The sequence below is a fragment of the Lampetra fluviatilis genome, chromosome 9, assembly GCF_964198595.1.
Source record: "Lampetra fluviatilis chromosome 9, kcLamFluv1.1, whole genome shotgun sequence".
Taxonomy (NCBI): domain Eukaryota; kingdom Metazoa; phylum Chordata; class Hyperoartia; order Petromyzontiformes; family Petromyzontidae; genus Lampetra; species Lampetra fluviatilis.
Genome location: NC_136283.1, coordinates 695581 through 766093, shown reverse-complemented (window position 1 = coordinate 766093; position 70513 = coordinate 695581). Strand labels below are relative to the sequence as shown.

The following is a 70513-nucleotide window of genomic DNA, read 5'->3' as shown; positions in this document are numbered from 1 at the left end:
CACCAACTCACACACACACACCAACTCACACACACACACACCAGCTCCCACACACCAACTCCCACACACACCAACCCCCACACACACCAACCCCCACACTCACCAACCCCCACACACACACCAACACACACACACACCAACACACACACACACCAATCCACACACACACTCCAACTCCCACACACACACCAACTCCCACACACACACCAACTCACACACACACACACACCAACTCACACACACACACACCAACTCCCACACACACACCAACTTCCACACACACACCAACCCACACACACACACACACCAACCCACACACACCAACACAAACACACCAACCCCCACACACACACACCAGCCCCCCCTCCCCCGCCACCGTCCCGCGTGTCAGAGGCACAGTGCGAGGTTTTTGTGTCGCTTCTGTGGAGCAATTAGCGGAGGCCGAGCTCAATGGACGCGGCGCGCCTTCGCGGGTCACAAGGACAGAGGCCCTTTGAAGATTATGGCCGAAATATCTACACACTTAGACTCTCTCTCGCTCTCCCTCAACACGACACCGCCTGTGCGTGAGAAAGAGGGGCTGTGTTCGCGGCCACGGTCATTCCCTCCCTTCCCTACGCTTGCGAAACGTGGACCCCCTAATGGAGCATCTTCGCCGGTTAGAAACATTTAGGCTGGCCTGCCTACGACCCATCCTGGGTTTAACCAGCATGGATTGTGTGAGGAGTTCACACATCCAGCGGGCGTTCGACAACTTCACGTGGCCTCAAGGTGCACATAGCCAGGCACAAGCGTCGCGGTGACGTCACCGCCACTTAGTGGCGAATGGCGGTTGTTGTGTGCCAGCCTCAAGATGAGTCAGGCCACTGGGGAGACAAAGACGTCCGGGCGCGGTGCTGGACACCCACCCCCTCGTGTGCCGTTCTACATAGATGTTCGCCTACAGCACTTGCCCCGACATCATGGTAAAAGCTATATGGGGTGTATTTGCATTTGTCTTTGACAACGTATTTCAGCATTTTCTGCAAATGATGAGAAACTCAGCATACAGAAAGGTGCGTGCAGGCTGTATATATATCGATATATACACCTGCAGGTTGTGTATATATATACACCAGGCTATATATGTATACACACCCGCACACTTCTGTCTGTACGTGTATGAGCGTGGGGAGCGGTGGCGCAGTGGTGTGTGCACTGCGCTACATGCGAACCGGACCTGGGCCTCCACGAGGTAGACTCCGGCTTGGCTGGGTGCCTGGGTCACAGTCGTGGTTGTCTATGACGACCCTGCTGATCCTGCTGCTCATTATGATGCTGCTGATGATGATGATGATGGTGGTGCTGATGTTGGTGGTGCTGTTTGCGTGTGTCACCCCAGCAGGATGCGACCCCCACTCAAGCTTCGCTTTTATTTTCGTTTCCCAACATCGCCCCGGGGGCCAAGGGACCAGGAGGGCGGGGGGGGCGAGGTCGCGGTAGAGGTCGAGGGTGAGCAGGGGGTAGAGAGGTGGGGGGGGGTCTAAGAGCGGTGGTTGGAGGGTACTGAGAGGATGCGTGAACATCAGGAGGTAGGTGGGACGTTCTATTCCGATCCGCTACCAACCACGGTGAAGACCGCTACCATCGACAGGAACTTCAACAACCTCCGGCATGGCGAGCGCCAGGTGAGAGCCCGTGTGTGCTCACAGACACCCTGCCGCGTAGCGCCTCGTCTGCAAGGAGCGACCTGGGGTCACCAAGATGACGAGAGCAACACAAACAAATGAACTCGAATTGAGCAATGGGAGCAGAGCGCGAGTAGAAGACGGAACGGAGACGCGTGGGAGACCGCGATCATCGTGCTGCGTCAACAGCTCTCACCAACGGTGCCACCACCACCACCTCCACCCAGCCACCAGTGAGAGCAATGCTCCCCCCACCCCCGCAAGCAATGGGCTACCTTACATCGTGTACGATCTGACCAAGCAGGTGCAGTCAACCCTCTCCAAAATGGAGAATAAAACAATTTCCCAAATGAGACCACGGCTCAGCGTGACAAACAGTGGAATGCATCGTCAGCTCGTGTCCACTGCGAGACTGTGGGTCTCTGTGTGAGTCTATGGGTCTCTGTGTGAGTCTATGGGTCTCTGTGTGAGTCTATGGGTCTCTGTGTGAGTCTGGGTGTCTGTGTGAGTCTATGGGTCTCTGTGTGAGTCTATGGCACTCTGGGTGCTACTGCTATAATCATCCTTTCGAGCGTCGATAAAATGAGTACCAATTTGTGGGCAAGTCAACAGGCGTTATCTTATGGACATACTCGCCCCCCCCTTAACTACCCCTCGCGCCATCATAGTAACGGTGACTTTCCACAACTGGCTCTGTAGGGCTGTGGACATCGAGGGAAGGAGCGATGCCTCCAATACTCATTCGAGCAGGAAATCACTTCAACTTTGATTTCGGTTTTTTCTGTTTCTGATGATGATGATTATTCGGCCCCTTGGGCTGAACGAGTGATTGGGCGCGTTTACGTGTGTGTATGGGTGTGTGTGTGTGTCTTTGTGTGTATGCGTGTGTGTGTCGCGGTTAGCTACACACACGCGCATACACTGGAGCGGTAGTGGAGCGGTTAGCGCACTGCGCTACGAACCCATCTATCCGAGTTCGATTCCCGCTCACGGCCAACACCAGAGACGAGTGTTTGAACCGGTCCTGAGCCTCTCCTAAGTCGACTCAGCCTCAAATAAGTACTTGGTGCGGTGTGTAAACATCGCCACTCGGGAGACAAAGGCGTGGTGCTGGCCATCCACCCCCTCGTGTGCCGTGCGGGCCTTCATAGGTGCTCGCTAACAGCACTTGCCCCAACAGTCTGTTAAGGCTATACGGGGGATCTTTATCTCGCGTATGTGTGTGCGTGTGTGTCAGGCCCCATTATTTTTTTGTTAAAACCCCTTTAACTTTTAACCCCCGCGCTCGTCGCGATCCCATTATTTTCCTTTCATGGATTTCGCGTTTCTTGCCCGGTGGCTGACAAAGCGCGTCTCAATGCGCGTCTCGCGTTTATCGCTTTATGAGCCCCAGAGTCTCAATGCCCAAGCGGTGCAGGGAGGCGGCTTTTGTGGTGGGGGGAGCGGGGCCCCCGGGGGTGGGGGGAGGGGCGGGGGATGGGGGGGGGGCACAACAGCGACCGACCACGAGCGATACCAAAACCATCACAACAACCACAATAACCACAACAACGACCACACTGCTATTTGGGGTGGGGGAGTGGGGCAAGGGGGGGAGGGAGACAGTCAGAGTAATGGGGGTGCTTCGTTGGGAGGGGGGGGCGAAGAACCACAACGAACACCACTACAACCACAATGACAACCACCTCCTATTGCGGTGCAGGAGCGTGGCCAAGAGGCGCCGGAGGTCGGGGAGTGGGGGAGGGTGGTGGAGAGCACAACAACAACAAGTACAGCAACGCAAGCAAACAGCAATCAGGACAACAACAACAACAAAGCACTGCACGAACACGAGCCATTGCCAAATGTTACACTCGCTGTAGCACACCACCACCACAACATCAACCACAACATCAACCACAATATCAACGACCACAACATCAACACGCATAATATCAACAAATACAATAACAACCGACGCAGCTACAGACAGGAGGGTGACATCACCAAAAATCACCACCACCACCACCACATTCGTCACTATCAACACCACTGCAGTCACCAGCACCACCACAATCTTACCATCAATACGAAATCCACCTAAACCCCTTTCATCGCGACCACCGTTGTTGTTGTTATCACCACGCTTGTTTATCCAGGAAAGTCTCAGTGAGTCTCATGACTCTTTTTGTCATGAGGGTCCTGCCGAGGTTGAGCAGAAGAATGGGGACGATGTTCCCTCCGCACCCTCCAGGTGACTCACTTTGAGTCAACTTGAGGTGAGTGGCTGTGAGACAACTTGAGTGGCTGTGAGTCAACTCGCAGGTGAGTGGCTGTGAGTCAACTTGAGTGGCTGTGAGTCAACTCGCGGGTGAGTGGCTGTGAGTCAACTTGAGGTGAGTGGCTGTGAGACAACTTGAGTGGCTGTGAGTCAACTCGCAGGTGAGTGGCTGTGAGTCAACTCGCAGGTGAGTGGCTGTGAGACAACTTGAGTGGCTGTGAGTCAACTCGCAGGTGAGTGGCTGTGAGTCAACTTGAGGTGAGTGGCTGTGAGACAACTTGAGTGGCTGTGAGTCAACTCGCAGGTGAGTGGCTGTGAGTCAACTCGCAGGTGAGTGGCTGTGAGTCAACTTGAGGTGAGTGGCTGTGAGACAACTTGAGTGGCTGTGAGTCAACTCGCAGGTGAGTGGCTGTGAGTCAACTCGCAGGTGAGTGGCTGTGAGTCAACTCGCAGGTGAGTGGCTGTGAGTCAACTTGAGTGGCTGTGAGTCAACTCGCAGGTGAGTGGCTGTGAGTCAACTCGCAGGTGAGTGGCTGTGAGTCAACCTCCAGGTGAGTGGCTGTGAGACAACTCGCAGGTGAGTGGCTGTGAGTCAACTTGAGTGGCTGTGAGTCAACTTGCAGGTGAGTGGCTGTGAGTCAACTTGAGGTGAGTGGCTGTGAGTCAACTTGAGTGGCTGTGAGTCAACTCGCAGGTGAGTGGCTGTGAGTCAACTTGCAGGTGAGTGGCTGTGAGACAACTTGAGTGGCTGTGAGTCAACTTGCAGGTGAGTGGCTGTGAGTCAACTTGCAGGTGAGTGGCTGTGACTCAACTTGTAGATGGGTCGCTTTGCGGGAAATTTGTCAAATTCTTTCCGTGACGCCGGCTCACAACGGCCTGCTCTTGCAGGACGCCGCCACTGAGATCTCTAACTTCCACTGCGACGTAGACGGCGCGTGTTCTATTGTGTTACGGTTGCTACACCCGCAGTCATAACCAGGGTGGCCGCTGAATTTGAACCGTGAACATCTGCAACAAGCGACGCCCTGCCGCACGGCGGTGTCTCTATAATCACCATCACCACTACCACCACAATTTAATACCACAACCACTACAATTCAACACCACAACCACCATAATTCAACACTACCACAATCCAACACCACCATCATCACCACCACAATTCAACACCACAACCACCACAATTCGATACCACCACAATCCAACACCACCACTACCACAACTGCCACAATTCAACCCCACCACCGCCACCACTACCACTATTCGTACCGCACACACGCACATTGATCAATTGAAATCGATTGTAACAAACAGCGGGACAACAACAACCACCACCACCAACGACCTCTCAATCAGCGCAACAATTGGCCACTCAGCCCGCGTCGCACAGAAGGGCACAAAGAAGTGAACGTTTCGAGCGCTGGGCCCTTCACAGTAACAACGCCGGTCAAGGACAATGCGTGCCACGGTGAAGAGACCCGAGTGGGCATTGTGGTGGCGAAGGCGGTGGAAGGAGGTCTCGGAGAGCAGGAGGAGGAAGTCAGGAGGCGAGAGATGTTGGGGACAAAGCGGCCCTCCACCAAGCAGCAGCAGCAGCGGCAGCGGCACTCGTGGCCTCTCGGGGGTCAAGGGTCCGCCAGTGTGACCTTGTGACCCTGAATCAGCGCTGACCATGAGACCAGAGACGTGGTGGGGCGAGGTGAGGGCTGTCCCTTCTGTGTGGGATAGTGTGTTGCCCCCTCGCACGCGTGGGTTTTCTCCAGGGTGCTCCGGTTTCCTCCTGCATGCATAAACACTCAATCATTGGACGAAAGCACCTGAATATATAGAGACCTAAGTAACGAACAATGAAATCGCTCTCCAAGAGAGAGGGAGAGAGAGAGAACGACTCAGAGGCACCAGGAGGAGGAACCACAGACGAGGAGTGGGAAGCCGGCAGCAGCAGCAGCCACGCGGTGATTCCCATTGAGTCAGGACAAGGTGATGGTGCAGCAGAGTTCGTCCTGGGGCGTTGGGTGTGAATGTCGAGAGTGTCTGTTGCTGTTCTGCAGGCTATTTTGCGCTCTTGCTATTGTATACGTGTTGGCTGTGTGTTGGCTGTGTAGGCTGTGTGTAGGCTGTGTGTTGGCTGTGTTGGCTGTGTGTTGGCTGTGTGTTGGCTGTGTGTTGTAAGTGTGTGGGCTGTGTGTTGGCTGTGTATTGTAAGCGTGTAGGCTGTGTGTAGGCTGTGTGTTGGCTGTGTGTTGGCTGTTAGTGTGTTGGCTGTGTGTTGGCTGTGAGTGTGTGGCTGTGTGTTGGCTGTGTGTTGGCTGTGTGTTGGCTGTAAGTATGTTGGCTGTAGGGTGATATCACTGTGGAGTGTTGAGCGTCAGTGTGCTGTGTATTTGTGTGCAGCTACGTTAGTATCAGCTGTCCGTGTATGGAGGGGGCTGTATAACGCTGTTGCTGCAGTCAATTAAAACTCGACCCTATTCGTCAATAACACAGTGTGTCCTTAAAACAAATTCATAACAGAGGCTACATTTCCGTCCTTCTTCACAGCAAATAGAGAGGCAGAGTGGTACCACCAAATAATCTGTCGCTAAAGTTCGTGTGTTGATGCGTGGGGAGCGGTGGCGCAGTGGTTAGCGCACTGTGCTACGAACCCGACGACCCGAGTTCGATTTACGCTCATGGCTAACACCAGTGACGATGATCGGAACCGGTCCTGGGCCTCCCCTAGGTCGACTCAACCTCCAATGAGTACCTGGTGCTATGTGCAACCATCGCCACTGGGGAGACAAAGGCGGTCTGGCGTGGTGCTGGCCACCCACCCCCTCGTGTGCCGTGCTGACTTGCAGAGGTGCTCGCGAACAGCACTTGCCCCAACAGTCTGTCAAGCCTACACGGGGGATCTTTATCTTTGTGTCGGTGTAAGGAGTGAGTGTAACGAGGAGTTGGCGTGGAAGTAGTTGGTATCGTCTGCCCGTAGCGCTGCCGCTAATATATTCCTCGCTACTCTCGGGGTCCCCGTTTGGAACAGATGTCAGCGCTTGGCTCGGGGAGGCATTCAGACCCCGGTGAGTGGGGTCGGGGAGGCGGGGGCAGCGATTCTCCTTTTTTAGTTTTTTAGGAGGTTCCCTCCGAGTCGCCCACCCCCTCCACCACCATACTTAGCCACCCATGCGGCCCCCCTTAGCCCCCCCCCCCCACTCGCCCCCCCCCCCCCATCCAGCCCTGCACTGTGACAAGGGGAGCATTGTGTCTCTCTCCGAAGAGTTTACACAACAGCGCGACTTTCGAGGGTCCTGCTTTAATGACCCCGTCGCTTAATGACCCCAGCGGCACGGGAGGGCGGGGGCCCGCTGTGACACCCCCCCCCCCCGCTCCACCAACACCCCCCACTTAGCGGCGGTAACCCGCACTGCACGACGCCCCTGCTGATGCTGCTCGGGATGATGCCGATGATGATGATGACGGCGATGCTGTTGCCGCTGCTCCTGCGACGTCACAATCCACCTGATACCCGCACACGAGCTCATCTCAGAGCGCCGTCTCCCTCCTTTGTGCTGCAGCTCCGCCACGAGGCTTCGCCATCAGCCGTCGTCCCATCCGAGCGGCACGCCTCCTGCCCAAGCGCCATTGACGTCGTGGAACCAGCGTGTGAGCAATGGATTCAGCGGAGCCTCGGCGAGTCTCGAGACTCGCTTGCAGGAGGGTCTGACACTGAGAAGTGCCGCTCCTCTGTCAATCCACTGCTGGATGAGGGGCCACCCCACGACACAACTCGTCGCGAAGGGGTCATTTGAATCGTGCCTCATCCACGATGGTCAGTGCGGGTCGGTGAAGGCTGGGAACGTAGACGCGGCTATAAGTACAGTACAACGATTTGATGTTGTTGCGCTCCCATCTGCCGCTCACAACGTGAGACACGCCCCAGCCTATAGCAACCTGTTATGCATGACGGTTACCCATTCAAGCACTATCCGGCTCAACCCAAGCTAAGCTTCTGGCGAGATATGTCACAATTACCCCCGCAAGTATCACTGAGTCTCAAGACTCGTTGGCAGGAGGGTCCTGTCATGGCACGTTTGGACAATTTCTTAATAATAAGATGATTTATTGTTTTCAGGAAGCCTCGCTGATTTTCCCGTTGGAGTCAAAGTTATTATTTTAAAATCAATGATTGGTTAACTGTTTATTTGGTGGGGGTTTGGTTGTGTAGGGTGGAGTGGTGGCGCAGTGGTTAGCGCACCGCGATTCAAAAACCAGGCGACCTCAATTCGACGCCTCACTTCAGTGGCGAGCGATTCTTGATTCCGGCCAAACAACTCCCATCGTCGACACGGCGTGCACGCGGTGGCCTTCATCCACCAGTGGATTAATAACATTATGACGTTTGTGATTGTAAAATGTATTTGCAGTTTCGCCTTCAAAATAAAATATTGACGTGGTGGCGGTGTTCATACTATTATTTGTGTCGCTGTTGGTGGTTGTGAGAGTTGGTGGTGTTTGTGGTGGTAGTTGTTGTGTGGGGAGCGACAGTGTAGTGGTGGTTTGCGCGCTGCGCTCCCAACCCCACGAGCCGAGTTCAATTCCCGCTCACTGTCAAAGTCGGTGACGAATATCTGAACAGACCCTGGGCCGCCAAGAAGGTCGACTCAGCCCTACGCGAGTACCTCCTGATGCGGCGTGCTGCCTACCCACCCCTCGCCTGCCACAGTGGCGGCCCTCATGGGTGCTGCTACTCGCTAGCAGCACTTGCCCCTGCAGTCTGTTCATGCTATACGGGGATCGTTGTCTTGTTTGTAGTGGTGGTGGTTGTTGCTGGCGGAGGTGGTGGTGATGGTCCGTGGTGTTGCAGGTGACGTTAGTATCGCTGCTGTTTGTTGTTGGTAGTTGTTGTGGTGGTGGTGGTTGTTGATTGTGGTGCTGTCGTGGTAAAGTCGGAGGGGTGAGGTGGGGGGGGCTGCCATTGTCTCCGCGGGGGGTCGCGTCGCGTCGCGCCTCGCTCCCCCATCTCATTAAAGCGTCAGAGGCGGCGGCTCCACGCGACCTGCGCGTGTTGCTTGGGGGGCGGGGGGGGCTGTGGGGGGTGGGGAGGGGGGGCTGTGAGGGGTGGGGAGGGGGGAGCTGTGGGGGGTGGGGAGGGGGGGGGGCTGTGGGGGGTGGGGGAGGGGGGGCTGTGAGGGGGTGGGGAGGGGGGGGGCTGCGGGGGGGCGGGGAGGAGGGGGTTGTGGAGGGTGGGGAGGGGGGGCTGTGGGGGTGGGGAGGGGGGGGCTGTGGGGGGTGGGGAGGGGGGGGGCTGTGGGGGGTGGGGAGGGGGGGGCTGTGGGGGGTGGGGAGGGGGGGCTGTGAGGGGTGGGGGAGGGGGGGGCTGTGGGGGCTGTGGGGGGTGGGGAGGGGGGGGCTGTGGGGGGGTGGGGAGGGGGGGGTTGTGGGGGGCGGGGAGGGGGGGAATGTGGGGGATGGGGAGGAGGGGGCTGTGGGGGGTGGGGAGGGGGGGTGGTTGTGGGGGGCGGGGAGGGGGGGGTTGTGGGAGGGGGGGGGTTGTGGGGGGCGGGGAGGGGGGGAATGTGGGGGGTGGGGAGGAGGGGGCTGTGGGGGGTGGGGAGGGGGGGGTTGTGGGGGGCGGGGAGGGGGGGGGAATGTGGGAGGTGGGGAGGAGGGGGGCTGTGGGGGGTGGGGAGGGGGCTGTGGGGGGGGGTTTAAGGGGCCCAGAAGATCCCGTGGAGAGGGGGACCCCGGCGGCGACACGGTCCCCTCGCCCGGGGGCCCCGCGCCGTCCAGCAGTAACCCCCCTCTCCCCGTCTCCCTTCAGCCCCCATCTGCACCCCCCCCCCCACTACGCCCGGTCTCCCCACTGCATGCGCGTGTCGCGAATTAGCGGGGCTGCCTTAGTCGTACGTGAGAGTGTGTGTGCAGGGTGTGTGTGTGTAGGCTGTGTGTGTGCAGGGTGTGGTGTGTGTGCAGGGTGTGCTGTGTGTGTGTAGGGTGTGTGTGGTGCTGTGCAGGGTGTGTCTGTGTGCAGGGTGTGTGTGTGTGTAGGCTGTGTGTGTGTGCAGGGTGTGCAGTGTGTGTGTGTGTAGGGTGAGTGTGTGTAGGGTGTAAGTGTGTACAGGGTGTGTGTGTGCAGGGTGTGTGTGGGAGCAGGGTGTGTGTGTGTGTGTGTGTGCAGGGTGTGCTGTGTGTGTGTAGGGTGTGTGTGTGTGCAGGGTGTGTCTGTGTGCAGGGTGTGTGTGTGTGTAGGCTGTGTGTGTGTGCAGGGTGTGCAGTGTGTGTGTGTAGGGTGAGTGTGTGTAGGGTGTAAGTGTGTACAGGGTGTGTGTGTGCAGGGTGTGTGTGGGAGCAGGGTGTGTGTGTGTGTGGTGCAGGGGTGTGTGCAGGGTGTGTGTGTGCAGGGTGTGTGTGTGTGCAGGGTGTGTGAGTGTGCAGTGGGTGTGTGTGTGTGCAGGGTGTGTGTGTGCAGGATGTGTGTGTAAGGTGTGTGTGTGTGCAGGGTGTGTGTGTGCAGGGTGTGAGCAGGGTGTGTGTGTGCAGGGTGTGTGTGTGTGCAGGGTTGTGTGTGATGTGTGTGCAGGGTGTGTGTGTGTGCAGGGTGTGTGTGTGCAGGGTGTGTCTGTGTGCAAGGTGTGTATGTGTGTGCAGGGTGTGTGTGTGTGTGCAGGGTGTGTGTGTGCAGGGTGTGTGTGTGCAGGGTGTATGTGTGCAGTGTGTGTGTGTTATGGGGAGCGGTAGTGTAGCGGTTAGCGCTCTGCACTCCGAACCCGGCGACCCGAGTTCGATTACCGTTCACGGTCCTGGGCCTCTCCTAGGTCGACTCAGCTTCAATTGAGCAACTGGTGCTGTATGTAAACATCGCCACTCGGGAGACAAAGGCGACCGGGCGTGGTGCTGACCACCCACTCCTTCCTGTGCCGTTCTGGCCTTCATGGGTGCCCGCTAACAGTACTCGCTCCACTAGTCTGTTCAGGTTATACGGGGGATCTTTGTCTTTGGGTGCGTGGGTTCGTAGCGCAGCGCGCTGACTGCTCCACTGCCGCTCCCCACACGCAGACGGTTGGCATCAACACCTGCCAGGTGCGCGCGCGCATGACATCCACTCGTAGCTGGAGGTGTCCCATTACCGCGACCCCCCTTGACTTCCAACCCGCGTGACCCCAACTCCCGTGACCCCCAACTCTCGTGACCTCGCGCTCGGGTCGTGAATGAAGGTGGTCGGGGGAAAGGGCGGCGGGGGGGTGGAGGGAGCGAGAGGGGGGGAAGGGGGTGGAGCGGGGAGAAGAGGAGAGGGCAGAGAGGGGGGTTGCCGACCTGACTCCTTGACACGGTTATTGTCACTGATTTTAAATCCTGTTTGGGGACAAAAGATTCTAAATCTCATCCTTGCTCCCCCCACACACAGAGCCCCCCCCCCTCCCGTTCCACCCCCACCCGCGCCTCTCCTCCGCCTCCCCCTCCCCCACTAAAGTGCCGCATAGACAGCGAGAGGGGAGGGCGGGAGAGGGAAAAGAGGGAGATGGCGAGAGGAAGATCGAGAGAGAGATACAGAGATGTAGAGCCAGGGAGATGGAGGGTAAGTGATACGAGAGAGGGGTGGAGTGGGAGAGAGATGGAGAGAGAGGGAGAGAGAGGGATGAAGAGAGAGAGAGAGAGGGGTGGAGAGGGAGCGAGGTGAAGGGAGTGAGAGGGGGTGGAGCCGCTCGCCCGAGGGGGGATCTTCAGTTGCCGCGGTGTCGCTTTGACTCGACGCCTCTGATTGGCTGTCATCGCACACTGCGAGAGAGGGGCGAATGCGATTGGCTGTCCCGATTCCTGCAGAAACGTATGTCAATTTTACCATAACTTTTTCAATATAATAATCCATTATCGAATCGTGATCATGTATCGTGTATTGGATCGCGAGGCGGGTGATGGGGGGGTGGGGGGCGAGGGATCATTTCCCTATTTTTTTACGTCCCATGTCAATCCACTCCTCGTTCAAGGCCTCCGAGCGACGGGCGGTTTTGTTTGACCATACTTCACCACGCCAGTCAGCGCGGGCTTGGGTTTCAGATGTTACTCGCCGCTGATGTTGGCCGCGGCCGGGAATCGAAGTTCAGAGAACCGGTGTTCATTGCGCAGTGCGCTAACCACTGCGCCACCGCTCCCCCGATATAACTTAACAGAGACAAACCCATCATTGGGGTGTCCCACACGACGTGCAGGGGACATGGTAATTAGCGAGCACCTATTACGACATACACACTCATTCACAGACGAGCTTGTACAGAGACAAAAGCTCGCTCCCCTGTATAGCCTTTAGCAGACTGTTGGGGCAAGTTCACACTCGTGTACACTTACCCAGACAGGCACTTGCATCCTTGCAAGAATCACGCGCACTTCGCTTTATGCGCACACGTGTGCACGCTATGCTTTACAATGTACAAACGCGTCCACGTGCACATGTATCACACGCACCCTCCCCCACACTCGTGTTCACGTGCGTAGCTATACGCACGTGAACACGACCCCCCCCCCCCCCCCCCACAGAGAGACGCTTGTCGACTCGCGCGAGCGGTCCTCACCTCACAAAGGGTCGCCTGCAACTGTCACTGATCACAACTTAAACATTTGCTCTCGCTAAGAGGATTTTGAGTGAATTTGAATGGAGACCACACACCCGCACATTCACACACACACATATACACACAGATAGCGATCCCCCAGTATTATAGCCTTCAACATAATGTCGGGCAAGTTCTGTTTAGCGAGCATCTATGAAGGCCGGAAGGGTACACGACATGGTGGGTGGCCAGCACCACGCGCGACCGCCTTTGTCTTCCCAGTGAACGATGTTTACACACCACACCAGATACTCATTTGAGGCCGAGTGGACCTAGGGTAGGTCCAGTACCGTGAGCCGGAATCGAACTCAGGTGGCCGGGTTCGCAGCGCGCTAACCGCTCCGCACGCACCGCGTGTGCTCTCATTCACAAGACGCCGTCGCGTCCCATACATCACCCCCCCCCACCCCGGTCCCGCCCCCCGCGCGGACCAGCATGGACAGATGGAGACGCGTGTGCGCGCGTGTGTCACAGAGCGCCCGTGGTTGTTGTGTGTGTGCGCGAGATTGTTGTGTGTGTGCGCGTGGTTGTTGTGTGTGTGCGCGAGATTGTTGTGTGTGGGCGCGTGGTTGTTGTGTGTGTGCGCGAGATTGTTGTGTGTGGGCGCGTGGTTGTTGTGTGTGTGCGCGTGGTTGTTGTGTGTGTGCCCGTGGTGGTTGTGTGTGTGCGCGAGATTGTTGTGTGTGTGCGCGTGGTTGTTGTGTGTGTGCGCGAGATTGTTGTGTGTGCCCGTGGTGGTTATGTGTGTACGCGAGATTGTTGTGTGTGTGCGCGTGGTTGTTGTGTGTGTGCGCGAGATTGTTGTGTGTGTGCGCGTGGTTGTTGTGTGTTTGCGCGAGATTGTTGTGTGTGCCCGTGGTGGTTGTGTGTGTGCGCGAGATTGTTGTGTGTGTGCGCGAGATTGTTGTGTGTGTGCGCGAGATTGTTGTGTGTGTGCGCGAGATTGTTGTGTGTGTGCGCGAGATTGTTGTGTGTGTGCGCGAGATTGTTGTGTGTGTGCGCGAGATTGTTGTGTGTGTGCGCGAGATTGTTGTGTGTGTGCGCGAGATTGTTGTGTGTGTGCGCGAGATTGTTGTGTGTGTGCGCTTGGTTGTTGTGTGTGTGCGCGTGGTTGTTGTGTGTGTGCGCGTGGTTGTTGTGTGTGTGCGCGTGGTTGTTGTGTGTGTGCGCGAGATTGTTGTGTGTGTGCGCGTGGTTGTTGTGTGTGTGCGCGTGGTTGTTGTGTGTGTGCGCGTGGTTGTTGTGTGTGTGCGCGAGATTGTTGTGTGTGTGCGCGTGGTTGTTGTGTGTGTGCGCGTGGTTGTTGTGTGTGTGCGCGAGATTGTTGTGTGTGTGCGCGAGATTGTTGTGTGTGTGCGCGTGGTTGTTGTGTGTGTGCGCGTGGTTGTTGTGTGTGTGCGCGAGATTGTTGTGTGTGTGCGCGTGGTTGTTGTGTGTGTGCGCGTGGTTGTTGTGTGTGTGCGTGAGATTGTTGTGTGTGTGCGCGAGATTGTTGTGTGTGTGCGCGTGGTTGTTGTGTGTGTGCGCGTGGTTGTTGTGTGTGTGCGCGTGGTTGTTGTGTGTGTGCGCGTGGTTGTTGTGTGTGTGCGCGTGGTTGTTGTGTGTGTGCGCGTGGTTGTTGTGTGTGTGCGCGAGCATTCGAGGGTGCGGGGAGCGGTAGAGTAGCAGTTCGGAGCGCAGCCCAGCGCTACGGACCCGGCCACCCGGGTTCGATTCCCACTCACGGCCAACACCGGTGACGATTATCTGAACCCGTCCTGGGCCTCCTCTAGGGCGACTCAGCCTCAAATGAGTACCTGGTGCGGTGTGTAAACATCGCCACTGGGGAGACAAAGGCGGTCGGGCATGGTGCTGGCCACCCACCCCCTCGTGTACCGTTCCGACCTTCAAAGGCGCTCGCTAACAGCACTTGTCCCTACAGTCTGTTAACGCTATACGGGGGATCTTTGTCTTTGTATTAGGGTGTGTGGGGAGCGGTAGTGTAGCGGTCCGTAGCGCTACGGACCCGGCGAACCGAGTTATATTTCATTCTCACGACCAATAATAATAACTATCTGAAGAGTCCTGGGCCTCCCCTAGATCGACTCAGCCTCAAATAAAGCTCTATCAAGTGCGGTGTATAAGCATCGTCACTGGGGAGACAAAGGCGGTCAGGCGTGGTGCTAACCACCAACTCCTTCGTGTGCCATGCCGGCCTTCATCGGTGCTCGCTGACGGCACTTATCCAAAAAGTCTGTTTAGGCTACACGAGGGTCTTTGTATGTGACACACGTGTGCACGCGTCTTTGTATGTGACACACGTGTGCACGCGTCTTTATATGTGACACACGTGTGCACGCGTCTTTGTATGTGACACACGTGTGCACGCGTCACCTCGGCCATCTCTGATGTCCCTTCCCCCCGCCCCCTCCCCTACCCCCCTCCACCGCCCCTCCCCTACCCTCTATGCCTTCCCCCCTCGCCCCGCCCCTCCCCTCCATCCCTTCCCCCCTCGCCCCGCCCCTCGCCCATAATTCCTCTAATGAGCCGCGTTAATTAAGGGAGGCGACACCAACACACAAACAGCTCTCGGCTTGCAGCTCGGCACCCAGACCCAGGCTGTCCCATTGAAGTCACTTTCAGGCACGAGTGGCGTCATTGCAAAGCCTTTAAAAACATTATTATAACACAGTGTGTGGCTTTAAAAAGAGCATAAATATATGTAATAGGAGGCGACGTTTCGAGTAATGGCCCTTCTTTATAGCGTAGAATTAATGACTTTGCCATGCTAAATTAACTTGTGCACCGTTGCCAACGCCGCAGAGAGGACCACGTGAACATGCGTCGCTCGTTGTGTCACTCCACTGCTGGATGGAGAGCTTTCCCACGCCGTGCGGGTAATTCGACCATACTTCACCACGCTGGTGTTTTGAGTGTGGTTGTGAAGGCGCAGGGGCGGCGGGGAGGGGGCGCAGAGAATGTAAACACTCATTCATTAGCTGATAACACCGGCATGTGTAGAGGACTGCAGAGCTTGGGGGAGGATTTAGCGCAGCTCCTCGCGGCGTGGTTGCTGCTGCTGCAGCTGCTGCTACTGCTGCTGCTGCTGCAGCTGCTGCTGCCCTTCCCGTCTGTGGTTCTTCCTGGCGCCGCTGAGTCGTCCTTCCTCTCTCGACGAGCCAACACTGCGCAGCCTTCACAGTTGACGTGACTGTGATAACACAGCAGAGCACAGCAATGGCCTTCTCGACTCTGCCCTCGGCTGCCTTCCACGTGGTCCCACATTAGCCGATGTGAAGCTGATGTGTGTGTGCGAAGAATCGCCCATCCAAACGCGATCCCGGCTCTAGCCTGCTTAGCTCATCACGAGATCTGACGGTCTCACTCCGGGTGACTTGGGTTGGCGTCCACTCAACAGGGACTCCAACCTCCACTTAAACAGCTCCGGGGTTCTCTGACGCGCACGCAGCAATTGAACTGGGCTTCGACAAGACTAATCCGAGCGCGTCTGAGACAAGGGTTGGTGGATCACGATGGGATTAGTACAAAACAACTCCCTAGCCCGCTGCTGGGATGGCGCACGGTGTTGCCAGGAGACGGCAGTACAGCAAATGGGTTCGTGACATTCAATGCGTGGGTGGGGGGAGGGGGGGTGGACGAGAGGTGGACGAAAGAAGAACCTCACCCCCCCCTCCTGTCCGCTCCACCGCCCTTCCCCCTCCCCGCCGCGCTCCTTCACAACCCCAAGAGCGTTGATGCGGGCAGCCTGGGTCAGGGTTCAAAGGTGAATTGCTCTCTGTGGGGAGTTACAAATAGGGGCAATGGAAGGGGCAATGAGGGGGAGAGAGGAGGGGCGGTGGGGGTGGTGGTGGGGGTCCCTCATTAGATTACGGACGAATAGAGGAGGGGACGGCGAGCAGAGTAATCAGGTTACGGGACGCGCCGGACGGCCACGCGAATTCCGTCAACAAACATTCTACCCCAGGGTGAAAGGGACCTTGTTTCTCTTCCGTCCCTTTAATTTAATAACGAAAATGTCACCCCCCCCCCCACCCTGAGCCCCCCCCCCCCCCCCACAAACCCCGAGCCCCCCACACAGCGCCGCGCTCTCTGGGCAATGTGCGAATGTGCTGAGTCCGGAAGAAACAAAAAGGGACGCCTCCAAGTCAAACACACCTGCAGCCCGGGGTTGGTGGGTCACGGGAGGATCGTGTGAATGAACGAGACGCGAGATCTTCCTAAAGAAGGCGAGGCGGAGTCCAGCAAGTGGAATCTTGATTTGAAGCTTTCGTGACAGCAGGGATCCATACGCTTGGTTCGAAGTCACGTAGGTAGAAAACATAATAGATCACGACGTTTAGATCGCAACGCAAACAATCGTCATTCCGCCTGATGACGATTGCTTGCGTTGAGATATCACGTACATGTTACTGTGCGTGTCTACATGTTACATACATGCTCCTGTTCGTGTCTACATGTCAGGCACATGTTACTGTTCGTGTCTACATGTCACGCACATGTCACTGTGCGTGTTTAGTTTGTTGTCCTCCTGTACCTCCAATTAGCGACATCAGATACGTAGGGTGCGAAAGAAGTTGAACATACAGATTTTCCGAAATGCTGCTTAGGTCGGATTCGGAGTAGGGGTAATTGGAATAAGGCACTACCACTAGAGTGCAATGTACGCAAAACCCACAATTATATTAATAATCCTTATATGCTTATAATGCCATGAATGGGTTTTGGACAAATCACGTGGTACAGCAACGCTCCGGACTGTCCCGGCTGAACTTAACCTCTGTGTTTAGTCCTTTAATCACATCCACTGCACATTTGCTCTTGTTGTATATATATATTTAATATTTACTGTTACAGCGAACGCCGCTGGGAACTATTGTCCCACAAGCTCCATGGGCCGAGAGATTGAGTCGTCATCATCATCATCAGCAGCGGCAGCAGCGGCAGTAGCACGACCATCGTTCAGGATTAATTCACAGCAGGGTGAAGGCTTCCCCATGCTGCCTTATCTTAGGGAGCCTCCGCTGTGCCGACCTCTCCCTGGCACCTGCACAAGAGATGATTCCATCGCTCCATCACCACGGCGGACGTCCCTCTCGGGGCGCGGCGCCTCCGCTGGCTCCCTCGCTCGGCTCGACCGCGTGGCCGCGTCCCTCTTCGAGCCACGCGGCCTGCCCAAGGCCGATCACATTTCTCATCAGTCGCGAATCTGTGTTCGCCCCGCGCGTGTGTTCTCTCATCCACGTGTCCCTCTGTCTTTGCCTCTCAGTGCTGCAATTCCAAGCATGCGCGCCTCTATACCTTGCCACACGTTTCAGTTTTTGTTTCACTTTCTTTGTCAATGTCCGTGTGTTTCTGAGAATGTGGAATTTCACCACCGACTCGGGACGCCCCCCTCTCCCCTCCGCCCCCAACCTGCTCCCTCCCCCTCCCCACACCCCCAGTTATTCTGCTCCATTTGTCAGAGTAAACCAATTATTTGGTGATGCTGCTGCTGCGTTGGCAGTGCTGCACAAGCGCGCACACAACGCCTTGACACATTTGTCAACAGCACTGTGGCTTTGTAAGTAAATATAAAGCAGGCGACGTTTCTGGCAATGGGCCTTCTATACTATGATGAACGTCAATTGGCCAAAGAGTCACCGATTGTATACGTTTTCTTTTAAGGCCACAGTGGTATTGACAAATGTGTTGAGTTGTATTTATACCATATATCGTGGAAGGTGCTCGGTACATACTGATGACGCACTGGCGTCTGGAGGAAACACGGTGTGTGTTGTGGTCGTGCCAGGCTCAGTTGTTACACAGCACCCAAACAAACGCTTTCTCAATGCGCGTCGTCGACTCATCAGTTTGATGAATCAACGAGAAGGCTTTTCCCTTGTTGGCATAATGCAAGCGTTAAGATGTTCAAACATCAAATGGACACCTATTACAAGGCATCAAGTCTGGATTCACCACACACATGCTTGTGATAAAACATGCAAACGATAATGTATTAATTGTCCTTGAAAGTGATTGGCCTGCACCAGAGACAGCCTCCTTGATGGTGCTGTGTCACCACTGCCATAGACTTGCGGACGCCACAACGCGAGCAGTACAATGGCGATGCAAACGGGGAAGCATCAATAAGTCGGGTTAAGCAGTTATAGCTACGCGACCCTTTTTAGAATTAACATAATAATACATTTTGACTTAAAACTTTCGTGACTGGAGGAATTCATGTTATTTGGTTCTTTCGGTAAAGTCACGTAGATAGAAAAAAATAAAATAAAAGTGAGCGTACTGGCAGTCTATAGTGTAGACGTATTCTGGTTCTTTCAGTAAGAAAAAATAATAATACAAAAACCACGACGTTTCGATCGCAACACAAGCAGTCGTCATCAGGAAAAGGGGGGTGAGCCTCTAAAGGCAAACTGTTTATAAAGGTTTAGAGATGGGCGTGGCCCCAGTGTGTCAGCAACATGGGCGGGGCAGCTGATGTTAATGTAGGAGGAAGCAACGCCAACGCAGTGGGTCTACACCAATCAAAGGGCTGCCAGGCAATCATTGCACCTCGCTCCACACACCCACACTGCTGACGGTGGAAGTTGACGAAAACACAAATTCAGTCATGACCCAAAGTGGTTGATGACATCTTTCCAATGATTGCTGAGTTTATAACCATCCTCTCGGTGGAAATTGTGTCTGTGTCTGTATATACGGATGTCTTCATGAACGAATCTTGTTGATAGCCAGTAGGCTTGCAAAGTACCATCGTCTTAGAGAAATAATTTCATATGAGCCAGCCGCATTCAAGTAATGATCAGCCAAGGCAGAAGCGTTGGTCCTGCCGTGTTTCAGATCTGCCTTCTGTTCACGAACACGGTCCGAGACATGTCGTTTGGTTTCCCCAATGTGACTGCTGCCGTAGATACAGCTTAGTTGGAGTTTGCATGTCAGGAATCTTGTTCTTCACAGATGAGATCAGATCACGAATTTTATGTACTGTGTTAAATCGGACCTGGATCTTGTGTTTGTTCATGACTTTGGAAATCATTTTGGTTACCCCTAATACTAATAAAAGGGTTTTTAGTTTTCTGGCATCAGTTTGATCCAGGCCCACATTCAATAACTGCCCAAGGTGCACACACACACAGACACACACACAGACACACACACACAGACACACACACAGACACACACACAGACACAGACACACACACAGACACACAGACACACACACACAGACACACACACACTCGTGGGGTGTGCTGCAGCTCAGTGCCCCGGATAAGAAGACATCGTCACGCGTTGAGCGAACTTGTTGTAAGGTTCCCGACTCGGCTCCGACCAGGATCGCGAGGCAACGCGGCCGGAGCTAAGCGCGCTCGAGCCGAGTGACCACCGCCATGGGAGGCAATGTGCCGGGCGGCACGAGGTGCCGGGCAGCCAAATCTATTGTCGTTCTGCGGCACCTTCTGCATGGAAGCCGCCCACTCTCAACCTTGCGCCCCCAGTGCCACCCAGCGGCCACGTGTAGGATACCAGCACGCGTCTCGCATGCCGATGGCAACCCCAGTACATCACTCGAGTCGTCTCGATATACATCCACAGTACATCGCTATAGAGTACATCTCGACACATCTAGTGGACATCTGTGAAAAATCAGATTCAGAATCAATCTAAATACAGAGTATTATTCTTATCGCTATACATTTCTATATATCCCAAGTACATCTCTCTTCGGCTCTAGTAAATATATATATACATATCGCGATACACCCACGTGGTGTGGAGGTGGTGGGATGGATTAGAGCGCTCAGCCGGTACTTCTAAAGCCTGGGCTCGAATTCGTGTTTTAGCCGCCCGTCACTCATGGTGGTCGTAGCCTGTTCATCAGAAATGACTGCAGAAAAAAACATTTCAGTTCAATTATTTTTCTCCTTTATTAGTTCAGCTGGTTCGGCTCTGCGAATGAAAACTATTTTAAATTTGATTGGCATGCGACAGACACCTCTAAAGCAGATTATGTGGCGCTGCTGCTGCTGCATGGTGCACACGCAAAGTTAGCAAGCACACGCGACGCGTTAGTCAATAACAACACTGTGGCTTTCAAAAAATCTGCATCGCCACCTGGTGTGGTTAAGACGAACACTCGATTTGGCGATTCTGCTTCTGCTGCTGAGATGGCAGTGGTGCAAAAGCACAGTCAACAAGAGCGCTCAACGCGTTCGTGAATCACTGCGTGGCCCTTAATGGCAGGCGGTGGTGTTCGAGGCGGTGTCGTTCTGAGCGGAGCGGTAGTGTCGCGGTTATCGCACTGCGCTACCAACCCGGCGTCCCGAGTTCGATTCCCGCTCACGGCCAACACCAGTGACGACTATCTGACCCGTTCCCGGGCGTCCCATAGGTCGACTCAGGGGCAATGAAGCAGCTGGTTGTGACATTTTAACATCGTCACTGGGGAGGCAAAGGCGACCGGGCGTGGTGCCGGTCACCCTCCCCGTCTCGTGCTGTGCCGTGCCGGCCTTCATTGGTGCTCGCCAACATCACTTGCCCCAACAATATGTGAAGGCTATACGGGAGACCTTTGTCTTGTGTGTGCTGCTATTGTTATTGCCAAATGTATTGTGTGTTTGCTTGCCTGTCTGCTAAGCGTGCATCATCGCAGAGCGATCTAGGAGACGGGGCTTGGGTAGGACGCGTGGCTGCCCGGTAACGATGCCCGCTGGGTCAGAGGAGAGAGATCGCGCCAACGGGGACGTCCCACAGAGGGAGTCCAATTAGCGAGCCGCAACCCTCGGGTCCCGGTGCGCCACGGGGAGATGGAGCGGTGGTGAATGGAGCTCTCTCTGCGTGCGCAGGCGCAGGGTGGGGAGTGTGAAATCGCAGGGCCGTGGGAGATGGCGGCGGCTTGGGGAGGCGTTCATCTAGCAGTGGACTAATAATGGGTTGCGATGATGGCGATGGTAGCGACGGTATTGTTTGTTGTTGTAAGTTGCTGACCCCGTGCCCCTACTGCACGTCCGTGAAATAGAGCTTCATAGCTCATCGGATTCCTCCAGTATGACAAAAATTCTGATGGTGACGATGCTGATGAATAACATGGCAGCAAACGATAGAAGCTTTCCTCAAGGGCAGGATGGAGTAATCAGCCCGGGCAGCCCCGCTCACAAGACCAATAAAGCCCTCGTTGCATCCGCGCTAATGGTATCTTGGAATCCTCATCACGGTGAGCACCGTTATCCAATTAGCGAGCTAGGGGGCTTAGGTTGGGGTGGAGGGAGGGGGGGGCAGTGGGCTTGGGTTGACGGGTGGAGTTGGAGGGGGGGCGGAGATGGAAGCGAGGTAATAGTACACGGAGCTGCCTGAGCGAGACCCGAAGCTTAATCAGACTCGACCGCGTCTTCTCATCCACCACCACACTGCAGGACTCACCCACTCACCCGCTCACTCGTTCACACAAACACTCACTCATCCACTCACTTACCCGCCCACCCACTCACCCACACTCACCCACACCCACCCGCTCACTCAATCACTCACCCACCCACATACCCACTCTTCATCCACTCACTCACCTACACACCCACCCACTCACTCACTCACTCACCCACCCACATACCCACTCTTCATCCACTCACTCACCTACCCACCCACCCACACACCCACCCACTCACTCAATCACTCACCCACCCACATACCCACTCTTCATCCACTCACTCACCTACCCACCCACCCACACACTCACTCAATCACTCACCCACCCACATACCCACTCCTCATACACTCACTCACCTACCCACCCACCCACACACCCACCCACTCACTCAATCACTCACCCACCCACATACCCACTCCTCATCCACTCACTCACCTACCCACCCACCCACACACCCACCCACTCACTCAATCACTCACCCACCCACATACCCACTCCTCATCCACTCACTCACCTACCCACCCACCCATCCCCTCCCACTCACCCACTCACTCAATCACTCACCCACCCACATACCCACTCCTCATCCACTCACTCACCTACCCACCCACCCATCCCCTCCCACTCACCCACTCACTCAATCACTCACCCACCCACATGCCCACTCCTCATCTACTCACTCACCTACCCACCCACCCATCCCCTCCCACTCACCCACTCACTCAATCACTCACCCACCCACATACCCACTCCTCATCCACTCACTCACCTACCCACCCACCCTTCCCCTCCCACTCACCCACTCACTCAATCACTCACCCACCCACATACCCACTCCTCATCCACTCACTCACCTACCCACCCACCCATCCCCTCCCACTCACCCACTCACTCAATCACTCACCCACCCACATACCCACTCCTCATCCACTCACTCACCTACCCACCCACCCATCCCCTCCCACTCACCCACTCACTCAATCACTCACCCACCCACATACCCACTCCTCATCCACTCACTCACCTACCCACCCACCCATCCCCTCCCACTCACCCACTCACTCAATCACTCACCCACCCACATACCCACTCCTCATCCACTCACTCACCTACCCACCCATCCCCTCCCACTCACCCACTCACTCAATCACTCACCCACCCACATACCCACTCCTCATCCACTCACTCACCTACCCACCCACCCATCCCCTCCCACTCACCCACTCACTCAATCACTCACCCACCCACATACCCACTCCTCATCCACTCACTCACCCACCCACCCACCCATCCTGCGGTGTTGGGCCTTCTGGACTGCGCTCAGGAACAGCGATGGAACAATCGATGCGCTCGCTCAAACCGAAACAAATTCAAACCAAGGCAATTACTGCCACCCAGCCGCCCCCCCCCCCTCCACCTTTGCTGTGAAGAAAAAACATTTCCCGAAACGTCGTATGTTACATAACGAGTGAAAGAGATTGGGGGGGGGGGCATGGAAAGGAGAGGACGATAGGAAAATGAAGAGAGAATGAGAAATGAGAGTAGAACCGGAAAAATGAAAGCGGAAAAGGGTAAACGTGAGTGAGGGATGGATTGACTGTAAGAGGGAAAGAATGGTGGGAGGAGAGTGAAAGAAGGAGATAATGAAGGAGAGGTACGAGAAGAGAGAGGGTGAATGGGTTACAGAAGGAGGAAGATTAATTATGGTGGGGAGATAAGGAAGGAGAGAGGGGGGGGCACGATGCAGGGTGGGAGTGAATGGATGGAGAAAAGCTGCAGAGACGGGGGGGAGTGAATAAGTGAAAGAAGTAAGGCGAGGAATAAGGAAGGAGGGAGGGAGCGAGTGGGTGGGTGAGTGGGGGAGCGATCTAAGCCCTTAACGCTCTCAGTGCGGGATCCTCTCCCCAGGGCATTCACCGCACACCGCGGGAAGCTTCGGTTTGCGCCCAGGTGCGAGCGGAGAGACCGCAGAGCGCGACTCTTGCGGGCATCGGAGTCACGCGACTCCGTAGCACGGTGGAGCCCCCACGCCTCGGACCCCTGAGCTCCAGGAAGCTTCAGGAATCCTCCTCCACCTTCTTCATCGTCTCCTCCTCCTCCACCTCGTCCTGCACGGGTCTCAACCAACTCGCTGCCATGAACTTCGCAGCCCATGTCTTCTTCTCGAGGCTGCAGGGAGGGGTGCTCCACGGGCGGGCGGCGCTGCCCCCGACGCCCGGTTGTCCACAGGACCGCGACTCAAGCCCGGACCCCTTTTGGAGGTGGTGTGGGACCCCGCCAGACCCCAGCTGGGCTCCCTACGACCCCCCCCCCCACTCCCCCTACCACCCCCCCCCTCCCGGGCAGCTGCTTGCGTGTCGCTCCTCGTCTCGTGCTTGCGCGCCGCGCGTGAAGGTTTGGTCGTGATGACGACATCGTTTGGTGGTGGTAGTGGTGGTGGGAGTGTTGATGACCACTCCTGGTCCTGGTGGTGACGGTGATGATGGCGATGTTGGTGGTGATGTGTGGTGGGGATGTTTGGTGGTTATGGTGATGATGTTTGATGGTGATGATGTTTTGTGGTGGTGGTGGTGATGTTTGATGGTAATGATGGGGATGGCATCGGTAGCGATCTGTGAACCTCAGAGAGCACGGAGGCCACGTGGCTTTTGCCCAGCGCGTGCTAAAGCTAAATATAGAGCAGACACAACCACACACAGCGACACACAGCGACACACGCACACACGCAGACACGTATGTATTAATATAGAACTTCTTTCGCACCGTACCGACAGACATACACGGAGACACACATAGATACACACGGCCACACAGCCACAGTCCCGCACGCGTACACAAAAGCATACACACGCAGACGCACAGGCAGCCCCCGACCCCCTATCACCTACATCGAGCGTTGGGGCACCGCGCAGCGCGCCCACAGTTGCGGTCTCGCGCGTGGTATTTATAGAACGGCGCGCGCGGCGTGTGGGGGGGGGGGCAGGGAGTGTGTGGGGGGGGGGGCAGGGAGTGTGTGGGGGGGGGGCAGGGAGCGTGAGGGTGACCCGTGAACGCGTCTCACACCAACCCCACTGCGCCGCGTCCCAGGGACACATCTCCGCTACCGCTTTTTCCCCCTTGGGCTCGGCCTCACCGGGACCGAACCGGCACCCCCTCGCTCGCCGGGGTTGACTTGAGCAGGGGAGGGGTGGGCGGGGTGCGGGGAGTGGGGGGCGAGCCAGCGAAATCCGCGGGGCCTGCGAGTTCGGGGTTCGCGTCGGGAGAGAGTGGGGGGTGGGGGCGGTGATGGGCAACGTGGTGACCGTGAGAGACGTGAGAGAGATGGACGGCGAGGGAGACGTGTGGAGCGTGGGGGACGCGAGTGGGGTGGACGGCGAGAGGGACAGGGGGGGCGCGGGAGACGGGGAGAGCGTGAAGGACGTGCAGGGGGTACGATACGTGAGGGGTGCGAGCGAAGGGGAGAGCGCGAGAGACGGGGAGGGCAACGTGGTGAGCGTGAGAGACGTGGAACGCGTGAGGGAGAGGTTGGAGAGCGTGAGACGCGGCTTGAGCCTCAGAGACGGGATCGACTCCAGAGACGCAGAGAGCGTGAGGCACGGCTTGAACCTCAGAGATGCGGAGAGCTTGAGACGCGGCTTGAGCCTCAGAGACGGGATCGACTCCAGAGACGCGGAGAGCGTGAGGCACGGCTTGAACCTCAGAGACGCAGAGAGTGTGAGGCGCGGCTTGAACCTCAGAGACGGGATCGACTCCAGAGACGCGGAGGGCGCGAGGCGCGAGTCGATGGTTAAAAGCGCGGAGCGCGCGAGGCGCGGCTCGAACGTGCGAGACGCAATCAACTCCAGGCGCACGAGCGGCGCGAGACGCGCCTCCCAAGTGCGAGGCGGGGCGAACAACTTGAGAGACGTGTTCAGCGCGAGAGATTTGAAGAGCGCGAGACGCGGCTCGAACGTGCGAGACGGGATGAACAACGCAAGACACGGGGTGGACTTTAAAGAAGGGGTGGACGTTAAAGAAGGGGTGGACGTTCGAGGCGGGGTGAACAACGGGGAGCTCGATCGGCTCGAGCAAGTGAGCGACCTCCAGGCCGTGCTGAGCCTCCTGCTGCGCATGGTCGTGTACGCGGTCTCTGTGCTGCTGCTCAGGTGAAAGCGAGTGTGCGTGTGAGTGTGCGTGAGTGTGTGTGTGCGTGTGTGTGTGTGCGTGAGTGTGTGCGTGAGTGTGCGTGAGTGTGTGTGTACGTGTGTGTGTGTGTGCGTGAGTTTGTGCGTGAGTGTGCGTGTGAGTGTGCGTGTGAGTGTGCGTGAGTGTGTGCGTGTGTGTGTGCGTGAGTGTGCGTGTGAGTGTGTGCGTGAGTGTGCGTGAGTGTGTGTGTGCGTGTGTGTGTGTGCGTGAGTGTGTGCGTGAGTGTGCGTGTGAGTGTGCGTGTGAGTGTGCGTGAGTGTGTGCGTGTGTGTGTGCGTGAGTGTGTGCGTGAGTGTGCGTGTGAGTGTGTGCGTGAGTGTGCGTGAGTGTGTGCGTGAGTGTGCGTGTGAGTGTGTGCGTGAGTGTGCGTGAGTGTGTGTGTGCGTGAGTGTGTGTGTATGAGTGGGTGAATGCGAGTGTGCGTGAGTGTGCGTGAGTGTCAGTGTGCGTGAGTGGGTGAATGCGAGTGTGTGTGAGTGTGTGTGCGAGTGTGTGTGAGTGTGCGTGAGTGTGTGTGAGTGTGTGCGAGTGTGCGTGAGTGTGTGCGTGAGTGTGTGAGTGGTGCAGCGGTTAGCGCGTTGCGCCAACACCAGTAACGATTATTTGAACCGGTCCCGGGCCTCCCCTAGGTCAACTCAGCCTCAAACGAGTACCTGGTGCGGTGTGTAAACATTGCCACTTGGAGACAAAGGCGTCCGGGCGTGGTGCTGGCCACTCACCCCCTTGCGTGCTCTGTCGGCCTTCATAGGTGCTACTCGCTAACGGGACTTTCCCCAACAGTCTGCTAAGGCTATACGGGGGATCTTTGTGTTTGTATACCTACAAACACTGTGACTGCCGACACCCAGGCAGTCACAGCGATGTCCTCCTTGAATCGGTGCTCATCTCCTGTCTACAGCCTTGAGTCAGCGGGAGAAATTCCTCATTCCTATGGCGGGGGCGAGGCGATCCATGTGACAACCCACTATTGACCACTACCACAAAGTGACACTCGTTTGTATCGATTCCGTAAGGATGATGGGCTGAGTCAACCCCCAATCCAGGATTACAACATCACTGTGCGCCGCTCGCTCTGCCACTGAGCCACATGGCAAGTTACTCATCCAGCAGTGGATAGACCATAGCTGATAATCGATGATCATGATGAATCGATAGATACATGTGTTGTGCTCATGATGAAAGAGTGAGTTGATGATGATAATGACGGTGATTATGATGATGAATGTCTGTGATAATAATCGCGTGTCTCGCGCGTGTGACTTCAGCAAGGATGACGCGGCGATAGGGGAGCCGCGGGGGGGCGGCTGTGGACCGGGGGAGGAGGGGGAGGGGGGCGAGGGGTCCCCCCCTTCATCAACCTCCTCTTCCGCATCATCATGGGTGAGAGGCTCATACTCATCTCTCTCTCCCCCCATGTCTCTTATGTATCTGTCTGTCTCTCGTCTCCCACTCTCTCACTCGCCTCCTTCTCCCCCCGCCCCACTCCCTCTCGCACTTCTCGTCATTTTCTCTCCACTCTCAGCAAGCCCGTCGATACCATCTCTCGCCTCCCTCCCCACACTCTCCCCACACTCTCCTCTTCCTCCCCCCTCTCTCTACAACACCCCCCCCCACAGCCAACACTCTACCTTCTCTCCCCCCTTCGCCCCACACTCCCCCATCATCTTCCTGCAGCCCCCCCCCCACTACACCCCCCGAGTCGCCTGAAGACACGAGGTTCGCTCTGTGCGCGCAGGTGAAAGGAGTGGAGAACGGGGGCGGCTCCTCAATCGCGGGGGGGGCTGGCCCCTCCCCGCTGCAGGGCCCCGCGGCGGGGGCCGCCCCCCGCCAGGGCCCCGCCCCCCGCCAGGGCCCCGCCCCCCGCCAGGGCCCCGCGGCGGAGGGAGAATCCCTCCAGTTCGAAGAGATCAGCGCCGCCGCCTTCATGATCCAGAACGCGGTGCAGCGGACTCCGTGCATGGTGGGGGGCTGTGGGGGGGGGGGGTATTGGTGGAAGGCGGGGGGCGGGGGTCGCGGGGCGGGGTGGTTGGGTGGATGGATCGAGAGGGACGACGAGAGGCGAGTGGAGGAGGGAGATGGGAAGGAGGTGACAGACGAATGGGACGGGCTTCGAGGGATAGGAAGGATGTGGGGATGGGGAGTATGGAAGAGATGACAAAGGATGAGGAGAGGCTTCGAGCGATGGTGCGCGATGGATACGGGGGGAGCGGTGGGGACACGTGACAGGAGATTGGGAGGAATAAGGATGAGCGAGGGGGGATGACGAGTGACGTGAAGTGATGGCGATGGATGAGGAGGAGTCTTGTAGGAGATGGACAGGCACGGGGAGACAAGAGGAGGGATGAGGAGCGACGAGAAGGGATGAGGCGGGATGGAACCCATGTGCGTGACAGTGACGATAATGTTAATTACATTATAGTGATGTTTAATGTTACATATCGTGTCGTGGTTCATGCAAATTGCGTCTCTCACAATCACTGAAGAACCACCGACACGAGCTGGAGGGCAGCAGCAGCCAGGCGGCGAGCCATCGGCGCTACCAAAAATGTGCCAAAGCTCTGCAGTCCTTCATCGTATTAAGATGTTTTCAACCAAATTAATGAGTGTTTATACAAGTGGCAGCGGACCGGATCGCCCGGATAAAATCCACGTGCGCGAGGGGGCAACGCGCTATCCCATCCAGAAGGGACAGATGGTATCAGTCAGCACTGTTGCTGTCCGCGCTGAGCCAGAGCGCTCACTGTCTGCTTCACACCGGGAGGTAGAGGCGATAATCACCAACAGATCATTTGTCAATCCACTGCTGGATGAAGGCTTCCCTAGGCCGTGCCGGTCTTGGCGTTGTTTTACCCGCCTTCGTCATCCACCAACCCTCGACTCTACGATGATGCGAACGCGGGTGGAGATTCTAACCCTACCACTTCCTCCTCCCTCAATCTCCCTCCATCCTCTACCACCACCTCCTCCTCCCTCTACCTCTTCAATCCCGTCTCCTCATTCTCCCCCTCCACCACCTCCTCTCACTCCATCCTCCTCCTGCACTCAGTACTCGCGCCTCTCCAAGTACTACGGGTCGGAGATCTTCGTGAAGAAGGAGTTCCTCCATGTCACTGGCAGCGCCAAGGAGCGTGGGGTGCGCTACTGCCTGCAGATGATGAGCAAGGTGGGTGAAGCCCACCACTCGCACCCTCAGCAGTACCATCAGCAGCACCGCGATCGGCAACAACCACCACCGCCATTCGCCACTAAGTGGCGCTGACGTCACCACGGCGCTTGTGCCAGGCTAGGTGCACGTTGAGGCCAAGTGAAGTGTCGAACCCGCGCTGGCAGGAGGTCACGGGACAGACCCAGCAGGTGCCACGGGTCGACTGACTGGCATACCTGGCCTGCTTGAGGCTTTCCATCCCACGTTGCAGTCGCAGCTGGCCAACGGTTGGCACGGCCATCGGAAATGTTTCTTTGGGGTCTCTGAATTACGGTCACACAACATTCATGATGTTATCACAGCAGCTAAAGTTAGAATGTTTTTAAAAATAAATTACTGTCGTGAGTGGTTTATCTATCATTAATATACATTGAGTCGAATACATGTGTTAATGTTACCTAGGTAAATAAATGCATATTTTGATGACTTCATTCATTTTTGTTACTTGTGCCCACTCAGACCCTTCCCCCATATGAGCCTAAGGCCCCTCATCCTGATCATCACCACACTTACCATTACCATCATCAACAACTACACAATCAGCATCACTATAACCAACATCATCGTCGTCACAATTGCCAACATCGTCAGCATCACCATCACCACAACAAGCCTCACTAACACCATCACCGCGCTCAACATCGCCACAATTGCCGACATTATCAGCGTCATCAGCACCAACAGCGTCACCATCACTATCAACAACCACCGTCAGTCACGTTCACCGAGAAGTCAGCATGGACAGCACATCGAGCTCCCACCACCTAATCAGCACCACCATACGGCACGTTCTATCCAGCGACGGATGATATCCCCCCACACGCCATCGTCACCCCGCACGGTCCTGCGAGGCCACGATGAATATCGCTCCCCTGCACGCGCTCACCTCATGGCTACTCCATCTCCACGGGCGTCATCCTCTCTGGCGAGTCCCCTCCGTTGGCTGCTCTTCCACCACCATCACTGAGCCTCACCACCCCCCCCCCCCCCTTGTAGCAACGCGTCGTGCCCAGCACCGTGGCGCTCTCCCCGAGTCAACGCGACGTCGATGTCCCAGCTCGCGTCCCTCCGTCCCGTCTCTCCGTGCAGTCGCAAGCACGCGTCTCCCCCACGCTGCTGGCGCATACCTCGCCCTTTCTTCCATTGTCTTTGTCAACTTCCGTGTTTCCGAGAATGTGGAATTTCACCACTAACTCAGACCACCCCCCGCCCCCCCCCCCCACGATGCTCTCTTCCTCTCTCACCCCCAACTACAACCACATTCTCTCAGCTCGCCCCCCACCCCTTTTCACTTCCCCATCGCCACCCCCTCCCCATCTTCCTCCACCCTTCTTCTCGACACCATTCCAACTCCCCCAACTTCACGCACATTCCACCCCCTTCCTTCTTATTCCGCACCCCCTCCGCCGTTTCCTCAACCCCCCCCCCCCACTTTCTCCGCCTTCCCATCTCTCCATCTCCCCGCCACCAACTCCCTCCCCCATCCCCCTTCACTCTCCCCAACTTCTCCACACTTCTTCTTCTCTCCACCTTCCTCGCCGCACGCGCCCCCCCCCCTCACCCCCACTCACACTTCCGCCCCCCCCGCGCAGGATCAGCGCGCGCGCGGGGTGGTCGCCGTGGGCGCGTGGAGCTCGGCGCACGCGCTCGCCGTGTCGCACCACGCGGCCGAGATGCGCGTGCCCGCGCGCGTGCTCGTGGCGGCGCGCGCCCCCGAGGCGCTGCTGCGCGCGTGCCGGGACCTGGGCGCGAACGCGGCGAGGGCGCCGATGGTGGGGGGCAGCAGCAGCAGCAGCAACGGCGGCGAAGGCGGCGGGGAGGGGGTGCGGGGGGCGAGGGCGCACGCGCTGCAGGTGGCGCGCGAGGAAGGGAGCGCGCTGCTGGAGGAGTGAGTGACCCTCCCCGCCTTCACCAAATCGCTCCGACCAACAACGTGCGTGGCGAGACCCTAGTCCAGCAGTGGGTCAGCAAAGGGGCCTCTGTTCGTGTTTCACGCAACACGAGGCAGCCCCCCCCCCAATAAACATGAAGCGTGACGGCCTTTAAATGGGGTGGCGAACCGAATCAATGTGAATTAAACTTAAAAAAAACTCCGAAAATCGCTAAACGGCGCGGGTAGCGGCGCTTGTGCTCTTCTTGATATCCACCACGCACGCAGCTCTTGCTCCATGCAACTCTCCCTCTCACTCACTCACTCACACCTCCCCTCCAGTGCCGGGTTGTCCGAGTAGGAGAAGTAGCTACAAATGCTACGGGCCCCGCACTTTCAAAGGCCCCGTGCTAAACGCTTTCAAGCTGTCAATTCAGGTTCAGTGATTCTGCACTTGCTCTATTACTATAGCACTATACCGCCTTCAACTTTTATGAACGACCGGGTGTTTAAGGTTAGCGATTTGTCGTATTATCTGGCTGTATAGTAAATGAAAAAATACAATGACTTTACTGTGCAAGTAAAAAATTGGTGTTTTAATATTTATGTTTTTTTTTAGGGCTCTTTATTCTTGGATCTTTCGGTAAAGCCACGTAGAAGGGAAGTAATAAATGAAGGCCCCTTTATAGCAACATCTGCTACAGGCCCCGCACGAGCTGAGTCCGGCTCCCCTCCGAGCACCGCCCCCACCCTGACCGCCGCTGGCTCCCCGTGCCTCCCCCTGCCGCCAGTGACGACCACCCCAACATGATCGCGGGGATGGGGACCCTGGGGCTGGAGGTGATGGAGCAGGTCCCGGGGGTCGAGGCGGTCGTCATCCCGGCCGGGGGCAGGGGCAGCCTGCTGGCGGGGGCAGCAGCCGCCATAAAGCACCTGGACCCGCACGTCGCCGTCGTCGTGAGACACACACGCCGCCGTCTCGCGTTCGGGAGAGGAGGAGGACGGTGGTGGTCGGTGTTGTTGGGTGGTGGTGGTCATTGTTGTTGTTGAGTGGTGGTGGTCATTGTTGTTGGGTGGTGGTGGTGGTCGTTGTTGTTGTTGGGTGGTGGTGGTCGTTGTTGTTGTTGGGTGGTGGTGGTCGTTGTTATTGGATGGTGGTGGGCGTTGTTGTTGTTGGTTGGTGGTGGTCGTTGTTGGATGGTGGTGGTCGTTGTTGTTGGATGGTGGTGATCGTTGTTGTTGGATGGTGGTCGTTGTTGTATGGTGGTTGCGTTGGTGGTGGCAGGGTTTAATTTCGTGCTAAACCACATCCGGTCGCTGGTAGATCGACTCGGAGTCGTCGGCGCGTGACTGGTCGCCAATGCCACGGCGAGAGGTCTCCTGGGCATGGCGTGCTGCTGCGTCTGGACACGTGCTGTGTGTCACCGACTGGTAGTCACGTGCTGACTGTGTGACACGTGTTGTGTGTCACTCACTGTGGGTCATGTGCTGACTGTGTCCACGTGCTGTGTGTCACCCACTGTGGGTCACGTGTTGTGTGTCACCGACTCTGACACGTGCTGTGTGCCACCGAATGTGAGACTCGTGCTGTGTGTCACTGACTGTGACGCTTGCTCTTGGTGGCATTCCCAGCGGTGGTATTGATAGTTGTTGTTGTTGTTGCTGCTGCTGCTGTGTTAGTGCTGTTGTTGTTGTTGTTGCTGCTGTGTTAGTGCTGTTGTTGTTGCTGCTGTGTTAGTGGTGTTGTTATTGTTGTTGTTGTAGGGTGTTGAGCTGGCCAGCTGTCCCAGCTGGCAGCGCGCACTCACCATGGGCCAGCCGACACAGAGCTGCAGTGGCGAGGAGAACCGACTGTGCGAGGGTGAGATGGACGGTGTTATCTGTGTTCACCTGCATCTGTGCGTACCTGTGTGTGAGTGCACCTGTTCCTAGGTGTACCTGTGCCTGCGTGTGCCTGTGTGTGTACCTGTGTGTGTACCTGTGTGTACTTGTGTGTACCTGTGTGTGTGCCTGTGTTTGTACCTGTGTGTGTGCCTGTGTGTACCTGTGTGTACCTGTGTGTGTACCTGTGTGTACTTGTGTGTACCTGTGTGTGTGCCTGTGTGTGTACCTGTGTGTACTTGTGTGTACCTGTGTGTGTGCCTGTGTTTGTACCTGTGTGTGTACCTGTGTGTACCTGTGTGTACCTGTGTGTGTACCTGTGTGTGTACCTGTGTGTACTTGTGTGTACCTGTGTGTGTGCCTGTGTTTGTACCTGTGTGTGTACCTGTGTGTGTACCTGTGTGTACCTGTGTGTGTACCTGTGCGTGTGCAGACCTCAGCTCACAGTCCGTGGGACCGAACGCCTTCGCGACGGGGCGTCACGTGATCGACAAGGTGGTGTCGATCACGTGAGTGGAACGCGAGAGCCACATCGATGACCCGCACACTGACCCACACCGACATGCACTGACCCACCGTGACACACACTGACACACGTACTGACAAGTGACGCCAACACACACCAACACGCGCACATTAGGGTCACTCATGTGAGGGCCAGCTAGCGAGCACCTGCTGAGGCCGACACGTTACAAAATTGGGGGCCCGATGACTGGCTCAGATAATCGCCGTGGCCCAGAGTCGAACTGAGCCCGTTGGGTCCGTAGCGCGGTGTGCTGACCGCTGGGTCACACACAGTGACGCACATCGCAAAACTCACCACACGAGCCGTCGATAATCATCATCGTCTCATCACCAACCACCACCAACCACCACAACCACCACAACCACCATCACGCGCCACTGTGGGTGATGTCACAATCTCTCTCTTCGCCCCCGAACGCTGCCACTCGGCTCCTCCAGACATTGAGACCCCCCCCCCCCAACACGGGGGTCTCCCCCCCCGCACCCCTCCCCCCACCCCCCGCCGCAGCTAAACATTTTGGCGCGCGGGGCAGGGTCCCTTGGTTGCCCCCCCCACCCCAACCCCGCTGCATTGGCGCGGCCCCCGCCCCACCAAACGACTGAGCCGTCAGCCCACTCCGCTTGCTTGGCAATTCGGCTTCCAGGTAGGGTAGCGGCCCCCCCGAGAGGGGGCCCTGGGGGTGCCACCACTCAGCGCCCTCGGTACGCATTGCCCCCCAGCGTGCCCCCCAGCGTGTACACCCGCGTGTCCCCCGCGTGCCCACCCGTGTGCCCACCCGCGTGTCCCCCGCGTGCCCCCCCCCCCCACCACGTGCCCACGTGTACAGGGAGCAGGACCTGCTGCTCGCCATGCTCAAGGTGCTGGAGTTCGAGGGCGCCGCCGTGAACGCGGACGGCGCCGCCGCGCTCGCTGCCATCGTCTCGGGAAAGCTGCCCGAGCTGCGTGGCAAGCGGTGAGCGTGCGACGCGACACAAAGACAAAGGGCCCCCGTGTAGCCTTAGCATGCTGCTGGGGCAAGTGCTGCCAGCGTGTGCATCATTTCAGCAGCAGCATTGGTTCAACACAAGCAGGACCGGATTCGACATTCAGAGTGGCATCAGCAGTGGGTCGGGCTTGATTGAACAAGCAACGCCGGTGAACTGCGAGTGATTCAGATGAAGTTTACTTTGGCGTCGGGGTGAGTGTCATGCGAGACGAACATCTCTCCCTGTGGCCCAGCGGTAGCGCCGTTCGCCGCTAGTTGTAGAGGTTCGCGGTTCGATTCCAGCGGCCGACCCGATTAATACTGCGGGTGTAACAACCACGTTGATGGTACGTGCAGCCTGCTTCACGGTGCACGGAATATCTCTTATGAAGTCATTCGCCAGGGTAGTCCACCGTGTGTTGGCGTCAGGGTCCAAATTTTGTCAAATTATATATTTTTTCTGCAAACTACTCAATTGGGATCGCACATGCACAGCAGGAGTCATCCTTTCCCCCAACTTCGCAAACTTGGCATGACCCTCCTGAAAAAAAGTCATGAGACTCAGTGAGGCTTTTCTGGGTAAACACGCCAAGTAATAACACGAATAAAAACCACGTGATCGGACCCAACACACCACAGCCAATATACCATCCTGCTATGGCTTGCGCTGTTCGTAGACACCACGTGCCGCCTATTGGAGTCTACTAGCGACGCTGCTTCTAGAGTTCCATAGCCCAGGGGTTTCCCAAACCCCAGTCCCCACGGTGGCACCACCACCACGGCACCACGCTTCGTCTTTCCGCGTTTACCACATGACTCCTCCCCATTCAAAGACAAATTAACTCGTTTCCACGCTGCCTGCACGCGCCCGATGATCGTCAAAGACGCCCCACGTGACACGCGAAGCAATGAACGCTGGCTGCGTTAACAGTCAATTCACATCGAGATATCAGCGTGCGCGTGTACAAGTGTCCCACGTGTGACGTTCTTGCGCGTCACCCCCCCCCCCCCCCCCCCAGCGTGGTGGTCGTCCTGGCGAGCGGCAGCACCGACGTCTCCCACTTCAAGCGCTGCATGGACCGCGCGCTGGTGCTGGACGGGCGACTCTGCAAGTTCTCGGTGCGCGTGAGCGACTCTCCCGCGGAGCCGGGCAGACTGCTGGAGCTGCTGGGCAGGGAGGAGGCGAGGTGAGTCGCCTGGCCGCCTGCGCCGAGCCCAGGCGGGCGGGCGGGCGGGCAAAGTGTGGTTCTACGTGGACTCGAGTCATGCCACGCGTCCTCGTCTCTCGAGTTCCTCGCCAGGATGAACGTGCACCTGAGCATGGTGGTGGTCACGTGAGTGGTGGTGGTCACGTGAGTGGTGGTGGTCACGTGTGTGACCTGTCTCCCCTCACCCTCCCCCAGGTTGGTGGACATCAGTCTCGACCGCACCTTCCTCGCCACCGACTCGTTCAGCGTGCAGGTGAGTGCAGCACCTGCCGGGGGCGTCTCACAGCCCGCTCGTCTGAGCGGATACTTCGCAGCGTGTTACAACCGGTCATTGTCATTACGACAATGAGTTGTGTCACCATTGTTCTTCTGGGCGTGGCTGTTATTAAACCGCGTGCGCGTGTGCAGGTGACCTGCGTGGTGGAGACGCGGGACCACGTGCACGCGGCGCAGCTCAAGGGGGTCCTGGCGGAGAAGTACGCGGCGCTCACCTGGCACGACAAATAGGTGAGAGCAGCAGCAGCAGCATCGGGGTGTGTGCTCGCGAGACGCGGGGTCTATCCACTGCTGCATGAAGGCTTACCCACGGTGACGACATCGCATATACGTCCCCGCAATGCAACAATCCACTAACGCACACATACACAGGTATGTAAACATACGAGTACACACACACGCGTGCACGCATCACGCGGGGTTAGGATTAGCAGCTATCTGGCGCGTGCAGCGTGTAACGATTTGCATTCGGAGACGGTCAACGTGGTCCGTGGTGGTGGCGCGAGGGGCAGCGGCGCGCACGTTCAGCGCTGCAAACCGAGGAGCCACGTCCCACGGGCCGCTCACGGCCCATCGCGACCTCATTCCACACGACCCAGGGCCGCCACACGAAGCGCAGCCAATCCTAAACGACCCGCAGGCGATGTTCACCCATCACTACCGAGCTTCCTAGCCGCGCGAACCGGGCACTAGGGGGAGAGAGCGGGGATATTTTCGATCTGGCGACACTGCGTTATTGTTTCGTCACTTCTCACTCCGCAATCTCGCCGCGACAGCAGTGGTCGAGGTATGTGCGTGCGCGCGTGTAAATCTTGCGAAAGACGGCAGAGGGATCTTTAACGTCCAACGTTAAGCAGACGGCGCGTAGCGGTACTATCACCACTGTCACAGCACGCGCAATATTGACCGGGACGGCCGCCGAGTTTGAACTGCGCTCGTCGACAGCGCGCTAACACTGGGCCGCGTCAGCGCCCTCACAGTCGCGTTCGGCCTTCAGCGAGGAAGAGGACCCCAAGGCCCTCGTGGTGCTGGTGAACTCGCCGGGGCCTCACGCCAGCGCGTGTCCCTCTCTGCCTCCCCAGGCTCGCAGCTGCGCAAGGCGGGGAGACTCGGACCCCCGTGACCCCCGTGAGCCGAGGCGCTCTGGGTCCACCTGCACCGGAGCGGCCCGCGCTGTGGGCCCTGTAGCGCGCTGCGCCAGCAGCAGCAGCGGCAGCACCGCCACCAGCACGCACAGATCCCCCCATGGTGGCTCTGTAGACTCGTGGGGGAAGTTTGCGAGCGCCTGTTAAGGCTGGGTAGTGTGGCCGAAATCACGCCATTATCACCATGACCATTACCAAAGACAAAGATCCCCTGTGTAGCCTTACCAGACTGTAGGGGCAAGTGCTGTTAGTGAGCACCTATGAAGGCCGGCACGACACACGAGGGGGTGGGTGGCCAACACCACGCCCGGCCGCCTTTGTCTCCCTCGTGGCGATGTTTACACACCGCACCAAGTATTCATTTGAGGCTCAGCCGACCCAGGGGATGCCCAGGACCGGTTCAGAATCGCCACTGATGTTGACCGTGAGCGGGAATTGAACTCGGGTCGCACAAGCGCAGTAAACCTCGACTCGGTAAACCTCGACTCAGTAAACCTCGACTCGGCACATGCATCAATGGACCTACTTCATAGCAGATACATCGCGAGCCCAAACCATCAAACGAGCCCAACCCCTCCTGCTGTCATCTTTGTGAAGAGCCATTGCCCGAAACGTCGCTTCTTATGCATTTTCCTTTTCTCCAGGCCACAGAGATGTTGACGTGTCGAGTTGTTTCTGCTGCGAGTGCTGATTGTGTTGTCGCCGCTGCTGCTGCTGGTGACATCTCTCGTGTTACTACAGCCGCTACGACTACAGCTGCTACTAATCCCGCTCCTGCTGCTGCTATTATCATGACAGCTGCTGCTGATGTTACTGCTGCTGCTACTGATGCTCCTGCTACTGCTATTAGCATGACAGTTGCTGCTGCTGCTCCTGCTGCCACTGATGTTACTGCTGCTGCTGATGTTATTGCTGCTACTGATGTTACTGCTGCTGCTGCTATTATCATGACAATAGTTGCTGCTGCTGTTGTCCTCACTGTAAATTACGCCGATTCCCCGCGCCGCTCAATGTGCAATTTAACCAATCACGCAAATGACGCGCGCGACATAAGCCAGTGCGCGTGCCAACGTCGAGCCAACGTTGGCACGCGGTTGGCACCGTTGGGCCAACGTTGACCAGACGTCATTCCGTGTTTGCTGGGGATCCGATGGCGACTTGAGTGGCGCGTGGCGAGCGGGGGACCTGTGTAGGGTAATGAGTATGTACTGTACTTTCAACTTCTTTCGCACCGCACTGACGCTGCGGTATGTGTATCCATACTACTAGCGCACTGTACCACGAGCACCCAACATGAGCCCGACCGCTAGCCGCCAACGCGAGCAGACACCACGACACGAATCCTCGGAATCGGGCCGATCCGTGACGCGAGCCCTGACCCCACTGTAACCGAGTTCGATTGTGAGTCGATGCCCGCGGTAACGAAGAGGAAACAAAATGTGACGTTGATTGTGCGTGGATTCTTATTATGTTCACAGTGCGCGATGCTTTTCCAATAACAGAGCCCTGACCCTGAATCAGCCCTAACCCTGACCACAACGAATCCCCTCCCCAAAACCCTGAACAGAGCCCTCTAACCCCAACCACAACACATCCCCTCCCCATAACCCTGAACAGAGCCCTCTAACCCCGACCACAACACATCCCCTCCCCATAACCCTGAACAGAGCCCTCTAACCCCAACCACAACACATCCCCTCCCCATAACCCTGAACAGAGCCCTCTAACCCCGACCACAACACAGCCACAACCTTGACACTGACACAGCACTAAACACAATCCCACCAATAATCCTAACACAGCCCGAAACCCTCAACATCACGTTGACCCCAACACTGACCCTCCCCACGACACTGGCCGTACGAACGCAGCCATTGGCCGTGACCGTGAGACGAGACGAGGCGGCGCTCACCACCCAGTGAAGGTCTCGCCGCGTGATCCGCTCAGCGGCTCGGCTCATCCCAGATGAAGTCCCCCCCCACCACCCCCAGGTGCCAGCCTCATTATACGTGGGGGGGGGGGGGGGCGTAGTGAAGATGTAAGCGAGTTGGCACAATTACAGCAGAGGAGCTGAAACACGGGAGATGCATTCTGGCGTCTCTATGAGAAGAGTGAAGCGGGGAAGTTGAAGCCGGCAGCCGGCGGGAGGGAACCTGCGACTGGGGAGTCCGAGTTGTTGACGGTTGAAGCAGGGAGCTGAAGCAGAATGTTGTATGGGGGGGGTGAATTCGGGGGGACTGTCAGGGGACGTTTCCCGAGAGGAGGTTGCACCATGGAGGTGGCGGGAGCGAGTCGTGAGTCACGGCGTGTCCCTGCGGGGAGTCGCCACTTGATCATCCCATGAGCCCATTTCTCGCCCGGCCGCCTTTGTCTCCCCAATGCTGATGTTTACACACGGCATCGATCCAGGGGAGGCGCAGGACCGCTGCAGATATCGACGCGCGATCCACACGCACAATCGATCTTCATTTGCAGGCGCTTGTGTCGGGCACGTGCGTTGGTACACAATCAGCCCTCTTGTCGCCAGCACTGCACCGAGGCGGGTTATCAAGTTTTTCCAGGACACGGCCTGATTTTATTGCTCGATTTTTCGGCATGCCACGATTCACTCGCCCAGTCGCGTGATAGAATTGTTACAATTCGGGATCACGATTCGTTTGTAGTTTTTATTGTTTGAACCGTTAGCATCATCGCAGAGTCCCTTAATTAGCATTAACCGTGAATTTTCGATGCGTCGTTACAAAAACATTCATAGGGAACAGGTGTAGTCCACACTCTGCTGTCCCACCTTCTGGCAAGTGATGGTCGGGTTCCTCCTCCACACCCACGGGAATGGAGTTTCAGGACATTTGTGTGATCCACCAACCCTCGCCTCCATTGTGCTGGACTACAGGTGTACGCCAAGACCACCGGGATAAATATCTGATCTGGGCTCATGGGTAGGGTATCAACCATAACACGAGGGTGAACGAGCCTCTCCCGGGCTTCATTTCATATCTGTCGGTATTCTGAATATTCCGCACCCACAACACCACGTTCAGCATTCTTCTCGCCATGGCTGGAGATGCGTCGTCACGTGCCACCGACACCAACCAGTGATCCAGAAAAATTTTCAGCGAGAAAAGTGAAGTCCCGAGCCACCACACACCTCACACACCTCCACCAGCCAACAAATTTGCCACTCGGTTATTGCGTTCATCATGTGCCGGCGAGCTCGGGTTGCCAACTCGACTGCACAAATTGGGACATCGTAGACATTAGAATTTCCCAATATATTGTAAATGCATTATCCTCGAGCACTATATGATTACACAATCGAATCTGTAAATTACAAGAACACCAATCGCACAACAAAAACTTCATGTAAGCTGCAAACAGATGTAACCAACACAGAGGTGAGCACTGCATGTACCGAAGCCCTTGTGGCTTCATCCGGAAAAAAACTGAGTAGGTTAAAATGTCACCGGGGAGTCTGAGAAATTTCGCAGGATAGCTGCTGCCTCAACAAGGGGACGATCCTGGAAGATCCGGGACAGGTGGCAACCCATCGAGACCACCCCGAGGGGCCCCACCCCACCCCCAACAAGAGCGAGGCGCATGCTTCTCTGTAAACCAGCTACACTTTTATTGGACAAACAAATAAAACGAAATACGCAGTACAAACCTCTCAACAGACTAATGAAACAGTGCATTTCAGGGAGAGAAAAATAAAACGAAATAAAATGAAAAACAAATAAAAGACGACAGACGAAGGCAGCGAGAGCGAGCGACGTTGCCCAGGTGGTGCCGGGACTGCGAGGCGGCGGTGAGCACGTGGGGTGGGGGTGGTGGGGGTGGTGGGGGTGGTGGGGGTGGTGGGGGTGGGGGTGGTGGGGGTGGTGGGGGCGGCGAGCGTAGCGGGGCGGTAAGCGAGTCCGGCAGGCGGCAAGGAGCCACAGACAGGAAGAAATCAGCGATTCACAGTTCAAGAACGCCTGGCACACAACCCCTAGAGCTCACCAGGGGAATACGGCGCACACGCACACACGTGGTCCGCCTGCCACCACCCAGTCCCGGGCTGTAACCAGGACGTTGGGAATTTAGATTTAAGAAATGTGAGACATTGCAGGATTGTTCTGCAAGGTAACAGCCAGGGCTTATTTTCAGCCGGCTCTGTCAAGGTCAGCAAGGAAAATATTTGTGTACCCCAGAACACCACATTCAGAATACCTCTCGCTATGGCTATACTAGTGACGTGCCTACTCCAGTCTGCCAGCGAGCCAGAAAATATTTGGTGAGAAATTAATCCCTGGACGCAACCGAACTTCGGAGCGGACGCCAAATTTGAAAGCTTTCCTCCCACGGCGGTCGGATGCATGTCGCACCCCAGCACCACCCCTTCTCCGCCCCCGCGGCTACCCCCCCCCCCGCCGCCTTCGCTTCACACGCACGGAGCGACGAGCGGGCGAACGTACGAACGGGACAACGTGCAGCCCGCACGCCGCTCAGCTCCACACGCGCGGCCCCGACAAGGCACAGTTACTGCAAGTCCCCCGCAAAACACCAGCCACGCGTGTGGGGGGTGGGGATAAGTGGGACGGCGCTACACGTTAAGAGGAGAGTTCAACATCTACCACCGCCACCGTTCCCGCTGCACAATCGTTTGAGACACCAAGCACCCACCCGGACTCCCACACCGGCTCCCCCCCGCCTGCCACCTAACACCACTCGCCAACCCACTCGGAGATGCCACCGCGCCACCGACCAAACCCGCCTTATGTACAAGTTCATCTCAGGCCGATGGTTTCACAGCCACGCAGAGAAGCACTCGCTGGAGGCAACGAGCAATGAACAGTTTAATACGACACAGCGATAGCGGCGAGCGAGAGAGAGAGCGAAACATGCGGCGCTTGCCCACGCCGGCCTACTCAGCGCTGCACGGGCAGGAGCTATTTAACACTGTACATGTCTGTTTAAATATTCAGTTAAGAATGATCATCTCCGAAATTAAAAACAAAACAAAAAATTATAACGACACACCCAAGGAAGCGAGAGAGAGAGATGAGAGCACAGCACCCGGAAGTTGGGAAGGCGGAACCGGGGGTTGGTGGGGGGCCGGCACGTCGAGAGAGGAGGGGGGGGGGGCGAGCAAGAGCGAGAAGACCCGTGGCTCGTTTGCTGGCCAGCAGTGCCGCCAGCGCCGACACGACGCATGGAGAGGCCGTAACGCACTGCGATAAGACAACAGCAGCAAGCCACCCACCACACGAGACTCGAGCTACGCGGTGAACCCTGCGCCCCTGCACGCGGAGCGGGGGCAGACTCCTGCGTGCGGAGGGGTGCGGACGGATGGACGAGCGGATGGGCGGGCGGGCGATCCACGGGGCGACTTCTATCGCCGTTGGGCAGGGAATCGGGGTTCCCCCTGGCCACCCCGCCCCCCGCCACGCGGGAAAAAGCCCCCGGCTCCGGCACCGCCGCCCCTGGGGGACGCGCCGCCCCCCCAGCCTTCGCGGGGTCCCCCGCCGCCACGGGGACCCAGGCCTCCAGGCCCCCCTCCGCCACGGGTCCCACCAGGCCCCCCCCCGCCGCCGCCGCCGCGGCGTCCCTCCAGCGAGCGCCACTCGCCGTCGCGGGCGACGCGAGATTTCTTCTCCTCCACGTTGAGACGAACTTCCCCGCGCAGCAGCACGGGCTGAGCACGCGGACACAACGAGGAAGCAAGGCTCATTCGTCGTCATTAGCCAAAGTCAATCCACTGCTGGATATCTCCCACGGTCTCACGATGCAGCAATTCGTGTAGCTTCCGCACTCGAGCCGATTCCACAGAGCCGACCAGCAGCCACACAGCTCACCCACCTACCAGTCTTGCTCGCCCACCCACTGGCCCAGCTACCCACCCACTCGCCCAGCCACCCACCCACTCGCACAGCTGCCCACCCACTCGCCCAGCTGCACACACACCCAACCAGCCGGCCACCCACTGGCCACCCACCGGCCCACCCACCCTCCCACCGACCCACGCGTACCTTAGAGGCGAGCACGCTCTGCACGGCGTCAGGCTCCTGGAAGATGACAAAGCCGAAGTTGGGAAGCTTGCTGCCGCTGCCGCTGCTCTTGGTGTTGATGCGCAGGTCGACGACGTGTCCAAACGCTGGCGGTGTTAGACGACGGGGGGGGGGGGGCAGACCATGGTGGTGGATATTAAGGATGGACCAGTGGTGCCAATGGTCAGCGCGTCGCACTGCGACTCCGGCAATCCCAAATTATATTCCCGACCATGGCTAGCATCAGTCAGGCGAGCGATTATGCCTACTGACCGTTCACCAACGTGCACTGACCAACATGAAGTATGGTAAAAAAACCTCCATTACCCAGAAAGGGGCTGTGAATTAGGGATGCAGCGATGCATCATGACATCAGTAGGGATAAAATATACCATCAAGCCTCGACACATCTCTGACTAGCCTCAGTCAACGTAACATCTCCATCGACTGTGCTGCACCAACTTATACTGCTGAGTGGACCAGGGGCGGGGGAATTATTAAACTGCCACGCCGGCAGATTGAACCAAACTGCCAAACTTCTGGATTGCGAGTCGAGCGTGATCACGGTTACAGCGCTGTGGCAGCGTCACGTCCCCCACCTCTACTCCCAACCAACGTTAAAAACAGAACTTAAAATTCTCGACTGGGAAAGCGGAGCTCACTCATGAAGAAGTCGCGCAGCTCGGCCTCCTCGATGTCGTGCGGGAGATTCCCCACGAAGATCTGCTGCGAGTCCGGGTAGCGTGCCGTGGTCGGGCGCCGTGGCTCAAACTCCTGATTCCCGTCACCCCCCTCTGCACGCTCGCACAATATATACAAAGACACACGCAGACACACGCGCACACAGACACAAACACATACAACAAGACACATGCAAACACAAAGCACGCTCCATTAGTCTAAATGCAATAATAAGTACATCAATTGCATGTCAGAAGTTAAAAGTGAGAAGTGTATTTCTCGAGTAGAGCCCATTGAGCTAAGAAGCCTTTTTCAAGGGGGACTTGGCTGGCAGACAACATCAGAGCATTCCTCAATTATATTTTAAAAACAAACACATTTAATCATAGCAATTATGATGTCAAATTATATTCACACTTAAATAAGGACAGAGATGGCAGAATGGAGATGCCAGGATACGAAAATAGGTGGCTACCCAACTTTGGGGCAGCCACATCAAGCGCTTTGCATAAACCAGAATTTATGTGAAGCATGGAAAATGCGTGCAAGAATGTATTTTGATGGATGAATCGATATGCATAGTTGTTGCATGGTGATATTGATGTTACCAGGGCGAGGGGTGCGGGGTGGCCCCCCAGCACGGTCCCGTGGGGGCCCACCCCCTCGACCGCGAGAGAGGAGTGGGGGGACAGGTCCAGTCCCTGCCTGCTCGGTCTTCACCTCCACTCTTGGCTGAGACGCTGGCTACACAAGCACAGAGGCGCGCACAAACAGATTCCAACACAGACACACACAAAATATATCAGTCCTTCATTAAATACATAATAGGGGCAAGTGATGTCAAGTGAGTACATTTTTCAATAAAAGGGAAATTTGTGTGTCTGTTCAAAATGTTTAGCATACTTCCCAACATGCAACAAACTTGAAATTTGGCATGTGGGTAGCTTCCAGACTGTCCACAATGCAAAAAGTATAAAAAAAAAATTTTGGGGGGGGGGGGGGGGGCACAATAATGGATATATTTTGCACGGCAAGTGAGCGGCGACGTCACATCTGTGATGTCTCCCGCATGCGGCAGCGTTACGCAGTGTGCCTGCTGACATCACGCATCCCCCGCACCCTCCACGTAGGCCGTGTATTAATCCAAGACAAGAATCAAAGTCTCGGGCGAAGCCGGGTAGTAAAGCTCGTTTTACATAAATAAGCTACAAATAACTCTAAATCCGTTCAAGCCCCCTGTAAATCACATGCCTCGTGTATGGCAACTCGAAACTTCTCCTCCCTTCTCCCCGCCGCCCGTTGTGAAGACACGCTGCCACTCCCTCTCCGTGCAGCAGCAGCAGCGTCGAGGTCCTCATGCAGCCTCACCCTCCTCCTCCCCCATCCTTATTTCTCCTGGCCCTCTGCTCCTGTTTCTCTATTCGGTTCCCATCATTTTCCTCTCATTGCGAATTTGTGTTTAAGGAAACACTCCTTCTTAAGTGAACACTCATTGTTAAGTGAACGCTTGTGTCGGGGCCATGCCTGTAACGGAGCCTGAGGAGCCTTCATCACATAGGGGGTGACTCCTCCGGATGGCGCCCCCACTCCTCCGGGTGGCAGGTTTTTGCTTGTCACCGACGCCCACGAGTTCGTCTGCATACGTGCGCGCAAAAAAAAAACAAGTCATCATCATCGTAATCATCTGCCATGACCTATCCACTGGTGGACGAAGGGCTCCCCAGGCCGTTGTCGTGGTGTGTCTGGCTCGTGCCTACGAGATGGTTTCTTTGCTTCACCTCCGCTGTGGACGTCCTCTCAGGCGTTTCCTGCGTTGGCTACCGCTCCGCCGTTCATCTCGACCACTGCCCTTCACCACGTCGAGGGGATGCGTCCTGCCCAAGCCAACTGAGCCGCCTTAACTCTCAGTGTGATGTCTCTAACTCGCGCGTTCTCCTCTCCATGTGTTCCTCTGTCCATCTCCATGTAATTCCAAGCAAGCAATTCCCATGCACCTTCGTGCACTTTTTAGATTTATTTCCATTATCTTTGTCAATGTCCGTGTTTCCAATCGTACATCAAAGTGGGTAATATCAATCAAGTCTTTATATCTATAGCACCATTTAGTGCAAAGGATGCCATTCAAAGAGCTGTATAAAACATATCAAAATGAATTGCAAATGATTGATTTGACTCAATGAATGGTCGCATCCCCAGCGACAGCGTAGCAGTGGGACCCACCTCGGGCGGCTTGTGGGGGGCTGGTGGGGGCTCGACAGGCTGGCACGGGGAAGGGGGTTTTGCTTCCGGTTTCTCCGGCGTTGTCCCCTCCGTTTCGTCCCTCCAATGGCCTGTGCCGTCCGTATCTAGGCTGTCGGGGACCCTCTCGTCCTCCTCCGGACTGCCCCCTTCCACGTCCCCGTTCCCCTCCACACCGCCCGGGGATTCGGGCTCCGCCCCGGGACCAGCGATGCCACCGCCCGGCGCCGCCTCCAGGTGAGAGGTTAACTCCTCCTGCTCAACGACCTCCGTACTGCTGCTCGCACGCAAACAACATCACCGACAAACATCAACAACTTCACACGCGCACACGCACACATACACCACCGATATCACCACCCCTGTACCATGCACATCACCACCAGCACACGGACATCATCATCTGCAAATCAACATCATCACGCACCTGGACGGAGTTGTGTCCTGAATGAAGGGGGCAGGAGCCGGAGGCTCTGGCTGGATAATCTCTTGCTCCTCCTCACCCTCCTCCACCTCCTCTCCCGACTCTGTTGTTAGCCCACGCACACAAGCACACACTCATCATAATGTGTTTCCACAAAAACAAGGAGCACGGGTACATAGTCAACTTACCCCCACCCTGGTATCCGCTCTCCATGTTTTTCAAATGCAAGTTCGATGAGAATGCAAATTCTGCCAGATGATTTTGCTCCACTTGCTGGCCCAGATTCCAACATCAGAATCCCGACGTCGATATTCAGGCAAAGTGGAAATATTGCCCCTTGGCACTTCTTTTCTAAGTATTCAGACTCCTCACGATGATTGCCAATTTTATGCAAGAGCCCAACTTCTCCTGGAAGGTTTCACTTGTCGGGCTGGCCTGGATGTCCGAATTTGTCCAATGCCAGAATATGCCCAATGCATGATGATCCAAGTGTTCTAGGCAGCTTAAAAAAAAGTTATTTTATATACATAGCAGTAACATGCCCAACTGTGTGCAGGGTGGTGAGTTGCCCAACTCACGTGATAATTGAAGTAACCAGAAAATCATGGTGATGCCACTTTCTTTTTAACCAACTCCGGCTGTCCTTCATCTCAGCTTGCCAGTCAACTCAAGTCAACTCAATTAGTTCATGAACACAAGGTCTGGGGTAGAATCAGGCCGACTCGAGGTGGCCGTCCAAAGAACACGAGGTTCAAAGACACAGCTCCGCATCACACACACACAGCGGCGATGGCAGCGACCGACAAATCCAGACGGGCCCGGGCGGGCGTGAACACCACACGATACCTTCGGCAGCTTCTGTGTCAGAGTCGAGGAACACCTCATCCTGGTAGCGGAACATGTCATTGTGAACGTAGAACTTGTTTGGCACCGATCCCTGTGTGAGATAAGATAAAAAATAGTAAACACTCACCCACACACGCCGATACAAACACACGAGCCTGAGGCCATAAACACTGGGCAGTCATCCAGCACGCGAGTGCAAGCGGCGTGCAAGCGTGCGATGGGCGAGTGGGAGGAGCGAACTTGCCGTGTGAGAGAGGTACGCAAATGGCGTTTGTGTGCCGTGTGGCTATGAGCGAAGATGCATGCGTGTACGGCATATACGCTGCGATTATGGGTGCGAGCGGTAAATGCAGTGTGTTGCGTATGCCATGTACGGGTGGTATGTGTACGTATGTGTTGTGCGTGGCATATATGTGGTGCATACAAGTATGAGGGGTATAGGCAAAGTGTGTGCTGTATATGCTGTGAAGGTGTTTGTGGTATGTACAGAGTGTGTGTCCAATGTACATGCTGCATTTGCGTGCAAGTGGTATTTACTTGGGGTGTGTGTGTGTGTAGTGTTTACCAGAGGTGGGACAAAGTCATTGTTATGCAAGTCCAAGTCGAGTCGCAAGTCATCAAATTCATGACTCGAGTCTGACTCGAGTCCAAGTCACATGACTCGAGTCCACATCTCATAGGTGGGACAAAGTCATTGTTATACAAGTCCAAGTCGAGTCGCAAGTCATCAAATTCATGACTCGAGTCTGACTCGAGTCCAAGTCACATGACTCGAGTCCACACCTCTGGTGTTTACTCTGTGTATGGGTAGGCATGGTGTGTGTGCACTGTGTGTGCTTTGACCGGTGCTCACTGGGAACATACCTCTGGTGCCAGCACGAAGGTCTGCATGAAGCGTCGCATGGGCTGCCCGGCATTGGACAGCTCTCCCATCACCTGCACCATGGATGGATGCAGTCGAGCAGTCATACGAGTAGTGGTTTTACATTACCATAATTTATATTTTGGTGTTTGCACTACACTTCAATGCCTGGAACCAGGCGTGGAAAACCTGCGACTTAATGGCCAAATCTATTTCATACGGCCGACAGCCACATGCAGTCTACAACTTTGAAACATCCCACAAACAATATTTATCCACCACTACGAGTATCTTAGCCATACTCATTTGGTACTCGGGAGGACTATTTTCCGCCTGGAAAAATGCATTACTAATTTTAAGCGTTCTCAGTCACCGAATGTATTTGGAGCTCTGTGCGGTCAATGCTGACAACGCTGCACTATCAAGATTTCGTGTCTACTAATGTGTGGCCCCGACCACATGCATTGGAAAGTCCGGTTCGGCCCTCAGTAAAGGCAAGGTTCCTCAGGCCTGATTCAACCAATATCAACAAAAACTCTTATGGGTGCCCATTTGAACATAAATTTATAATTTAATGAAACATGCCAGTCTTCATTAAAGAGTTTTACAACAGTACCAGTAACTTAAAGAATATGGCATGACGGTGTACCCATACCAGCAGGTGTGGTGACATATGCCACAAATCCAATGCTTTGTAGCAAGAGTTGGTGGATAACACAGATAACCGTGTTCTGTGAGACGACTAACCTGCTGAGGTGCACATTTACCGAGGAGATGGTAGTACAGAAAGTGGGTACATGACGAGTGAGTGTGGACTCCAGTGTTATCTCCTCTCGGTGTGGATTTTTTTTACAATTTAGAAGTCAACTTCTCTACCCAAACACTTCTTAACAAGGAATTAACCAAACATCCCAATCTAGCAGGGCCCTCCTGAACAAGAATCTTGACTCATATTCTTTGGGTCTTTCCTGCCTCAGCAGCTCTCCCGCTATATATTTTTCGCCTGATTTGAATTGCTTGTGTTGCGATCGAAACGTCGTGATATTTCTATTATTTTTCCATCTACGTGGCTTTACCGAAAGACCCAAGGAATATAAATTCCTGCAGCCACAAAAGATGTAAGTCAAAATCTTGACTCAATTTGGCTTTCCTGGATAAATGATACGAATGTATATATATTCAAGAAAAACCTATTATCTTGCTGATAGGCATCTAGGTTGTGTGTCCCAGCCTGCCCAACATGAGTTTAAACCTTCATTAAAGGGAATTTCACTTTTAAGTGACTTTCACGTGTACTCTAGTGAAATCATTAAAAAAAATGTACGAGCTGGATGTCTCACTAGCACAGCCACCGTTGCGCGTTGGTTCGTTTACATTGACATGCTAATCTCTCACAATACAATGGCTACCTCCACAGCTGAGTCGTCGTCGTGGAGGTACATCACCGATCTGACATTTACAATCAAATTACACCTCTAGCCCTGCCCACTTACCCTTGGGCTGAGTCCATCTGAAGCCTAAAAAACTTCGTGTTTCAGCAGCTCTCCCATTGTATTTTCTCCTGCCTTGGTAGCTTTCTCGCTATATTTTTTCACCTGATGACGATCGCTTGTGTTGCGATCGAAACGTTGTGATAATTTTATAATTTTTATATCTACATGGCTTTACCGACAGACCCAAAGAATATAAATCATTTCATGCTAGACTAGTTTGGCATTTGCATTGCAATGATGTCAGAAGCATGTACCCCTCACTCCACGTTCTCCTTGAAACTAGAACTCGGGGCCAAAATCTAGGTATGGCTTCTCCTCACCTGTACCACAACTCCATCCCCGAGCGAGGCGAGAGCGTCGACATGTCGTATCTTGGTGTGACAGTCCCGAAATCCTAGCGACATCACCTTCTTGTGAATTTCCTGCCGAGCACAAAGCCAAAGATCCCCCGTACAGACTTAACACACTGTTGGGTAAAGTTCTGTTAGGGAGCACCTAAGAATGCTGGCACTGTGCACAATGCACCACTGCCTTTGTCTTCCCGGTGCTGAATTTTACAGATTGCACCAGGTTTCTCATTTAAGGCTAAGTCAGGCCTAGTGGAGGCTCAAGACCGGTTTAAATAACTGCTACTGATGTTGGCCAATGCCGGAAATCGAACACAGGTCAATGGGTTGAGAAATGCGCAAATCACTACACTGCTCAACACCGACATAAAAACAACACACACACAAAAAGCAAAGTATGGTGAACACATGTGTGTGTGTGCGTGGATGCCAGAGCCGAGTTGGCATCGCCTGTGTGCTCCCCGGTGGCTGCTGGCGTTTGCTCACCGCTTGCCCAATGACGGCCTCGGCGGGCTGTCCGTTGGCGTCCAGCCCGCCATGTACGTAGGTTGAGTTCTTGCCATAGAACCTTCAACAAAGCGCAACACAACAGCAGCAGTTAAGGCATCTACAGAAAAACCCTCCATGGCAGGGCCTATTTTCAAAGTGGCAACCAATTGTCAATGGTAACCATAGCTCTGTATCAAACACGGTAACCTTTGTAGCTGTTGTTCTGTACCTTGTAACACTACGCCGTATACGTACATAAATGCGCCTTCGATTAGCAGTTGGCTAAGAATGGCGTAAAATAAGTTCAACATACACATATATACATACATGACGGAGCCATATGGTTAATGGTAAATTTAATTAAAATAGGCCCTGCTCCATGGTATTCCAAGAACTGTCACGACTTGAATGGAGATACGATTTAAGCATATATTCCTTTCGTCTCAAGTTTTTTGTCTTGTTTACTCCGTTAGCCTAGATGTAACACCACTCTATTGTTTCAATGTAATTTGGTTAAATCGTAAGAAATAAACTTGATTTGAAGCTTTCGTGACTGCAGAAATTACTCTTTGGTTCTTTCGGTAAAGTCATGGTAAGAAATACATTGGCCCATGCACAATTTGATGCATGTATTGGGAAGGTAAGAAACTATTTAAATTTAGATAGAAGCACTTTATTACATACTTGATTGTTTTTGTATTTTCTTCCAATTACATCCCGATTGTGGTATCAGTCATTTCTTGAGACACAACATTTATTTGGAGTTCTCGCAGAGTAATGCAATCCTCCATAGTAGTGGCAAATGGATATCACAAGAGCTACCTCTGAGATTAATTTAAGCACACTCAAAAGGGGGTTAGTAATTTCCTACCCACTTTGCCACTGTTCATGAGATGACAATAAAACCACCTTTTAAATTCTCAGAGCTGAAACCGATTCCATATAAAGTGCAGATTCAAACGTAATATGTGCACGGGTCACAAGGTTGAGCCACTTGTGAACCCAGTTTAATCACAGGGGGTTGACTGGATTTGAACCCAGGACCAAGTTCAGTGCTTTAACCTCTGAGCCACTGGAATACCTCTTTGCCTATTAGTTTTATTGGGGGCAACACTAAGTAATCATCATCCTAATCATCAACTTAATGGCACCAATTTACAACGCAATTATTAATGCACAACCTCCAAAAAACACAATTTCAGATGTGCCAAGAACCAATTATTTATATTTTTCCAGCTCTGCCGAAGCCCTGAGTGAGTGGTGAAAATTCTACTTTGTTGTGGCAAGGGAAAGTTACGCCATCGGACAAGGACTCTTGCCTTTACAGAAAAGAGTACCAGTTTTATCTAACACCATAGGCAATGATTAAATCCCTGTATGGGATTTTGAACTCGCAACCTACCAATCGTGCGTTCAGGTTCCATAGTTGATTTGCTTTCAATGTCAGAAAATAAAGCGAACCAAACCTAAAAGTCAAATGTTGCAATGCGGAGGTGGAGACAATGTTTGGGGTGCAGCACACTAGTCCTGACACAAACCAACAAGTAATCTTAACTCAACCTCTAACCAACCAGCCATTAAGACTAACCCTAACTCAACCCCTAACCAACACCCCAACAGGAACGGGCCATCTCACCACAACCCTACCCCAAGGACGTCAAGACACTTCATTAAGGAGGGCCCCCTATTAATTTCTGTTTTTAAATTGTTGCTGTTTGCGACGCCAACCGGACGGACCACGCAAACAACGGTCTGTATTCAGGACGCATGGCTGAGGCAGCTCTCTCCTACACCGAAGGAACAATTAAGCATAGCCCACAGTACCACTGATGCTGTAACATCAGAAAATTGTACACCACTGCCTGCTTCAATCATTCACATTTCATATATTCACGAGGCTGAAACCGTGTCAGTTTCAGTCTATGGGTATCTATGTAAATGTGAATCGTCATGCGAGTTCAACCCAAACCACAGAGCACACGAGTTCTAGCTTCAATCATTCATGTCTACGGGTCTATTAATTGCGATGAGAATATATCTTAAACCATAGGCAATATAGTAATGCCAATGCACAAATCCATCCTTTCCTGGCACAAAATCAGACGTAGTATTTACCAGGCTACTCCTGAAGCCATCCACTGGCTCATCCATCAACCTCGACATGAACACACAAACAATGCCGCTCAACTCCCTGTAAAACAATAGTAGAACAAAAACCCTGGACGGACCACACACATGCACACACTTCTGATGAGCACACTTCTGACAAATTCACCACAGCTGTCACGGGACTCGGCTTCCGCAGGGTGCCGAACTCTGCTGGACGGCTGGGCGCGCACCTGTGCAGGTAGTCGGGCGCCTGGTTGAGCAGGGTGTAGTACTGCCGCACGAACTCCCGCCCAACCAACTGCGGACTTGGCCTCTCCATCACCATCTCTCGTCTCGCGTGCACAGCCGCTCACAGGAACTGTCGCGCACTTGGGGCGAGGGGGAATAAATAAAAACATCACTCTCAAATGCATATTCAAGATCCGCATACGCCAACTACGGAATGTCTTCTCGTATCGTCACCTCTGATGTTCACGTCCAATTTTCCCTTCTCTACCGTTCCAAAATAACTGCCCGACCCCTCGTTAACTGCCTCCACCACCGGCCGCGTGCTCCCCTCACCCTCAGCGGCTGCGAGATCCGCCTCGCGTCTTCGCGCATTTCCCCTCCACATCCCTAACCATAATTTTATCTCGGCTGCGGAGATAAATCGCTGCCTCCATCTCCCCGATCTCCCCCAGCTAAATCCTAAATCATATTCCTGTCTCGTTCCCTCCTATTGTCACAAGGTCCCCTCTCATTCAACTCCCTCGGTCATTATAGCCCCCATATCTCCTTTGCTATTGATCATCTCCCAACATCTCCCGTCGGTCATTCCATATCTCCACGTTTCTGACATCGTCACTGCCGTCTTCTTTCGCAACCATCATCTCCTTGTCCCCGCATCCTCCCTTTAACTGTGCACGTAGTCCCAATCTGTCCATCTCGAGTCACCCCTTTCTCCCCCCATCATCTTCGAGTCCGTCGCAACTGCCCATGTTTTGTCGTATCCCTCCATCTGCATCACCTCTCCATACCATAAATCCATTTTCCTCTGCAATTAGAATCTAGAATTCCTCCAGCGTTATCACGTCCCAAACGCAACGTCCCCTCTCCATCTCCTCCCGCTCGTGCCGTCTCCCCACCAGCCACCCTATCCCGGTCTCTCGACATCTCAGCCACGTTTCTCTCACCCCTCCTCCATCTGCATGCTCCCCAATCCCCGGCAGCGCATCCCTCGCCTCTGCCATCTCCCGCTAGTCGCCCCGTCCTCCCCGACGGCCCCGCGAGTCGATAGCGCTGCGGACATCTCCCCACCGCGCCGCCTTCCCTCGCGTCCGAGCGGCAACCGCGCCATCTCTAGGCCCCGCGGTAGGCCTCGCCAAACCCCGCTCTCGCATAACGACCCCGCGCCGCCGTCCACGGCGCGGGGTCCGGTGGCGCCTCCAGCCGAGACCGGGGGGCCCGAGCGCCTCGCCCATGCGCGATAGGCCGCGCCGCGCCTGCGGGTTCGCGGCTCCCGCCTCGCGCTTCGGTCCGTTTCACGGTGCCGCGGCCACGGCTCGGGAAACGCGCAAGGGGGTTGCCCGGAGGGGGAAAAAAAACGACCCCGAGTTGGGAGCGAGGGGAACGCGGCGAGCGACGAGGGTAACGCGGGGAACGCGGGAATCGCCTCACCGAGCGGGGCCGAGTTGCGGCAACAGCGGCGGCGGCGGCACAAAGCGGCGGGACGCATGCGCAGAACGGCCCAGGCCGGGCACCCGTGGGGCCAAGCCCGGGAAACCCCGTGCAGCACAGGTGTGTGGGGGGCGGGGGTCAGGAGATGGGCTGGGGTGAAGGGAGGGGCGCGAAGGGCCTCAACGCAGAGAAACAGGGAATTGGTTTGGAGAGATGATTTATTTACATAACATATCAATAACATAATGTATCTATCTATTTGGTTATTTGGTGCATACGTACAAATAACAAAAAAGCTCAACACATTCATCAATAACACCGTGGCCTTAACATTTAATTTCTAATAAGTGACGTTTCGGGCAATGGCCCTTCTTCAGCGCACATAAAGAGAGAGGCCAGCAGAGAGAATAGATACGAGAACGTGACATTTTGCCTGCTGCTATACAGAAAATGTGTAATAGTCCAGGGCATGCATCGTTGGACAAGGCTCGACTTCGTTGAGTCTCATCAGCAGCTGTGCCTTGCTGACCCAATGGACATCTGTGAATCGGAATCCTCCTGCAATCTAAATAAAGATTCTGATTCTGACCATCTTTTTCACGCACTCATCTGTCATCCGTGGTTATATTTATTTACACAGTAGCTGCAAGTCGAGCCAAAGTGTCACTGTAGCCACCCCTGAGCCTGAGATGGAAATTCCACGTTCCTCTGGTGATAAAGTCTCGCGAAGAGACAGTGGTTATGATACTGACGGTTGTAGGGCTTTGTGGCTGGTGCCACATCAATGCATATAACATGGGATAAATAATAAAAACAAATCACACAATCCGGCTGCGTATACAAAATCCTATCCTCTAAGGCGAAATTTCTAAAACATTTAATTATTTACTACTGTATGATTGATTATATGTGATTAACCAGGAAAGTCTCGATCAGTTTCAACTCTTTTTCAGAAGGGCTTTGATAAGTTTTAATTTTATTTCAGTAGGGGGCGATATTGCCACGCGTGATCCCCACCAAAGTTGCCTGCAGGTCACTTCTCAGCATCGCGATGCTTGGCCAATACCGGTGACGTTGTAGGTTGGGTTTTTTAGCTATGGAAGGAAATCGTTGAATAATTATTAAAGCAGGCAAAATGTCTGCTTCACATATCCGTCTCTCTACATAAAATAAAGTATTTTTTTACACAACCCAACAGCGGCGAAGTCTGTAATTGCAGCAGCATTGATTCAATCCAAGCAAACTATGGGCCGGTTTGAACAACATACAGTGTCTCATCAGCGGCCAGGCTTGCCTGAATCAACGCTGGTGACTGCCAATGTGACTGGCAAGGACCCTCTCTCTCTTGACGATACAGGTCCTACTGGTAATACTAAAACATTATACAACTTCATAAATAATATTTACCGTAGCTGCGGAGAGTATAAATAACACAATAAATAAGCTGGCAATGTATTCTTCATAGTTACATATCAGAAACAGCATAATTAAGAATAGGGAACCTATTTTTCCACTTAGCCACGCCTGTATATTTGGAGTTTGCATGTTCTCTCCGTGGCTGCTATAAATGTCCACATGATGAAGAACAACTTCGTTGAGCTAGCATTTGTGGCCAGGTCGCTTATGAAAAAAATCTATATAGCTCAGTGGACCTTACCTGGTAAAATAAAAAATAGTAGTAGTACAATTAGAGACCGAAGTATTAACCAGGGCAGCCTGCCGGATTCCAACCCGCGAACCTCTTGTAACAAACGACCTATCGATTGCTTTTATGGTCACGTTGATGCTTTTTATGTTTGCTTGCCTAAGCCGGAGCAGCTGACAGCTGCACAGACTCGTACCACTGGAGCTGTCCGCTGGTTATAAAGGTCATGTGTGTGAGTGCACACGTGTGTGGGTGTGTGGCCATGTGTGTGAGTACACACGTGTGTTGGTTGTGTGGCCTTTATAGGTGCCCACGAACAGCATCTACCCCAAAAGTCTGTTAAGGCTACAGGAGGGAGGGGGGCGTCTTTGTGTTTGTCATTGCCTCTTTGTGTTTGTCATTGCCTCTTTGTGTTTGTCATTGCCTCTTTGTGTTTGTCATTGCCTCTTTGTGTTTGTCATTGCCTCTTTGTGTTTGTCATTGCCTTTCCGTGTGTGTGTGTGCATGTTTAGGAAGGAGCGAATGCGCCGTGGGTCGTTAGGGCACTGCCCTTTGAACCCAGATCCGGAGTTCGATTCCCGTTCACGGCCAATAACAGTGACGGATATCTGAACCGATTCTGTATCAAGTCAAGTCAGTTTCATTTTTCTTTACATACGTGATGCCTTTCTGGCACAAATCTGCCACTCAAAGCGCCATCACATAAATACTCAACAGAACATGAGAACATTCTAAATAATTAGGAAATATTTATGTAATACAACTTATAGTTGTTTAAATAATTAAAAATAAAATAAAGCTTTGAGTCAGTTGTATGCAAGTGCAAAGAGATGTGTTGTTGTTGCTGAGTGGTGACTGACTGTCGTGGTGATGGAGTCGAGTGTGTGGATTGCGTCGGAGAGGTTGTTCCAGATGTGTGGTGCTGTGCTTCCTCTAAGTCGACTCAGCCTCAAATGAGTATGCTTTGGTGGGGGTGTAAGCAGCTGAGCCCCATTTTTGATGGCTCAACGCCTTTCCCTCTTAAACGTTATTACAGTCGACCTTTTTGTATGCACACTGTCTACAATAGTCGGAGGATGTGGGGCAAATCCGAACATCAGTACAACGAAGCGATGAGCGTTGCAGCCTTGCCTCATTCACATGGCAGTGAGATCTGAAGATCGTGCCATTACCAATTCTGCTTATGGTTGAACGTTTGTTTAACGTTTGTTTCATATGGACTGTGTCAAACCAATCCAGTAACTAAGCAGGCTCACCACCAGCGCGTTGCCGTGAAGCATTGCGCTGGGAGTGTTTGGAGGCGGGGAGGAGGCGGGGGTCTGCAGCAGCGGTGCCCACGCACACCGCGCTCTGCGCTCCAATCCGGTTGATCTCAACGGGCTCCGCGATGATCCACCAGAGCGCCGTGAACCAACAAGGCCTCTCCAGTACCGCTTTAGAGTACACACGTACAGTCAGCGCGCCATCTGTTGGTGCGCGTTATTGTGTTTGCGATGTTGGAATTCTTCGTTCACGGGTGTGTAGGATTTGCCATCCGCTGGGAACCAATATTGTTGTACTGTATGGTTATGTTCGTGTTTGTTCTGATTCGTCGTGAGATCTACAACAACGTCTTTTGCGATACACGTCTTGGCCATCGCTGGTGTAGGGCGCGTGTTTAGTTTAAAATCATGGATAGGGCCGAGGGCTACCTAGGGTTCGTGGTGGGGTTAAGGTCGGGTATTAGGAATTCGATTTAGGGTGACGGTGGGAAACTGCTGCCCCTTCACTGGGTGGACCAGAGGTCACTTAAAGGGTTCTAGGAGGTAGCTCTGTGATACCCACATTCGCGGCCCGTTCCCTAACACAAACGACGACGATGCACTGCTCTGCGAGCTTTCTGAATCGGTTATTTGTCTTTTGGCATGACTCCGATAACGGATTTGCAAAAAAAAAACCCGAACATGCTCGAGGAAGGGTTAAGGGTGAAGGTGAGAGGGCAGATTGTGTTAGCTCACGCGGGGTGCTGGTTGTGTCACACACAGACACGAGTGTATCATTGACCTCAGCAGTGATCAATCCACTGCTAGACGAATGCTTCCTTCCCAAAAGCGTCGCCGTGGTTCAGTAAGTATCTGCTTGGGCAGTGCGCGTTGATGGAAGGGAATGATGGCCGCGGATCTAGACGAACGACGGAGTCGCAGCCCAAAGAGGGAACGCATGACCCGGGGACTCGTCCCCTGCAGAGATGGAGCGACGAAATGCATTCGTATGCAGGACCAGACTGATTTAATTCGTATAAATGAATACGCGATCTGAGCATCAAATTAGCTCTCACCTCGTATAGGAAACGAACCTACGCATGCACGGATCGCTGGGGAGAAGAATTACGAATGAAGCTTCCAACTCGTGTGTGAGCCTAGGCGGCAGCTCTAAGATGAAAACCATCTTAAAGCCATCAGACCACTACCCTGTAGATAATTAGAAACTCGTCGGGCAGAAAAGCGCGTGCACCCTTGAGTCACGTGCCGTGCAAATCCGTGCTTGGGAAAGGCCGAGCTTGCGGGCAGAGCAGCACCCGTTGCTGTCCGCACATCACGTGATGTGTACTGCTGTGCCCACATCACGTGATGTGTACTGCTGTCCCCACATCACGTGCTGTCCCCACATCACGTGATGTGTACTGCTGTCCGCACATCACGTGATGTGTACTGCTGTATCCACATCACGTGATGTGTACTGCTGTATCCACATCACGTGATGTGTACTGCTGTGCCCACATCACGTGATGTGTACTGCTGTCCCCACATCACGTGATGTGTACTGCTGTCCCCACATCACGTGCTGTCCGCACATCACGTGATGTGTACTGCTGTCCCCACATCACGTGATGTGTACTGCTGTCCGCACATCACGTGATGTGTACTGCTGTATCCACATCACGTGATGTGTACTGCTGTGCCCACATCACGTGATGTGTACTGCTGTCCCCACATCACGTGATGTGTACTGTTGTCCCCACATCACGTGCTGTCCCCACATCACGTGATGTGTACTGCTGTCCGCACCGCTCGTAAGTTCTGCCGTCTGCTTTGTTTGTCTCTGCTCAGCCGACTCGGCCGATCTGCAATGGCGGCGGGTGGCGAGGGACACGACGGGCGACTCTGCGCGGCGCGGGTCAAAGTACCCGGGGGGTGTCGACGGCGGTGGAGCGGCCCCTCCTCCCATCCCCCGCTGGCTCCGCGTTTACAGCCGCTCGAAGGTTCACGACGGCTGACGAAGCGACCTGGCACGAGACGGTAACCGGGGGCGGGGGGGAGGGGCCCCAGCGGTGCAGGGGATGGGTAGGGAACGAGTGAAGCAGAGACGGAGGGGTGCAGGGAGGGAGTGCACGAGGGAGGGAGGCACGGAGGGAGGGTGAATGAGTGAAGGAGGGAGGGTGAATGAGTGAAGGAGGGACGGAGGGGTGCAGGGAGGGAGTGTACGAGGGAGGGTGAATGAGTGAAGGAGGGAGGGAGGGAAGGTGAACGAGTGAAGGAGGGAGGGAGGGATTGAGCGTGTAAGGAGGAGGGAGAGATGGAGGAAAGGGTGGACGGAGGGATGGAGGGAGGGGGCTAGAATGAGACAGGGTGGAGGGAACGCGTGATGGAGAGAGGGAGGATGGCATAGGGAGAGAGGATACAGGGAGGAGAAAAGGATGGAGGAGATGGAGGACGTCATGTGGGGGGAGGAGGTGGTAAGCGGTGGTGTTTGTGGCGAGAGGCAGGGGCAGGTAGAGGGGTGGAGAGTGGGAGCAAGTCAATGAGTAAAGGTGGGAGGGAGCTATGAAGAGGAGGGAGGGAGGCCCGGCTTCGGTCTGGTAGCGGGAAGTCATCGTCTCGCACGGAGGGTTTTTCAGAGATGGCACGGGCGAGGGGGGTGGGTGGCTGGGTGGGGGTGTGCCCCGGTCCGTAACGGGCACGTCACGGGTGGGCCTCGTGAAACACAAAACACGCGGAGCCGGGCGAGACGACGCCGAGTGGCGGAGTGGCGAACACTCGGGCCCCGAGATGACGGGAGGAGCGAGGCTGGACGTGGGGCCGCCCAGGTGACGCGGCACGAGCGGCCATGCGGTGGTGGCTGCGGCTGTCGGCCCACGGGCCGGGCCCGGCCGCGGCGCGCGTCCTCGCCGCGGCTTTGCACGCCACGTGCGGCACGGCGTGCGCCTTCTTCTCGCGCGTGCTCATCACGCAGTACCACTTCGTGTTCCCCACCTTCATCGCCATCCTGGAGGTGGGCAAACACAGACCAGTATGCCCCGTATCGCCTTAAGGGACGCTTGGGGCAAGTGCTGTTGGCGAGTAGCACCTATGAAGACCCGCACGGCACACGAGGGGGTGGGTGGCCAGCACCATGCCCGGCCGCCTTTGTCTCCCGAGTGGTGATGTGTACACATCGCACCAGGTACTCATGTGAGGCTCCAGGACCGGTTCAGATAATCGTCACTGGTGTTGGCCGTGAGCGGTAATCGAACTCGGGCCACCGGGTTCGTAGCGCAGCGGCACGACCGCTCCCCACACAACGTACAAAGACGATGACCCCCTACATAGCCTCGCCAACAGCAAGTGCTGTTCGCGAGAACCTATTGTGTACGACAGTAGGAATCTGGGACCGCTTACCCTCGCTGACTTGTTCTAGCTTATAATTAACTTCGCTCAGTCTCAATGTTAACCTCTCTCCCTCTACAATCAGATTAAGCACACGCGTAGCAAGCATCGGCGCCTACTGCCTTAGCAAAACTTGGCAGAACCCTTCTGAAAGAGTCATGGGACTCAGCGAGGCCTTCATCTGTAAAATAAATATAAGCATAAAGATGATAATAATACTACACCTTGGCTATGTTTAAGGATAACCGGCATCGCGTAATCCTCTGGGCACTTCCTCTGTTGATATTTGCTGAAAAAAACATCTTAGACGAAATGGGGCTTGTCCTATGTTTAAGTATGCTCTATGAGAAAGGGACATTGCCCGAAATGTCGCATATGATATATTTATTTTTCGTTTATTGACGAATGTGCTGAGAATTTATTTTGTCATTTTGACGAAGGATGTCCATGTGTGGGGACGGTGGGGGGGTGTTGACTTAGCCCATCATCCCTCCCTCCGTGGGTCGATACAACGATTACCCGCTGACGGTCAGCTGAGAGCTCCCCTCTCTCCCCCCTCACTCGCTCCTCTCCTCTGTCTCTACCACGTTTACCAACCCAACCCATTCTGTCTGTTCCACTCCGTGTGGCTGCTTTCGCACTCAAGTTACACTTCCCTTATGGCACTGCGGATGGAGAAGTCGGTTAATTTCTCGTAGCCCGTGGTCTATGCGCCGACACCGGCATGGCTTTGTCTGTTGAGTTTTGTTTCACTCGCAGTGAACGTCACGCAGAGAAGTCGGGCTTGGGCAGAACGGTTGGCTACGTTCAACATGCATTATTATTTATAAAAATATGTAAATGAGAAACACAATCTTTATTTATACGATAAGATATGAATCGATTTTTCACAGATGTCCAGTACACATCCACTGAGCCAGACAAAACTTTCGGAACAGGTTGAACATTAGAACGAAACAAAGTACTAATCTATTGCGTAACATGCCCGTGAAAAGTAACCTTTGCACGGGAAATATGACTTGAGAGCAGCCACCAGGGGTGGCTCATGGCTCCAGGCAGTAGCTTCATCATCAACGCTTTCTCCATAGACTCACACAGAGACCCCAGACTCACACAGCGACTCGCAGACTCACACAGAGACCCACAGACTCACACAGAGACCCACAGACTCACACACAGACCCGCAGGCTCACACAGAGCCTCGTCATTGATGTTAGTCGTGGCCGGGAACCGAACCTAGATGCACGCACCACTAAGTTACAACTCCTGTCTTCCACACACACATGTCTATACATTAACAGATGCACCCAGTTATATACAAGACAAATATCCCCTGTATAGCCTTAACCGACTTTTGGGGCAAGTGCTGTTAGCGAGCACCTATGAAGGCCGGCACAGCACACGAGGGGGTGGGTGGGCGGTCAACACCACGCCCGACCCTCTTTGTATTCCCAGTGGCGAAGTTTTTTTTAGGCTGAGTCTACCTAGGGGAGGCCCAGGACCGGTTCAGATAATCATCACTGGTTTTAGATGTGAGCGGGTCGCCGGGTTCGTAGCGCAACACACTAACCGTTACACTACCGCTCAGTAACACGCACAGTCACAGGCATGCGCAGTCACACAGTCAGGCACATAGTCACACACAATCACAGTCAGGCACATAGTCACACACAATCACACAGTCAGGCACATAGTCACACACAGTCACACACACAGATACACAGTCACACACAGTCACACAGTCAGGCACACAGTCACACACCGTCACACACACAGTCACACACACAGTCACGTACTCAGACGGACCCTGCACTGCATGAGACTCTGGACCGTGCCCATTTCTCCCCGCCCCTCTCCCCCCTCTCTGCTTGCTCCTCTCCATCTCACTTTCTAATCATCCGTCTCCTCCCTCTCTCCACCCCTCTTCTAAACCATCTCTGTGTTCCCACTCTCACCTCGCTCTCCCGTTGGCCCTGCCTCTCCCCTCTCTCGCTCCTGCCTCTGTCTCTCCCTCATCCAATGTCTCCCCCCTCTCCCCTCTCCCGTTCACCCTCCGGCTCCTCTCCGCCTGCCCCTCTCTTTCTCTCTCCCCCTTTCGGCACTCATCTTCTATATTCTCCCTCCCCCCTCTCGTCTTTATCACCCCCCACCTCACGGCCCCATCCTCTCCCCCGCCTTCCCCTTCCACGTCTCCCCCCTTCACTTAGCCCTCCCTCCTTCCCTTCTCACCACTCCCCTCCTCCGCCTTACCCCCTCTCCCATCTCACTCCTTCATCTCCCCCTTCCCTCTCTCCCCACTGCTCCCTCCCCCTCGTCTCCACCTCCAACATCCTCCAACATCTTCAGCCCTGACACTCCTCCTCTCTCATCACCTATCTCACCTTGGTGTCCGCCCCTCTGCACCTCCCCGCTCCCCCACCCTACCTCGCCTACCCCTCCGCGCCCCCCACGTGCACTCGGCCTACTCCTCCACTGCACGCTGCCCGCCGCTGCGCCCACAGACGCTGCTCCTGCACGGCGTGCTGGCGGCGCTCGGCGGGGCGCGCCTCGTGCGCCTCGAGCCCCCCTCGTGGGGGGCGGCGGACGCCGTGGCGCTCCCCGCCGTGTGCCGCGGCTTCCACCACGTGACGTACCTGTGGACGCTGAGCGCCCTGGGGCCCCCCGCCAGCGTCCTGCTGCCCCGCCTGGCCCCCCTCGTCTGCCTCCTCCTGCTGCTGCTGCTGCCGCTGCTAGGGGGGTGCGACGGCGGCGCGACGCGCGGGAGGTCGGGCCCGGCCCCCCACGAGCTCCTCAGTGCCCTGCTCGCCACGGCCGGCGCCCTGCTCTGCGGTACGGGGCTAAGCACCCTGCACCACCACCACCACCACTCAGCGCCCGCCCAGCAGTGAGGCTTAGACACCCATCACAGGGAACCTTGGGGCTGTTACCCAGCACGCAGCACCTATACGGTCAGACGCCCTGCACTCGTGATAACGGAATGCCAATTGTCAGATTGCCCATGGGCACGCGCGCGCGTGTATGCGTACAGTTGGTAGGAGTGGACAGGACGCGTCATCTGTGTGCCGTGTAGCGGCCGGCGTGCTGCACCACGACCGCACCGGGTCACCCGAGTTCATTTCCCCTTCACGGCGAGTGATGTCTGAACCGGTCTCTGGCCTTGCCTAGGTCGACTTAGCCTTAAATGAGTACCTGGGGCAGTGTGTAATCATCAGCACTGGGGAGACAAAGGCGTCTGGTGCTACTGGTGGCCACCCACTCCCGCGTGTGCCGTGCCGGCCTTCAAAGGTGCTACTCACTACCAGCACTTGCCCCCACAGCCTATTAAGGCTACACGGGGGCTGTATTTGTCTTTGTGTACATGTAGGGCGGGGGGTGTCTACGTGAGCGATTTGAGTGTGGGGCGCGGTGAGGGCGGTGCCTCGGTCTAATCCTGGTGACCTGGGTTCAATTCCTGGCCGTGGTGCAGAGATTATCAAAATTGCCTGAACCTTAGTCTTTGGCATGTCCTTGACCCTGTACACACCACGAGGAGAAACACAGGCGGTCGGGGTTATGGTGCACTGGCCACACGCGCCCCTGGCGGTGGTGGCTATGCACGTGGCCTGTAATCCAGCACTGTGGAGGAGGCGAGGGTTGGTGGATCAAACACAGATGGTGTAAAACTCCCTCCTTCCCGTGGGTGTCGTGGAGGAGCCATACCCTGGCTCGCCAGGAGACGGCGCACGTGCGGGTGTTCTCCGCTTTTCTCCGGGTGCTCCAGTTAATTAGCCGACAAAACCTTTATATATAGAGGACTGCAGAGCTTTGGGGGAAAATTGGTTCCAGCTCAGCACCTGATTGCTGCCTTCCCACTCGTCGGTGGTGCCTCCTCCTGGCGCCTCTTCGTGGTCCTCTCTCTTCAAGAGTGAGCAGCCACCTTGCGGCGGTGCTGGATTACAATTGTAGATCATTCTTCACGTTTACTTATTACTCAGGGACAACTTAAAACGGGGGTTAGAGTACACGTGACAATAATTACTGAATTGTGACTACACGTAGCAATCAGTCCCTCACGACAGGCAGACGAATGTAAAGTTGCAGGCCGGGTTCTGAGTCACCTTCTGGCCACAGTGACAGCTGCCACTAGGGGTGCCCTGTCAAATGTTGAGATGGGATGGACAGCGCCCGGAGATGCCCCGGCGTACAGGAGGGTGCGCCGTCACACCCACGCCCTGACCAACGTTCACGAGCTTGGTGGCCGGCTGGCCCAGCGGTCCGAGCAGCAAGCCGGCACTGCTGACTCCTGGGCTCCATTCCAGTTCCAACACGGGAGGTCCTGAGGCTCTTTTGGTAGCCTGGCCTGCCCGGCTTGGTTGTCGACGGCCATGCAAAGCGGTTTGTTAATGTGAACCCATTGGGTTCATGCTGCGATTCTGGGACTTATGATAATGTTTCAATCAGCTGAGAGCTCAAGAGGCCAGAATGGGTCTCATTTGCAAGAGCGACCTGGGGCATTGGTCTGCCAGTAAAGAGCATTGATTGCTATGTAGTCCCAAATGAGTGAATTGCAGGACATTTTCTACATTTGGCAAATGACAGCGCAACGAAGTGGCTTATCACGTGGAAATTGTATCGCAGCCAAACACTCTAAACGCATGTTGATTCTAAATGCGGAGGGAAAAACCGGAGCACCCAGAGAAAAATCCACGCCAGCCACCGCGGCGCCCCACGATCGGCGCAATGTCACGCGGCGCAAGCGCTCAGCCGGCTGACCGGGGTCGGGGGTGGCGCTGTGCCGCGTCAGGCCACGAGCGGCTGGCACTGGAGTCGTGGGAGGCGTGGCTGCGGGCCCTGCCGGCGCTGCTGTCCCGCGGGCTCTTCCTGTGGCACGTCGAGCGGCTGTTTGCGGAGGCACCGCGCCCCGCCGTGCAGACCCTGTACCTGCTCAACTTGGGCAGCATGCCCTTCCTGCTGGGCCTCCTGCTGCTCCACCCACAGGTGAGACAGAGACACCCCGCGTGGCCTTCACCGGGCTATCGGGGCGAGTGCTGTTGGTGAGCACCTGTGAAGGCCGGCACAGCGCACGAGCGGGGGTGGTATGGTCAGCACCATGCCTGGCCGCCTTTAAGCACCAGACAATCTCCACTTATCCACACTCCTAATCTATCGCTAACCCCAACCGATTCCTAATCATATCCTACCCCGAACCTTTTCTATCCCGAACGTACCCCTAACCCTAACCTATCCCTAACATTAACCTATTCGCCCCCTTGTTCCCATATATTGTTTTTGCAAGCCCATTAACCCTTTTACCTGGACACAGCCATTACCGGCTGCCACAGCATTTTCACGGCAGGATCTGTTCTCTCCCTGCCCAGGAGGCGCTGGGCGCCGCTCGCGGGGGCAGCTGGGACAGCCTCATCTTCCTGGGCTTCCTGGCGCTCACGCTCACGCTCGGCTGCCTCTCGCAGTTCCTCACGCTGCTCTGTGTGCGCCTCAACTCCGGGCTGGGCACGGCGCTCCTCGACAACACCGCGGCCGGAGACTGGGCTGCTCTGCTGGCGCTGCCCGGCGCCGGCTCCGGCGTCGGCGCCGTCGCCGCGCGGACGGCGTGGCGGGGCAGGGCCCGGCTGGTGCTGGGCCTGTGCCTGGACGTGGCCGGGCTGGCCGTGTTCGCTCACCGCCTCCTCCGGGACTGCACGGCGCGTGCCGGCGCGTGCTTCGGCCAGAAGTGCGTCGGCTCGGCGGACGGCGGAGACGGCGGAGACGGCGGCGATGGCAGCGTTGGGGTGCGCGCGGGGACCCCGGGAGCCGCCGTCCAGGACCCCCTCCGCAGAACCCCCGGTGGTGCGCAGGCCGTGGCGAGGGCTCCACTCCAGTGGCTGCGGGGGTTGCGCGGTTGGGGGGGCAAGACCGGTGCCGGCGCGGTGCCAGCGGATGAGCGCGCGGTCTGCGCGGTGCACGTGGAATGAGTGCGGCGAGAGGGACGGCGACGCAGAGGAGGCCGGGTGGCTCATATGTTAGAGAGCTAGGGATCGATTACAGGTTTCAGCTGCCTGTGATCATGCCAGGTTCTCAAGCGCAAGGAGTTGAAGGGACTCAGCCCGGTCACCAATGACTGCGCACGAAAAAAAACATCACGTTCAATTTGATTCTGCACTCAATTTGGTTAAATTCCACGTCTGAGAATTAAATGTATCGCTTTGACCGTCATGTGATGAAAGTTACATTCTCATGGCCGAGCGGTTTGGAAAGTGCTGTCCTCTACTGCGCTAGATCGGGGGTCACTTGAAGGAAGCTCAGAGGTAGCGCTGTGATATCCGCGTTGGCAGAGATGAGACAAAATATATCCACAAACGTATTGTTCTCACGTTACAACTGCACCGTTGAGGCTCTGTGAACTTGAAACTCTGCGGTAATGACAATTAGCTCATGAGCCAGATCAGAAGTTGGTACTATCTAAGGTATCACCGATTTATTTACATGGCCAATACGAGTGAATTGCTCGATAACCCAGCTCATATGAAGCGGTTATCGCATAATTCACCATTGTAGGTCACATCAAGAAGTCGGGATCACTAAGCGTTACCCCACCTCGGATGGTACCGACAAAGTGAAACATCTCTTGTGGGCTTATGGACTAGATGGAGAGTTGCAAGAGACATTCAGGGATGCTGTGATAACCAAAACTCCCATGCAACGAATCTGGCTCTCGCACACGGCATCCTGCTCGGGGCTGACTTTCAGCCGGGTATCTGACCGCTTCAGCAACCAGTCCACACGCCGTTTCCGCTCCGGTGTTACCAGCAAGCCGGACAACACGAAGTGAGGAATTAAGCCCTCATCCCTTTCCTGATGCCCTCCAGAGGGCCTCTGTTGAACCCCCTCCAGCCCCTTCCGCCAGCAGTGGCGCGGGCGAGCAATTGCAGGGCTGCGCCTTTGCCTGTGTACCCGTCGACGTAGGGGGGTTCGAGACGAGCCTTCCCCCAGCGTTGTTGGCCGAGCGCTCCGCGATGACAGCCGCGAGTCTGTTTTACACCCGGCGCGTGGCTGGGGTTGGTAGATTACGCGAGGAGTGGGAGTTGCATCACACCAGATGCGACATTTCCTGTTTTGCACTGCATTTTTTTTTCCTGTAAATTATGACAATTAAATGAAAATAACAACTGATCTACAGTCATTTGTCAATCTACTGCTAGATGAAGGCCATACTTCCCCACGCTGGTTTAGTGCTGGCTAGGGGAGGAGGGGCAGGAGGCCCAGGACTGGTCAAGGCGACATCTCTCTCTCGCCACTGGTGGTGTTATCTGTGGTCACAAATTCAACTCAGGTGGCCGGGTTTATAGTGCAACGTTTGTTTTACAGGAGGCTGTAGCCTTCATGCGTGGGCGTTCAGGGGTAAGGTGCGTCGGGAATAAAGCCGCAAAGTCGTTGCTTCTGCGAAATAGCGCAGTGGGTAGCGAGGATTCTGAAGACTTACAGCCCAGTTACGAGGTCAATGCAATTATCTTCTCACGCTACTGCTGGCTGCAGGCCCTCCACTGGGAGCTCTAGAGATAAACCCTCCAGACGGTTACTTGGCCTACTCTTCCACACTGGTCAGACGTCTTGGAAGAGTGGGAGTACCCACACTTTACCCCACCGCCACACGCAACCTGCCGATCAACGAATTGTGTGTGAACAAAAGTGGAAGTGGGGGGGGGCATTTGTGAAACTTCCCTCCGCTGTTTCAACTGCCGCGCCTCGAGAGTGACACGGAGACCTCCTGGGTTGCAAGCCCAGGGTGCTGACCATTACACCACGCCAGCCACCCCATCAGTGATGGGTTGATGAGGAAGATGATGACGAGCATAGATATTGGATGGGGAGGGTGCAAAGTTGAGGCTCGCTAGCTAGTTACACCACTGACAGCACCCCTCCCTACATTCTCTTACCAGTGTGAACGATGTCTGTAATCTGCGTGCGTGCTCGACCTCTCTGTGTCTCAATGTAATTCCAACTGAGCGGCGAGCATCTCTTCAGATCGTGGGCCCTTGGGCAGGACGCGTCACGGCTAAAGGCGCCGATCGCCCGTCGTCAAGAATAATGTCGTCGGAGTGGCAGTCAAGACAGGAGGGGACACGCCAGTGAGGACGTCCTCAGAGAAAGGCGCAGCAACGAAAACAAACACATCTTTGTGGGCCAGGCGCTGCGTGGATTTTCACATCGCATGATCGATCGGCAGCTTGGGGAGGCGGCCGTCCAGCAGTGGATCGATCATGGTTGATAACGATGGTGATTCTTATTGAACCCCACTCACCAATCTCTCCCCGGTGACCCTGACGCCAACCATCACCCTCTCTCCCCATACATAACCACAACACGCGTGGCGCCCTATCCCCCTCAAAGACAAAGATCCCCCGTGTAGCCTTAACAGGCTGTTGGGGCAAGTACTGTTCGCGAGCAGCAGCTATGAATGCCGGCACGGCACACGAAGGGGTGGGAAGCCAATACCACGCCCGGCCGCCTTTGTCTTCCCCAAGTGCTGATGTTTCCACACAACAGCAGGTAATCTTTTGAGGCTGAGTCGACCTGGTGGTGTGAGCGGGGCTCAATGCAAGTTTTTACCCATCCCATCAGCCACAGTAAACGACGTATTTGGTGACGCGGCCGCTTTGGTAATGGTGCACCAACAACATTCGTCAATAACACTGCGGCCTTATAAGAACTAACATTTAATAGGCGACGTTTTGGGCAATGGCCCTTCTTCGTAGCACCTCCGATTAACTCCCGCACCTCAGATTAGCACTGTTGGTTATGTACGGTGCGCAAGAAGTTATCCATACATACATAGCACGTGACTTTGCATTCGCTGTTAATTGGCGGCATGCCTTCAATCCCCACGGCAGCCACTAGAGGGCGATGTTAATTGGCGGCCTTCAATCCCCACGGCAGCCACGAGAGGGCGATGTTAATTGGCGGCCTTCAATCCCTACGGCAGCCACTAGAGGGCGCTGTTAATTGGCGGCCTTCAATCCCCACGGCAGCCACGAGAGGGCGATGTTAATTGGCGGCCTTCAATCCCCACGGCAGCCACGAGAGGGCGATGTTAATTGGCGGCCTTCAATCCCCACGGCAGCCACGAGAGGGCGATGTTAATTGGCGGCCTTCAATCCCCACGGCAGCCACGAGAGGGCGATGTTAATTGGCGGCCTTCAATCCCCACGGCAGCCACGAGAGGGGGGCGCTATCTCGTTTGCCGCGCGAGGGCTTGAGGTGACAACGCCGTTGCGATTCAACAACAACCCCCCTGGCTCCCTCCTCCCGTCCGGAGCACGCCACTGATTCATTCGCTCCATCTCCACGTTGGACGTCTCTGATCTATGTGTCCCCCTGTCGCAGTGTCGATCCAAGCGTGCACCTCTCTCCATCCTTCGCACATTGCAAAACCCGTTTCGTGGTTTAAATCGATTCAATCCATCACCATCATCATCCGTGCGAGGTCGATACAAGAGTACAATTTTGTCGGAAATCAGTGAGGAATTTGGGAACGTTGTAACATATATATGGATATATATGTAAATATATATCCATATATATGTACATATATATATGAATATAAATATATATGAATATATATTTACTGAGTCTACTGGGAATGTGGACATCCCACCACTGGCTTGGGGTCGCTCGCAGAGCTGAGCGTCTCGCCCACGGGGGTGGGGGACGACTTTGACTTTTCGCGTTTTCCAAAAACGCGGAATGTCACCGCGACCACCGCAAGTCCCCACTGGGCCACCGTGGGGAGCGCGGCCCAGCAGCGGGCGATGCGCCAGACGCAGGGGCGACAACTTGGACTCAGCGCGTGGGTTAAACCTGTCTACGAAACTACTAAACTAAGCGACACAACTATAAACTAAA

The 70513-nt window shown here is 55.4% G+C and overlaps 4 protein-coding genes across 4 annotated transcripts; 2 read left to right on the top strand and 2 right to left on the bottom strand.

Moving 5' to 3' along the window:
* The first annotated feature begins 25218 nt into the window (after positions 1-25218).
* Positions 25219-38338, top strand: LOC144934265 (uncharacterized). The gene is made up of 13 exons (XM_078859946.1): positions 25219-26078; positions 27384-27498; positions 27854-28078; positions 29165-29281; positions 30916-31211; positions 31985-32150; positions 32958-33054; positions 33508-33583; positions 34427-34552; positions 35584-35751; positions 35968-36025; positions 36181-36279; positions 37131-38338. The coding sequence occupies exons 1-12, from the start codon at positions 25219-25221 to the stop codon at positions 36277-36279; spliced, it is 2403 nt and encodes an 800-aa protein (XP_078716072.1). The 3' UTR covers positions 37131-38338.
* Positions 38339-42015: 3677 nt separating this feature from the next.
* On the bottom strand, positions 42016-54435 carry G3BP2 (G3BP stress granule assembly factor 2). Its single transcript, XM_078859476.1, has 13 exons — positions 54365-54435; positions 52939-53076; positions 50597-50678; positions 50084-50185; positions 48273-48344; positions 47409-47499; positions 46566-46665; positions 46121-46415; positions 45425-45535; positions 44509-44644; positions 43882-44013; positions 43202-43326; positions 42016-42867 (listed from the first exon to the last, which is right to left on the bottom strand). The coding sequence occupies exons 2-13, from the start codon at positions 53031-53033 to the stop codon at positions 42565-42567; spliced, it is 1644 nt and encodes a 547-aa protein (XP_078715602.1). The 5' UTR covers positions 53034-53076; positions 54365-54435; the 3' UTR covers positions 42016-42564.
* Positions 54436-57952: 3517 nt separating this feature from the next.
* On the top strand, positions 57953-66585 carry LOC144934264 (uncharacterized). The gene is made up of 5 exons (XM_078859945.1): positions 57953-57979; positions 59099-59287; positions 63136-63463; positions 65418-65611; positions 65992-66585. Exons 1-5 carry the CDS (start codon positions 57953-57955, stop codon positions 66583-66585), a joined length of 1332 nt encoding a protein of 443 aa, XP_078716071.1.
* On the bottom strand, positions 59873-63299 carry LOC144934034 (uncharacterized). The gene is made up of 2 exons (XM_078859395.1): positions 63268-63299; positions 59873-60254 (listed from the first exon to the last, which is right to left on the bottom strand). The coding sequence occupies exon 2, from the start codon at positions 60251-60253 to the stop codon at positions 59951-59953; it is 303 nt and encodes a 100-aa protein (XP_078715521.1). The 5' UTR covers position 60254; positions 63268-63299; the 3' UTR covers positions 59873-59950.
* Positions 66586-70513: the final 3928 nt, after the last annotated feature.

Excerpts from the sequence above, each read along its gene's own strand:
- LOC144934265 (XM_078859946.1), top strand. The coding sequence starts at position 25,219 with ATGGGCAACGTGGTGACCGTGAGAGACGTGAGAGAGATGGACGGCGAG. Across the intron at positions 29,282-30,915 it reads GCCTGCAGATGATGAGCAAG|GATCAGCGCGCGCGCGGGGT; the intron begins GTGGGTGAAGCC and ends CCCCCCGCGCAG. Across the intron at positions 33,584-34,426 it reads GACAAGGTGGTGTCGATCAC|GGAGCAGGACCTGCTGCTCG; the intron begins GTGAGTGGAACG and ends CCACGTGTACAG.
- G3BP2 (XM_078859476.1), bottom strand. The coding sequence starts at position 53,033 with ATGGTGATGGAGAGGCCAAGTCCGCAGTTGGTTGGGCGGGAGTTCGTG. Across the intron at positions 45,536-46,120 it reads CCCCCCACAAGCCGCCCGAG|ACGAACTCGTGGGCGTCGGT; the intron begins GTGGGTCCCACT and ends GCACGTATGCAG. Across the intron at positions 44,645-45,424 it reads CTCCTCAGGCTCCGTTACAG|CCAGCGTCTCAGCCAAGAGT; the intron begins GCATGGCCCCGA and ends GTGCTTGTGTAG.
- LOC144934264 (XM_078859945.1), top strand. The coding sequence starts at position 57,953 with ATGCTCGAGGAAGGGTTAAGGGTGAAG. Across the intron at positions 57,980-59,098 it reads AGGAAGGGTTAAGGGTGAAG|CCGACTCGGCCGATCTGCAA; the intron begins GTGAGAGGGCAG and ends GTCTCTGCTCAG. Across the intron at positions 59,288-63,135 it reads AAGCGACCTGGCACGAGACG|ACGCTGCTCCTGCACGGCGT; the intron begins GTAACCGGGGGC and ends CTGCGCCCACAG.
- LOC144934034 (XM_078859395.1), bottom strand. The coding sequence starts at position 60,253 with ATGGCGATGAAGGTGGGGAACACGAAGTGGTACTGCGTGATGAGCACG.